Source organism: Procambarus clarkii, chromosome 60 (genome assembly GCF_040958095.1).
Source record: "Procambarus clarkii isolate CNS0578487 chromosome 60, FALCON_Pclarkii_2.0, whole genome shotgun sequence".
NCBI lineage: Eukaryota > Metazoa > Arthropoda > Malacostraca > Decapoda > Cambaridae > Procambarus > Procambarus clarkii.
This window is the reverse complement of record NC_091209.1, coordinates 18,794,101-18,849,728: the sequence shown is the minus strand read 5'-3', so window position 1 is coordinate 18,849,728 and position 55,628 is coordinate 18,794,101. Positions and strand designations below refer to the sequence as shown.

Genomic DNA, 55,628 nt, shown 5'->3' with positions numbered 1-55,628 from the left:
ATACATATGCCCATATAAGAACAATACATATGCCCATTGAGGTACCATACAAAAGCTCTTATAAGTAACATACATATGCCCAAAAAGGTACCATACTTATGCACTTATAAGAACAATACATATGTTCTTATAAGTATCATACATATACCCTTATAACTACCATACATATGCCCTTATAAGTACCATAAATGCCCATATAAGTACCATTCATATGCCAATATAGGTACCATACAAATACCTTTATAAGTAGCATACATATGCCCATATACGCACCATGCATAGTAGTCTCTAAATACATGAGGAATATTGATATAATGTTATTTTGATTATCCATTTATTATTTAGCTCATTTTGATTATTATTACATTTTTTAAAACTCATTTTCCTTAGTAATTTGTTGAGAAAACACGATGATAGGTTTGATATTTGAGGTGGCTATATCTCAGTAAATATGGCTGTATAGGCGTTAATATTTAAAATTAGCAAAGAAAGACTTTATAGAAAGAAAGGTAAATTGCTGTGGTAAACACAATGGTACCATTTTCAAAACGATTCTATGGCTGGTTTTGATTTTGAGTTTTGTGAAAAATGACGATTTCGCCAGGGCTCGGATTTTTTGCAGGCAGCGGGCTGTATGTACCCCATCTTTGTCTTCGTCCGCTGGTCAAGTTTTTATTACTTGATTTAATCATTGTCTATCTTCTGTATCTATAAAATACAGATGACTGTCTGTGTAAGGTAAAAGGTACGTAAGTACCATAGAGGTACGTAAGTACATAAGTACCAAACACATACCCATAAAGGTACCATACTCAATCCCATATAAGTGTCATACATATGCCCATATAAGAACAATACATATGCCCATTGAGGTACCATACAAAAGCTCTTATAAGTAACATACATATGCCCAAAAAGGTACCATACTTATGCACTTATAAGAACAATACATATGTTCTTATAAGTATCATACATATACCCTTATAACTACCATACATATGCCCTTATAAGTACCATAAATGCCCATATAAGTACCATTCATATGCCAATATAGGTACCATACAAATACCTTTATAAGTAGCATACATATGCCCATATACGCACCATGCATAGTAGTCTCTAAATACATGAGGAATATTGATATAATGTTATTTTGATTATCCATTTATTATTTAGCTCATTTTGATTATTATTACATTTTTTAAAACTCATTTTCCTTAGTAATTTGTTGAGAAAACACGATGATAGGTTTGATATTTGAGGTGGCTATATCTCAGTAAATATGGCTGTATAGGCGTTAATATTTAAAATTAGCAAAGAAAGACTTTATAGAAAGAAAGGTAAATTGCTGTGGTAAACACAATGGTACCATTTTCAAAACGATTCTATGGCTGGTTTTGATTTTGAGTTTTGTGAAAAATGACGATTTCGCCAGGGCTCGGATTTTTTGCAGGCAGCGGGCTGTATGTACCCCATCTTTGTCTTCGTCCGCTGGTCAAGTTTTTATTACTTGATTTAATCATTGTCTATCTTCTGTATCTATAAAATACAGATGACTGTCTGTGTAAGGTAAAAGGTACGTAAGTACCATAGAGGTACGTAAGTACATAAGTACCAAACACATACCCATAAAGGTACCATACTCAATCCCATATAAGTGTCATACATATGCCCATATAAGAACAATACATATGCCCATTGAGGTACCATACAAAAGCTCTTATAAGTAACATACATATGCCCAAAAAGGTACCATACTTATGCCCTTATAAGAACAATACATATGTTCTTATAAGTATCATACATATACCCTTATAACTACCATACATATGCCCTTATAAGTACCATAAATGCCCATATAAGTACCATTCATATGCCAATATAGGTACCATACAAATGCCTTTATAAGTAGCATACATATGCCCATATACGCACCATGCATAGTAGTCTCTAAATACATGAGGAATATTGATATAATGTTATTTTGATTATCCATTTATTATTTAGCTCATTTTGATTATTATTACATTTTTTAAAACTCATTTTCCTTAGTAATTTGTTGAGAAAACACGATGATAGGTTTGATATTTGAGGTGGCTATATCTCAGTAAATATGGCTGTATAGGCGTTAATATTTAAAATTAGCAAAGAAAGACTTTATAGAAAGAAAGGTAAATTGCTGTGGTAAACACAATGGTACCATTTTCAAAACGATTCTATGGCTGGTTTTGATTTTGAGTTTTGTGAAAAATGACGATTTCGCCAGGGCTCGGATTCTTCGCAGGCGGCGGGCTGTATGTACCCCATCTTTGTCTTCGTCCGCTGGTCAAGTTTTTATTACTTGATTTAATCATTGTCTATCTTCTGTATCTATAAAATACGGATGACTGTCTGTGTAAGGTAAAAGGTACGTAAGTACCATAGAGGTACGTAAGTACATAAGTACCAAACACATACCCATAAAGGTACCATACTCAATCCCATATAAGTGTCATACATATGCCCATATAAGAACAATACATATGCCCATTGAGGTACCATACAAAAGCTCTTATAAGTAACATACATATGCCCAAAAAGGTACCATACTTATGCACTTATAAGAACAATACATATGTTCTTATAAGTATCATACATATACCCTTATAACTACCATACATATGCCCTTATAAGTACCATAAATGCCCATATAAGTACCATTCATATGCCAATATAGGTACCATACAAATACCTTTATAAGTAGCATACATATGCCCATATACGCACCATGCATAGTAGTCTCTAAATACATGAGGAATATTGATATAATGTTATTTTGATTATCCATTTATTATTTAGCTCATTTTGATTATTATTACATTTTTTAAAACTCATTTTCCTTAGTAATTTGTTGAGAAAACACGATGATAGGTTTGATATTTGAGGTGGCTATATCTCAGTAAATATGGCTGTATAGGCGTTAATATTTAAAATTAGCAAAGAAAGACTTTATAGAAAGAAAGGTAAATTGCTGTGGTAAACACAATGGTACCATTTTCAAAACGATTCTATGGCTGGTTTTGATTTTGAGTTTTGTGAAAAATGACGATTTCGCCAGGGCTCGGATTTTTTGCAGGCAGCGGGCTGTATGTACCCCATCTTTGTCTTCGTCCGCTGGTCAAGTTTTTATTACTTGATTTAATCATTGTCTATCTTCTGTATCTATAAAATACAGATGACTGTCTGTGTAAGGTAAAAGGTACGTAAGTACCATAGAGGTACGTAAGTACATAAGTACCAAACACATACCCATAAAGGTACCATACTCAATCCCATATAAGTGTCATACATATGCCCATATAAGAACAATACATATGCCCATTGAGGTACCATACAAAAGCTCTTATAAGTAACATACATATGCCCAAAAAGGTACCATACTTATGCCCTTATAAGAACAATACATATGTTCTTATAAGTATCATACATATACCCTTATAACTACCATACATATGCCCTTATAAGTACCATAAATGCCCATATAAGTACCATTCATATGCCAATATAGGTACCATACAAATGCCTTTATAAGTAGCATACATATGCCCATATACGCACCATGCATAGTAGTCTCTAAATACATGAGGAATATTGATATAATGTTATTTTGATTATCCATTTATTATTTAGCTCATTTTGATTATTATTACATTTTTTAAAACTCATTTTCCTTAGTAATTTGTTGAGAAAACACGATGCTAGGTTTGATATTTGAGGTGGCTGTATCTCAGTAAATATGGCTGTATAGGCGTTAATATTTAAAATTAGCAAAGAAAGACTTTATAGAAAGAAAGGTAAATTGCTGTGGTAAACACAATGGTACCATTTTCAAAACGATTCTATGGCTGGTTTTGATTTTGAGTTTTGTGAAAAATGACGATTTCGCCAGGGCTCGGATTCTTCGCAGGCGGCGGGCTGTATGTACCCCATCTTTGTCTTCGTCCGCTGGTCAAGTTTTTATTACTTGATTTAATCATTGTCTATCTTCTATATCTATAAAATACGGATGACTGTCTGTGTAAGGCAAAAGGTACGTAAGTACCATAGAGGTACGTAAGTACATAAGTACCAAACACATACCCATAAAGGTACCATACTCAATCCCATATAAGTGTCATACATATGCCCATATAAGAACAATACATATGCCCATTGAGGTACCATACAAAAGCTCTTATAAGTAACATACATATGCCCAAAAAGGTACCATACTTATGCACTTATAAGAACAATACATATGTTCTTATAAGTATCATACATATACCCTTATAACTACCATACATATGCCCTTATAAGTACCATAAATGCCCATATAAGTACCATTCATATGCCAATATAGGTACCATACAAATGCCTTTATAAGTAGCATACATATGCCCAAATACACACCATGCATAGTAGTCTCTAAATACATGAGGAATATTGATATAATGTTATTTTGATTATCCATTTATTATTTAGCTCATTTTGATTATTATTACATTTTTTAAAACTCATTTTCCTTAGTAATTTGTTGAGAAAACACGATGATAGGTTTGATATTTGAGGTGGCTATATCTCAGTAAATATGGCTGTATAGGCGTTAATATTTAAAATTAGCAAAGAAAGACTTTATAGAAAGAATGGTAAATTGCTGTGGTAAACACAATGGTACCATTTTCAAAACGATTCTATGGCTGGTTTTGATTTTGAGTTTTGTGAAAAATGACGATTTCGCCAGGGCTCGGATTTTTTGCAGGAAGCGGGCTGTATGTACCCCATCTTTGTCTTCGTCCGCTGGTCAAGTTTTTATTACTTGATTTAATCATTGTCTATCTTCTGTATCTATAAAATACAGATGACTGTCTGTGTAAGGTAAAAGGTACGTAAGTACCATAGAGGTACGTAAGTACATAAGTACCAAACACATACCCATAAAGGTACCATACTCAATCCCATATAAGTGTCATACATATGCCCATATAAGAACAATACATATGCCCATTGAGGTACCATACAAAAGCTCTTATAAGTAACATACATATGCCCAAAAAGGTACCATACTTATGCCCTTATAAGAACAATACATATGTTCTTATAAGTATCATACATATACCCTTATAACTACCATACATATGCCCTTATAAGTACCATAAATGCCCATATAAGTACCATTCATATGCCAATATAGGTACCATACAAATGCCTTTATAAGTAGCATACATATGCCCATATACACACCATGCATAGTAGTCTCTAAATACATGAGGAATATTGATATAATGTTATTTTGATTATCCATTTATTATTTAGCTCATTTTGATTATTATTACATTTTTTAAAACTCATTTTCCTTAGTAATTTGTTGAGAAAACACGATGATAGGTTTGATATTTGAGGTGGCTGTATCTCAGTAAATATGGCTGTATAGGCGTTAATATTTAAAATTAGCAAAGAAAGACTTTATAAAAAGAAAGGTAAATTGCTGTGGTAAACACAATGGTACCATTTTCAAAACGATTCTATGGCTGGTTTTGATTTTGAGTTTTGTGAAAAATGACGATTTCGCCAGGGCTCGGATTCTTCGCAGGCGGCGGGCTGTATGTACCCCATCTTTGTCTTCGTCCGCTGGTCAAGTTTTTATTACTTGATTTAATCATTGTCTATCTTCTATATCTATAAAATACGGATGACTGTCTGTGTAAGGCAAAAGGTACGTAAGTACCATAGAGGTACGTAAGTACATAAGTACCAAACACATACCCATAAAGGTACCATACTCAATCCCATATAAGTGTCATACATATGCCCATATAAGAACAATACATATGCCCATTGAGGTACCATACAAAAGCTCTTATAAGTAACATACATATGCCCAAAAAGGTACCATACTTATGCACTTATAAGAACAATACATATGTTCTTATAAGTATCATACATATACCCTTATAACTACCATACATATGCCCTTATAAGTACCATAAATGCCCATATAAGTACCATTCATATGCCAATATAGGTACCATACAAATGCCTTTATAAGTAGCATACATATGCCCAAATACACACCATGCATAGTAGTCTCTAAATACATGAGGAATATTGATATAATGTTATTTTGATTATCCATTTATTATTTAGCTCATTTTGATTATTATTACATTTCTTAAAACTCATTTTCCTTAGTAATTTGTTGAGAAAACACGATGATAGGTTTGATATTTGAGGTGGCTATATCTCAGTAAATATGGCTGTATAGGCGTTAATATTTAAAATTAGCAAAGAAAGACTTTATAGAAAGAAAGGTAAATTGCTGTGGTAAACACAATGGTACCATTTTCAAAACGATTCTATGGCTGGTTTTGATTTTGAGTTTTGTGAAAAATGACGATTTCGCCAGGGCTCGGATTTTTTGCAGGCAGCGGGCTGTATGTACCCCATCTTTGTCTTCGTCCGCTGGTCAAGTTTTTATTACTTGATTTAATCATTGTCTATCTTCTGTATCTATAAAATACAGATGACTGTCTGTGTAAGGTAAAAGGTACGTAAGTACCATAGAGGTACGTAAGTACATAAGTACCAAACACATACCCATAAAGGTACCATACTCAATCCCATATAAGTGTCATACATATGCCCATATAAGAACAATACATATGCCCATTGAGGTACCATACAAAAGCTCTTATAAGTAACATACATATGCCCAAAAAGGTACCATACTTATGCACTTATAAGAACAATACATATGTTCTTATAAGTATCATACATATACCCTTATAACTACCATACATATGCCCTTATAAGTACCATAAATGCCCATATAAGTACCATTCATATGCCAATATAGGTACCATACAAATACCTTTATAAGTAGCATACATATGCCCATATACGCACCATGCATAGTAGTCTCTAAATACATGAGGAATATTGATATAATGTTATTTTGATTATCCATTTATTATTTAGCTCATTTTGATTATTATTACATTTTTTAAAACTCATTTTCCTTAGTAATTTGTTGAGAAAACACGATGATAGGTTTGATATTTGAGGTGGCTATATCTCAGTAAATATGGCTGTATAGGCGTTAATATTTAAAATTAGCAAAGAAAGACTTTATAGAAAGAAAGGTAAATTGCTGTGGTAAACACAATGGTACCATTTTCAAAACGATTCTATGGCTGGTTTTGATTTTGAGTTTTGTGAAAAATGACGATTTCGCCAGGGCTCGGATTTTTTGCAGGCAGCGGGCTGTATGTACCCCATCTTTGTCTTCGTCCGCTGGTCAAGTTTTTATTACTTGATTTAATCATTGTCTATCTTCTGTATCTATAAAATACAGATGACTGTCTGTGTAAGGTAAAAGGTACGTAAGTACCATAGAGGTACGTAAGTACATAAGTACCAAACACATACCCATAAAGGTACCATACTCAATCCCATATAAGTGTCATACATATGCCCATATAAGAACAATACATATGCCCATTGAGGTACCATACAAAAGCTCTTATAAGTAACATACATATGCCCAAAAAGGTACCATACTTATGCACTTATAAGAACAATACATATGTTCTTATAAGTATCATACATATACCCTTATAACTACCATACATATGCCCTTATAAGTACCATAAATGCCCATATAAGTACCATTCATATGCCAATATAGGTACCATACAAATACCTTTATAAGTAGCATACATATGCCCATATACGCACCATGCATAGTAGTCTCTAAATACATGAGGAATATTGATATAATGTTATTTTGATTATCCATTTATTATTTAGCTCATTTTGATTATTATTACATTTTTTAAAACTCATTTTCCTTAGTAATTTGTTGAGAAAACACGATGATAGGTTTGATATTTGAGGTGGCTATATCTCAGTAAATATGGCTGTATAGGCGTTAATATTTAAAATTAGCAAAGAAAGACTTTATAGAAAGAAAGGTAAATTGCTGTGGTAAACACAATGGTACCATTTTCAAAACGATTCTATGGCTGGTTTTGATTTTGAGTTTTGTGAAAAATGACGATTTCGCCAGGGCTCGGATTTTTTGCAGGCAGCGGGCTGTATGTACCCCATCTTTGTCTTCGTCCGCTGGTCAAGTTTTTATTACTTGATTTAATCATTGTCTATCTTCTGTATCTATAAAATACAGATGACTGTCTGTGTAAGGTAAAAGGTACGTAAGTACCATAGAGGTACGTAAGTACATAAGTACCAAACACATACCCATAAAGGTACCATACTCAATCCCATATAAGTGTCATACATATGCCCATATAAGAACAATACATATGCCCATTGAGGTACCATACAAAAGCTCTTATAAGTAACATACATATGCCCAAAAAGGTACCATACTTATGCCCTTATAAGAACAATACATATGTTCTTATAAGTATCATACATATACCCTTATAACTACCATACATATGCCCTTATAAGTACCATAAATGCCCATATAAGTACCATTCATATGCCAATATAGGTACCATACAAATGCCTTTATAAGTAGCATACATATGCCCATATACGCACCATGCATAGTAGTCTCTAAATACATGAGGAATATTGATATAATGTTATTTTGATTATCCATTTATTATTTAGCTCATTTTGATTATTATTACGTTTTTTAAAACTCATTTTCCTTAGTAATTTGTTGAGAAAACACGATGATAGGTTTGATATTTGAGGTGGCTGTATCTCAGTAAATATGGCTGTATAGGCGTTAATATTTAAAATTAGCAAAGAAAGACTTTATAGAAAGAAAGGTAAATTGCTGTGGTAAACACAATGGTACCATTTTCAAAACGATTCTATGGCTGGTTTTGATTTTGAGTTTTGTGAAAAATGACGATTTCGCCAGGGCTCGGATTCTTCGCAGGCGGCGGGCTGTATGTACCCCATCTTTGTCTTCGTCCGCTGGTCAAGTTTTTATTACTTGATTTAATCATTGTCTATCTTCTATATCTATAAAATACGGATGACTGTCTGTGTAAGGCAAAAGGTACGTAAGTACCATAGAGGTACGTAAGTACATAAGTACCAAACACATACCCATAAAGGTACCATACTCAATCCCATATAAGTGTCATACATATGCCCATATAAGAACAATACATATGCCCATTGAGGTACCATACAAAAGCTCTTATAAGTAACATACATATGCCCAAAAAGGTACCATACTTATGCACTTATAAGAACAATACATATGTTCTTATAAGTATCATACATATACCCTTATAACTACCATACATATGCCCTTATAAGTACCATAAATGCCCATATAAGTACCATTCATATGCCAATATAGGTACCATACAAATGCCTTTATAAGTAGCATACATATGCCCAAATACACACCATGCATAGTAGTCTCTAAATACATGAGGAATATTGATATAATGTTATTTTGATTATCCATTTATTATTTAGCTCATTTTGATTATTATTACATTTTTTAAAACTCATTTTCCTTAGTAATTTGTTGAGAAAACACGATGATAGGTTTGATATTTGAGGTGGCTATATCTCAGTAAATATGGCTGTATAGGCGTTAATATTTAAAATTAGCAAAGAAAGACTTTATAGAAAGAAAGGTAAATTGCTGTGGTAAACACAATGGTACCATTTTCAAAACGATTCTATGGCTGGTTTTGATTTTGAGTTTTGTGAAAAATGACGATTTCGCCAGGGCTCGGATTTTTTGCAGGCAGCGGGCTGTATGTACCCCATCTTTGTCTTCGTCCGCTGGTCAAGTTTTTATTACTTGATTTAATCATTGTCTATCTTCTGTATCTATAAAATACAGATGACTGTCTGTGTAAGGTAAAAGGTACGTAAGTACCATAGAGGTACGTAAGTACATAAGTACCAAACACATACCCATAAAGGTACCATACTCAATCCCATATAAGTGTCATACATATGCCCATATAAGAACAATACATATGCCCATTGAGGTACCATACAAAAGCTCTTATAAGTAACATACATATGCCCAAAAAGGTACCATACTTATGCACTTATAAGAACAATACATATGTTCTTATAAGTATCATACATATACCCTTATAACTACCATACATATGCCCTTATAAGTACCATAAATGCCCATATAAGTACCATTCATATGCCAATATAGGTACCATACAAATGCCTTTATAAGTAGCATACATATGCCCATATACGCACCATGCATAGTAGTCTCTAAATACATGAGGAATATTGATATAATGTTATTTTGATTATCCATTTATTATTTAGCTCATTTTGATTATTATTACGTTTTTTAAAACTCATTTTCCTTAGTAATTTGTTGAGAAAACACGATGATAGGTTTGATATTTGAGGTGGCTGTATCTCAGTAAATATGGATGTATAGGCGTTAATATTTAAAATTAGCAAAGAAAGACTTTATACAAAGAAAGGTAAATTGCTGTGGTAAACACAATGGTACCATTTTCAAAACGATTCTATGGCTGGTTTTGATTTTGAGTTTTGTGAAAAATGACGATTTCGCCAGGGCTCGGATTCTTCGCAGGCGGCGGGCTGTATGTACCCCATCTTTGTCTTCGTCCGCTGGTCAAGTTTTTATTACTTGATTTAATCATTGTCTATCTTCTATATCTATAAAATACGGATGACTGTCTGTGTAAGGCAAAAGGTACGTAAGTACCATAGAGGTACGTAAGTACATAAGTACCAAACACATACCCATAAAGGTACCATACTCAATCCCATATAAGTGTCATACATATGCCCATATAAGAACAATACATATGCCCATTGAGGTACCATACAAAAGCTCTTATAAGTAACATACATATGCCCAAAAAGGTACCATACTTATGCACTTATAAGAACAATACATATGTTCTTATAAGTATCATACATATACCCTTATAACTACCATACATATGCCCTTATAAGTACCATAAATGCCCATATAAGTACCATTCATATGCCAATATAGGTACCATACAAATGCCTTTATAAGTAGCATACATATGCCCAAATACACACCATGCATAGTAGTCTCTAAATACATGAGGAATATTGATATAATGTTATTTTGATTATCCATTTATTATTTAGCTCATTTTGATTATTATTACATTTTTTAAAACTCATTTTCCTTAGTAATTTGTTGAGAAAACACGATGATAGGTTTGATATTTGAGGTGGCTGTATCTCAGTAAATATGGCTGTATAGGCGTTAATATTTAAAATTAGCAAAGAAAGACTTTATAGAAAGAAAGGTAAATTGCTGTGGTAAACACAATGGTACCATTTTCAAAACGATTCTATGGCTGGTTTTGATTTTGAGTTTTGTGAAAAATGACGATTTCGCCAGGGCTCGGATTCTTCGCAGGCGGCGGGCTGTATGTACCCCATCTTTGTCTTCGTCCGCTGGTCAAGTTTTTATTACTTGATTTAATCATTGTCTATCTTCTATATCTATAAAATACGGATGACTGTCTGTGTAAGGCAAAAGGTACGTAAGTACCATAGAGGTACGTAAGTACATAAGTACCAAACACATACCCATAAAGGTACCATATTAAATCCCATATAAGTGTCATACATATGCCCATATAAGAACAATACATATGCCCATTGAGGTGCCATACAAAAGCTCTTATAAGTAACATACATATGCCCAAAAAGGTACCATACTTATGCACTTATAAGAACAATACATATGTTCTTATAAGTATCATACATATACCCTTATAACTACCATACATATGCCCTTATAAGTACCATCAATGCCCATATAAGTACCATTCATATGCCAATATAGGTACCATACAAATACCTTTATAAGTAGCATACATATGCCCATATACGCACCATGCATAGTAGTCTCTAAATACATGAGGAATATTGATATAATGTTATTTTGATTATCCATTTATTATTTAGCTCATTTTGATTATTACATTTTTTAAAACTCATTTTCCTTAGTAATTTGTTGAGAAAACACGATGATAGGTTTGATATTTGAGGTGGCTGTATCTCAGTAAATATGGCTGTATAGGCGTTAATATTTAAAATTAGCAAAGAAAGACTTTATAGAAAGAAAGGTAAATTGCTGTGGTAAACACAATGGTACCATTTTCAAAACGATTCTATGGCTGGTTTTGATTTTGAGTTTTGTGAAAAATGACGATTTCGCCAGGACTCGGATTCTTCGCAGGCGGCGGGCTGTATGTACCCCATCTTTGTCTTCGTCCGATGGTCAAGTTTTTATTACTTGATTTAATCATTGTCTATCTTCTATATCTATAAAATACGGATGACTGTCTGTGTAAGGCAAAAGGTACATAAGTACCATAGTGGTACGTAAGTACATAAGTACCAAACACATACCCATAAAGGTACCATACTCAATCCCATATAAGTGTCATACATATGCCCATATAAGAACAATACATATGCCCACTGAGGTACCATACAAAAGCTCTTATAAGTAACATACATATGCCCAAAAAGGTACCATACTTATGCCCTTATAAGAACAATACATATGTTCTTATAAGTATCATACATATACCCTTATATGACCTGGGCTATCATCTGGTGGGAAGCTGGTAGTCTTAGCTGTGTCTACATTGTTCGAGTGAGGGTTGCAAATGTTAACCATGCAGTTGCTGGTTTTGAAGCACTTTTGCTTTCTAGTAGGTTTTTCTTCTGGTATGTGATCAGGGTTTTCCCAAGATCATCTTTGCCTCTATTGAAGGGGGACCAGAGTCTGCTTCTAAGCCACAATAGGCACTCATGAGTCATTGGTACTTAAGGTTCTGTGATTCCAGGTGGGCATCTCGGGAGCTACTAATACAGTATCTTACCTTCCCCTAAAAAAAATAAAAAAAGTAATTCCACTGTGGGCCAAACTCTGTTGTACAATATAAAATGAGTATTTGCAATAATAATATATTCTATCACAACAATTTATTTGATAAATAACACTGAAATTGTCTTTGAACAGTAGAGTACATGTACAGTATACTTAAAGTATGTATCATCATCCTGCTGCAAATGGGAAATTTGTCACATAATCTATACAATATTTCTAAGAGTATTTAAAATTACATCAGTTCTTTTATTTAATAAATTAACAATTTATATGCAGCTAAAAAGATGTGCTATTAATTACCAAAAGAACCTTTAAACATAATGCTCTGAACCCCCTGCTGCAGCACGAATTGTGATTATAAATTAGTAACTCATAGGAACTTTGCACTTCAGTTCTAAAAATACAAATACAAGTATCTTTACAATTACAGTACTTGGTTCATAATTGTGAAATATTCAGTAATTACTGTACAAAAGCTCTCGGTCATCTCCATAAATAATGTTGATGTTTATCTCCCACAAAGTTAAATTAATACACTTTTAAAAACACTCAATTGATTACAAAAATGTAGATAATACATATGATGACAAAAGACAGTGAGTAATATGGGCTCTATGCTCCTCATACAATGCCTAAGCATGAGTTTGAGTATAGTAGCATGTCATATACACACACAAATACAATACTCATCAACATCAATGTTTACATCTACCAAAGTGATCCATATGGTAAACAATTAATCTGTCAGGATTATTAGATTTTATGAACTGTCTGAACAAAATATTACTAATTAAACAAATGAAACGTATTCACAATCAAAAGGAAGATCAACAAACACGACAAAATGAATTCAGTTTGTCCTAGGGTGGTTTAAAAAAAAAAAATCAAGGCAAGACACTCCCCAAGAAATATTTGGAACTTCAAAATAAATTTGGGAATGCAGCTTAAACACCAAAATCCTTATATTTGAAATGATTTTATACTAAATTATAATTACTTGCCAAATTCATATTTTTTTTAAGATTAAATTCCTGTCTAGTACAATGATAATTTATAGTTACTGTACATAATTATCTGTTCCAAGAATTAACATTTATTGGTACAATTAAAACAAATTGTAGATAAACAAGTTTTCCATATTTATCAATACGCTAGTCATTCTACGTGCTTAGTCCTGGAACTCTAACTTTAGTCTAATATTATTATATTTACTAAGGAAGGCAATTTGTTAGTATCTGGTAAAACTAATTTGGCACTAGTTCTCTGTAATGGTATAGAGCATAGATTGAATTGCTGAAGGATAGGTGTCACTTAATATTCGAATCTAGTCTTTTTTTTTTTAAATTACTTCCAAGTATTTTCAGGTGAAAGTCTATTCACACCATGAAAATGAGAAATAGGATAATGATAAAATCACAAGTTGAAGGAACTTTAAAAAACATAACTGAACTCGTGTACTGCTTTTTGGGGGTAAAAGGCTCCAGCTCTTACATTTTTTTTCTTTACCCTTAGAGAGCAGTTGATGCCACATAGCATTTTTTGGTTCATTGTAGGTAAATGTTACTAACATCATTGAAATGTTTTTAACTATAGAAATGCATGAGAATAGGGTTCTGCTTATGAATCCAAATAATAAGATTTTATAACTCTTGATATTACATCAGTACCTATTAAAATTATAAACCTTGTGATTATACATAAAAATTTGAAGAATTATTGGGTACCATCAAGCTTAAAGCTATTTATTCAAAATATTACGACAATTTCTAGTGTTTTTTCTTCGACCACCTAGAGAGCCGGTGGCTGAACGGACAGAACACTGGACGCGTGATCCTGTGGTCCCAGGTTCTATCCCGGGCGCCAGCGAGAAACAATTGGCAGTTTCTTTCATCTTGATGCCCCTGTTACCTAGCAGTAAATAGGTACCTGGAAGTTAGTCAGCTGTCACGGGCTGCTTCCAGGGGGTGGAGGCCTGGTCGAGGACTGGGCCGGGGGGGACACTAAGCCCCGAAATCATCTCAAGATAACCTATATTTGTTTGAATTTTACAATGAAAAAACCCAGTGTTGAATGTAATGAAACACCATTTTCTGGATGAGAGACTGACCTATACTGGGCTTATGTGTATATATTAGACTGTGGCAACATTCAATTGATGGAGTTCTAGGCCTAACGTGGACCAGCACCAGAACCTGACCCCTTCAGAAAGGCACGAGGAGCAATGGCCTATAGACACCCCCTTGTAGTTGGAAACAGTCTATATCTGCCATCTACCAGGTCAGGCACCCAGGAAGGTAGGAATCCCAAAACAAACTACAGCTGGTGAAAATTTTAACCAAAAGCTGAACGAGCAAACAGAATTCCCCAATCAGAAAACAAGCAAACAAGCATGATGTCACCACAGCCAACGCCCTGCTGTCTGCCCCAAGCGGGTTAAGCGGGAATCCCAGGCCTCCTGCACCAGCTATCCAACCCCAGTTCAGTGGCTGTTGTGTTTGGGGGCAGTCGATCGACTCTGGCTCCATCCTTTTGAGCAGTGCTGTCCATAGCGTTGTTGTTCTGTGTGGTGGTGTGCAAGCCAAGAATAACACTAGAGCATTGGGGCTGTATGCGCCTTGGGCCGCCTTTCCTAGGTGCCCTGTACGTACTGCCCGTGCAGTTTAGGGTTATCTAATGCCCCTAAGACATTAGGGGCATTAGAGCCTGTACATCCTTGACCAAAGGGGGGATGTACAAGTAAATCAAAAGAAGGCATCAAGCCGGGAAGACTATGTAGTGGGGGGGTTTTGGTGTATATGGGGTCCACATAATGAAGCCAGATAAAAAATGGAAGCAGTAGCAGTGAAAAGTGCACCAGCTGCTCCAACCCAAAAACTTTGAGTGAAACAGGCTAACTCTGGGGCAACCACACAAGCACCAAGCCACACACTTGGTTAAAGGTTACCTGTTGGGGTCACGACTGTCCTCAGGTCGACCCCCGTAGACCACTCGAAGACATCCTTTTATTATATGACAAAAAGTGCTGGGAAGATGGGACACCACGAGCGTAGCTCTCATCCTGTAACTACACTTAGGTAATTACACAAAAACAGGCAATTGATTCCATTAGAGGTGGCCACCTGTATAGCCCCATCACTACAAAAGCAAAAAGATGCAGCAATGAACCAAAATAGCAGACCAGTGAGCCCAAATGTTACAGGGTACTTGGTAAAGGGTAATATCCACCCAACAGGTTCCAGAGCAAGACAATCTAATTGACCATTGGTTTTGCTTCAACCTTCAAACTCACAAGTAGTGAGTGCAGGTTTAGCAGTTCAAACCACAATTAGCCACACCAAAGACCTGTGGGGCCTGCCAGAGCCTGAAGTTAAGAACCAGGCAGGACACTCGGGCACTCTAGACACTCACTGAAAGAACTGTCACTGATCGCAGTCTACATGATAAACATAACTACACAGGAGTGTGAGCATCATGCTGTACACGCATGCGCCCACATAAATCCCAGCGAACAGCAATAAACCCTGAATGACCTCAACCACATGGCCTCGCAGAGGAATCATAGACCCATGCACTGCCCAAGGCAAGGCACCCTACACAGTAGGATGGCTTCTCAGGGGTGAACTCTAAGACCCAGGGAGTTGTTGTGTGGGCTCAGTCTTTTCTTCATTTTAAGAACCTAAATCTGGATGACGTGAAAGCCAGGAGCTTCCACCTGTTGGTGACCAGCCATAATGGGGTAGGGCGGCCTAGTTTGAGTAAACTGTTTGCCTGTTTCAGTCCTTTGCTTTCTATGAACCTTACACTTATTTTGCTTTGCTTACTTTCTGTATGTTTTCTTACCGAGGATGATTGTAACAATCCCCTGCTCCCTGTGTCTTAGTGAAAGGGGCCAGGTTCTGACTCTGGTCTCTCTTAGGCGATTGAGGATTACTAAGGCCTCAGGGAGCCATTGTTCAGTCCCTCCAGAAAATGGTCAAAACTCTCAAATGCTACTCAGATGCAGTCCATAGAATTACCCAAATCTACCCAAATCCTGCTAGCATTACATGAGTAATGAAAAAATATGATATATTTATTCACTATAATGTTGGGGCTGAATGCAGAACATGGTCAAACCTATTTTTACTCTGAAATAATCTAATTTCATAACGAAATTAGAAGTAAAGATATAGCAAGTGATGCTATAGGAAGTCGACGGTCCAAGTGACAATGTTGTGGAGTGACTTGTCCAAGATTTATGGTCACCTGGAGTGTGTTTGGTGGCATATCAGCCTCCTGTACACAGTGATCGTCATCCCACTTCTTTGCTCAAATTATCGCAAATTTAGGCAAGGTTAGTTTGGGTTAGGTAAGGTTAGTTTGGGCTAGGCAAGGTTATTTTGAGTTAGGTAAGGTTAGTTTGGGCTAGGCAAAGATATTTTGGGTTAGGTAATGTTAGACAACTTTTCAAACCCATTGACCAATGTATCTTGGATACGTCGCTCCACAACATTGTCTCTTGGACCCTCAACTTCCTATGGCATCACCTGCTACATAATTACTTCCAATTTTGTTATGAAATTTGAATATTTCAGAGTAAAAATAGGTTTGATCATGTTCTGCATTCAGTACCAACATTATAGTGAGTAAACATACCATATTTCTTCATTAATTATGCAATGCTAGCAGGATTTGGGTAATTCTATGGACCCCCCCTCAGATGAGCCATATTCTTATTCACTGTACATTATTGAATTGCCATACTGTACTTTGGGACAACAAAAATTTTGCACAGGTTAAAGATTCTGGTGAAGACTGGCCTAAGCAGCCCAAAACTAATGCTTAGTGTCTCACAAAATAAGGCTGATGAGCACCTGTGATTCATCAATTCTTTGTGCCCTTTGTTGACATTTTAACACGTTGATAGTGCTTCTCGGCCATCCACTTTTTGGTCATGAAATATAAATGTATAATTAACACTGCAATAACACCCAATATATTACCTGTATGTACTTTGGAGTGAAGTCCTTTCTTGCAATTATTTGATTATGACTTGGTTCATGTTAACATTTTGAAGGAATTCTTGGGACATCCAACTTCAGAAAAGTGTCAAGGAAAAAAAAAATATTTATTGGAAACATTTTTCCAAAGGCAAATTTACAGTGCAGTCAAAGTACTGTATTTGGAAAGTGACACAAATGTTCATAATTCTTACTCGGTTCACCCCATATTAAAGGTAGAAGTCTGCACTTTAACCTCATAAGCAATGTTTCTTTTCAAATACGATGTGCTGGACAAGAGCCAAAACAAAACTGTCACTGTCCAAATATTTATGACTACACATTATGTACATTAAAAGCTTTGCAGGGTAAAAGCTACTGACTTACTGATCACTGTAATTATAATTTTATTAAACAAAATTTGAGGCATGTTCTCTTGATCCAGATCCACAATTGATTAATCTATAATGACTAAAAAACATACTATAGGCCATATGTTTGACCTCAACCACATGGCTAACACTAAAACACTATTACCATGACAGTTAAATTATGCAACTTGTGATGGAATGATTTCTTTGTGATGAGGTAGTATCTTTATGAATATGAATCATCTGACACCTGGGGGACTCAGTGCCAGTGAGCAGCAGCTAATGTGATGATGCAGTATCACGCAATCTGTATACTAGTGAGATTTAACTTAATGTCCTACCCCTTAACTATAGTACAATTTTATATATATAAAAAAAAAGAACCTAAGGGACATATGATACAAGCAGACCTATAATGGTTTAAATATCAATTACCATATTTCTAACATACTTTGGCAATTGAATTACAAGTGCAGTAATTCAACACCAATACTGACAACATGCAAAACATTTATGTACTGTATAGGCAAGATGACCCGCAAGTGTAGTCAGAAGGCGCAGTGAAAAGTTCAAGTGTCCTTTAATATATGTAGAACTAGGCAGTGAAAGTATGGGCAACCACCTTATTAAGCTCATCCAACTACTAAATAGGAAATGCTGAATTATTACCCAATTACCTTTATGTAATCTGAAATATTACATATAGTTGACATTTGTAGATAGTCATATCTATTTTCATACTCATCAGTCTACTGTCAAGCTTTCTATGGCACATTACATTTCTAGCCCCTATTGATTACAAACGACTCGTATCTGCTAGTACATGAAGAGCTGAAATTAGTTCTACTTCCTTAAATTTATGTTGAAAATGTAAACAAACTTAACATATTACTCACCTTGAGCAGACTGGAAGTTATTGAATGCAGATCTAAACTCTTTGTTTTGCATTCCAAACAATAGCTAAGTAGTGTAGCAACTTTCTCACTAATTTGTCTATGAATAATGTCATCATGACATCTTGTGTCCTTGTTATAAGAGATTTGTCTAACATTTAACTTTTTAAACTATCCTAAATCTGAATTTCTACAAACATTTACAAAATTTGGTAACAATATAGCAAAGTCTTTGGTTTATATCATTTTGTAAAATAATAAATTACATATTACATATTTTATCACATTTAATTAACAAAGACAGCCTTTTGCTGCATTTGTCTATGAGAAAGAAGCTCATGGCTTGTGAAAAACTGATGTACATTATAAATAATAAACTCTCACTACCAAGAAACATTTTAGCATGACACTACAGGTGACTACAGATTGTTTAAAAATTTACTAACTGTACACACTATTATAATAACAAAAATCTAAATTAAGGAGGCAATCTGTCTTTTTCTTGAACGCATTCCAAAATATGATAATGAATAAATTTCATTTGTAATGCTATCTATACCATACAGTACAGTACCTGGTTACAAGCAGTTTATGGTGAGATTTTATTTTACTATTCAAGAACACACTTCCACCTTTTCCACTTACCATACCACATTTGTGAAACAAGTGCTTAATTTTGAAGATACAGTACTGCACTTGTATACAAGGTGACATGCATACAGACTGCAAGTCGATTTCGAAAAGAAAATTCTGGAATTTTACTTTTCGAAATGGTTTCCCACTGAAATGTCTGAGCATTCCAGTGGGATTTACTTCACGTAATAGTAATCACTATTTTGCCTTTCAGTGCAAAAACCATTTTGCACGCAGGAATAAGAACACTGAGATTGGCACTTACTTTTTACTGGGTTATTTTAAGCCCAAGTTGAGTACATGACAACGGGGTCATGCACCTTTGGCATTTCTGATGTGCCCCTAATCCACACCTTGGCAGTCTCGTTCATTCCAGGCCATCCTCTATTATGGTAGTACTTATTATAACGATGAGGACATGTACGTCTGTACATCGTTCATATACCGACGTACAACTAAGCGAGTACAATGCAATTAGAAAGCAGAAATCGGTACCATTGAATTTGGACAAACCGGAAAAGATTTTCTATTTATGTTGCAAAGATAAACTAAACTAACCTGACCTAACCTTCCTAGGCCTAATACACAGTATCTGAGGCCTACTGTACTAGGCCCAGGAATATTTAAGTTTGTTTTATACCTTCATTTTTTCGAACTATACAGTGAATAGTACAAACTTCTACGAATTCCTTAGTACATCAATATTTGTACTATGGTGCTCATAGTTACAAAAAGTACTATCTAAGCAGGAGGATGGGTTGTATTTGCAAGAAATGAGCTACAGTTATTAGGTAATGCAGCTCATTACTATGTTTGAGAGCTCAGGTACTCACCACTTAATGAACTGGTGCATAGGTTCTCAAACCTATTGGGGTCTCTTATATACAGTATATCTATATTTAAAATCTGCACAAGAAAACTAAGGCTATCATGAACCATACTGTATTCCGTATTTTATTACTTGTATGCCATCCCTTAAACAACCTTCCACGTATAACCATACCTTATAAGATTAGTGTAAACTGTGGGAATACCAACTTTCAATTACATACTGTATTCACAGACCCAGCAACACGCCTATATCCCTGGCTGATTGCTTCTTGCTACACAAGTTTAACTTGATATGGGGACTTCTGGCAACAGCTGTGATTATTTACATTTGTTAAAAAATATTTAGTAATAAAATGTATTATTGACAGTAATTAACAATTTCTTATTAAGTATGTTATTAAATGAAAGCTACTGAGAAAGTAAAAACTTAAAAAAAAATATATGCTCATTTTTCTCAGCACCCAATTTCTGAATAACAAGTGTATCTGGTAGATATAATTATCCAAGAGATTTCATCAGAAATGTCTATTGTTCCAAAGAAGGATGGGAGACAGGTAGTCAATAATAATCTAAATGGAAGAGCAGAGTTCCTTCATGAATTAATGTGACTAAGAAAACTACAGATTGCCTCATTAATAATTGTAATATGTAGTGATAAACTGCTCATTGTATCTACAGTCTGCCTACTTCTACAATTTGTGATAATGTGTGATCAGTCCCTCATTTAGAGATAACAACTGTAAGAGAACTTACACTCCTGTAGCACTGACTCTCCTACTTGCATCAATGGCTCAGCCTTCAAAGGGCCGCTCGTCACACAAGTGTAAATCCCCTTACTTCCATAGATAATATAAAATGAGATTCTATATGGGAAAAGGTGATACTTTATAAAAGTCTCAACTTTAAACTACCGGTAATCACTATTAACTATTCAACATTACCTGTAAGTTTGGATTTATTCATAGTATTTTATACACTATGTATATGTATGTATGCATTATTAGAACAGCCAATATAAAGAAGGACAAATGTCTATAATGTTTAAACTGTCATTGTGAGACATAATGAGCTTGCTCACACAAAATATTGATAACAGCTTTGTCTTTGTTCATTGTGTGTCTAATATTATTTATATATATATATATATATATATATATATATATATATATATATATATATATATATATATATATATATATATATATATATATATACTGTATATATATATATATTTTCTGCATATACATCATATAGATATGGCTGGAATGTGTGCTTGCATCATACATGCTGTAATGGGTAATGTTGTAGATACAGTAATGGCTTGTACATTGGAAAGTCTTTTATTATAACAATATCTTTGGCTAATTTATATATGCCAGTGCTATGCTATAAGTGGATTGCTACCAATTTACCGCTTAATTACATTATTATTCGCATTACAAGTAAATTAAAATTTTATTATATGTACAAATAGTACTGTACTAACAAATAAATTTTAAATTCTGGAAAGTATGATACTTATATAACTTTAATTTGATAATTTACAAGGGCAAAATTTGTTACAAATACAAAATAAATAAATAAACCCATTAGATATATTATTCATTATTTCCCAGGCCAGTCAGGCCAGTAGTTGATGTGGTAGCGGAGTGTAGAGCCCTCAAAGAGGCGGTCGAGCCAGTTGCTCAGACCCTCCAGTAGTTGCTCCTCGAACAGTATATTGCTGTAGTAGTTAAGCAGCGGCCTCTGTATATAAAACATTTATTGCTAAAAGTATTATTATTAAGTATAGATCATCCTCAAATTAACCTTTTGATAACTGCAATATACTGTACAGTATTGATGTGTGATTACTTATGTACACCTATGTAGCAAATACATTAACTTGAGTAGTGAGCTTACTAAAAAATAATTAAGAAGACTTGTAAGAAATAGTAGGTCTACATAAGCTATTGTTATAAACAGAATAAATATCCTTAGTTAAAAAAAATATTCCACCAAATGTGCTTAAAATTGTTGACTAGACACACCATTTAAGAGACTCCTCTGCCTTATGGAGTATCATTTTTCCATTTGAACTACACAAACTTAACACATGTAAGCCATGAAATTTGTCATGTGCTAAAATGTAGCAGCAAATAATCTTGCCTAATTATTAAAATTTCCCGTTTTTAAACTGCAACTGTCTGAGGAAGTTAACAATTAGCAAAATAAAGTGCCAAGCTAGTATAGCTGTATTGTACTGTATAACATTATGCTAGTTACAGATGATTAAACAAATTTTAGATAACACTCATGATACCTACACAAACAATAAATACAAGTTTATCAAAATTCTCTCATTCAAGAATAATGTCTGCCCAGTTCACTATCTGTGAACTCTAGCCTATTAATCATCACAAAAATTGTAAGGCCCATATGCTAACCACTGTACCATTAAGCAATGAACAATGTTTAATCACAATGTATACAAGTTTCTTGGTTACAAGAAACAAGTTTAATATAATTTATATTAATGAAATGTTTAGATTGCTAAAATAAAATAAAACTTGCATTAACTCACATCTGAAGCAACTGAATCCTTCCTCTTGTCCCCAACCTCCAGATCTGAGTCTGACTCGGATTCATTGTCACTGAAGCCCATGAAGTCTCCACTGATGCCAGAACGTACAGGCTGCATCATTGTTAACATGAAACAAAATGTTGAAATCCATAAACAATAGAAATTAAGCTGCAAGGCACAAGAGGATTTATTATAGTGTATCACATACAATACTTACAAAAATAGTTCAGCATTTCTAACACCATAGCCAGTACAGGTAAAACTGCAAGATGTTAAACTGTATATTGTTATACTATATATTAGGGATGGGAAATATAGAAGTTGATTACAAATTCTTGAAGCTCTACACATAAAAGTAGAACAACCCACCATAAATATGCAAATAACAGAATTATTCACTCTACCCACCACAAGAGTGAGAGCAAGACCGGAACGTGCAATGTCAACGATGACGTCACTGCCCAAAACGCCATGCCCACTACGGTCACCTGATCTCCAATTATCCTATTACCTGACTTATTTTTTTATGCATTGTAAACTGACCCATCACCTCACCTTACCTCTACTCTCTTTTTTTCCGCTTTCTCCTAACAATTATTTATGTACCTGACCTCCCAGTGAAATAAATCAGATGTTCCCTCATATCTTCTCACTCCTCACTTGAGAATGAACCTTCTAGGTTCGAAACATTGTGTAAATTACAGTAAGTACAGTATAATACATTATGTACAGTTAATTTTTTGTTATTTTAGTCAACCTTGAACAAATATGACATTTGGAGAATTCTTCTTTTAATTAAACCCAGAAGCAAGAGTACTAGTTAGAGGAATAGAAGCCATGAACAAGAAAATAATCAACAGGGAATATGCAGTCATATTCAATGAAACTTGTCAAAATGAAAAACTGCTGCCAGTATAAACCAATACTGTGTGTAATTACCTAAGTGTAGTTACAGGATGAGAGCTACGCTCATGGTGTCCCGTCTCCCTAGCACTCTGTCATATAATGCTTTGAAATTACTGACGGTTTTGGCCTCCACCACCTTCTCACCTAACTTGTTCCAACCATCTACCACTCTGTTTACAAAAGTGAATTTTCTTATATTTCTTCGGCAGCTTTGTTTCGTTAGTTTAAATCTATGACCTCTTGTTCTTGAAGTTCCGGGTCTCAGGAATTCTTCCCTATCAATTTAATTGATTTCTGTTACTATTTTGAATGTAGTGATCATATCGCCTCTTTTTCTTCTATCTTCTAGTTTTTGCATATATAATGCCCCTAACCTTTCCTCGTAGTTCTTGTCCTTCAGTTCTGGGAGCCACTTAGTGGCATGTCGTTGCACCTTTTCCAGTTTGTTGATGTGCTTCTTAAGATATGGGCACCAAACAACCGCTGCATATTCAAGCTCTGGTCTAACAAAAGTCGTGAACAATTTCTTTAGTATTTCTCCATCCATGCATTTAAAAGCAATTCTGAAGTTAGAAAGCGTAGCATAGGCTCCTCGCACAATGTTCTTAATGTGGTCCTCAGGTGACAGTTTTCTATCTAGAACCACCCCTAGATCCCTTTCTTTGTCAGAATTCTTTAAAGATTTCTCACATAATTTATAGGTTATGTGGGGTCTATGTTCTCCAATTCCACATTCCATAACATGGTATTTATTCACATTAAATTCCATTTGCCAAGTGTTGCTCCATATACTTATTTTGTCCAGGTCTTCTTGAAGGGCATGACAATTTTCTAGGTTTCTTATCTTCCCTATTATCTTATCATCATCAGCAAACATGTTCATATAATTCTGTATTCCCACTGGTAGATCGTTTATGTAGACAATGAGCATTACCGGTGCAAGAACTGAACCCTGTGGTACTCCACTCGTGACATTCCTCCAATCCGATACCTTGCCTCTGATTACTGCACTCATTTTTCTGTCAGTTAGGAAATTTTTCATCCATGTTAGAAGCTTACCTGTCACCCCTCCAATATGTTCCAGTCTCCAGAACAACCTGTTATGGGGAACGAGTGCACAGGCATGTTGTCGAAATCTCTTTCAAAGTCTACTGTGCTCACGTTAATATCAGTAATATTGTCAGGGGACTGGATATCATTAATAAGGAAGGTGTCTGGATCTTAAACTTTCATATTGTTTATTGAGGTAGTAAACAGCCTCGTACTGTTCTTTAAGAATTTCGCTAATTTCTTTATCGTTGTCTGTGTATGAACCTTCATTTGTAAGTTTAAGTCCAGCACTCTTGAAGTTTTATGATTTTGATTTCACATGTGATAAATATTTTGGATTTTTCTTTATCTCTTGTCTAGCTTACTGTTCCAATTTTGTTTCTTCAGACTGGTATGATCGCTTCAGTATCTGCTCTACTTCTTCAATCACCTTGTCTAAAGTTGCTATATGGCCATGTTACTGGGCTGCAAGGTGCCACTCATGGTGGATGCATTTGATCTATACAGGAGTCAGTTGGATTACCTGTACATCTTTCCTCCTGTTGGACTGCTTGTGTTAGCCAAGCTGATATGTGCAGGCCAGATCCTCCTCCTCCTGGTTTAATGGTAGCCAGTTCAGCCATGGTTTCTGGCCATACGAGCTCTGTGTTTGAACCTCCTTCCCTTTCAAACATTTATTTTTTCCAGTGGATTGGCATCATGACCTCTCTCAATGAATCAAGGTTCTCTGCCTATCTTTGCTTGCACGTGGAATTTTTAGGCCTGGTGTATAGTCAGGTGTAAGGTGTTCATGTGGCAGACCTTCTATTGTCCCCCACTTATGGCTCTCTTCACATTAGCAATATGAGGGTGTGTAGCACTCTCTGTCTCTTCCTCTCTTTCAGCTACTTTGCCTTTAGTATCTGTTTCTGTGGTGATGTCTTTTCTGTTGTGATTTTTTTTGGATTTCTGCTTAATGCCTAATAGTGTTGCCTTGTCTAGCCTTGGAGAAACCTTTCTCACTGATTTTTCAGGTGGGTGCTGCTTTGTCCCCCTTGTTGAACTTGTCTGTGATGTTCTTGCACCTGTAGACAGCTCGTGCTTTCGTGCTCCTTTTGGGCAATTTTTGTTACTGTATCAAGTGTCTTTTGTTCTACCTTCATTTAGATTTTCACCTTCCGTGGAAGATTCCTTGAAGGCAGTGTTTCTGTTGGCTTTTGTTTTGGGCAGCTTCATGCTGTTCTCAGAATTTCTAGAATAATTTTAAGCATTTCTCTATGCATGTATTTAAGGGCAATTGTGTGTTTGTATGTATATAACCACACATACATATTATACAGCAAATGACTAGAAATTAGTATATCAAAGAATAGCATGCGTTACCATTCAGTCTAGGAACAAACACTTATTTCTTATTAAAAGACAGGCAACATTATGAAATAAAGAAAGCCTCCTCCTGAAATTGATGTTAGCTCTGCTTATGAATCCCAATTTTGAAGAATGCAAATAAAGTATATAGTACAGTACTGACCCTTCGGCGGAGTCCTTCTGTCTCGGGTGCGCCTGGATTTGGAGTGAACTGAAAGGAGCAACGCTTATAGTAATGCAAACACTGGTGAAAAATTTTGATGCACATTAATTGTACACACTTTACAAATAGCCTTCTGTCATGTAAGCTCTTTTAGGACAAATATTTATGGCTAGATATCAAAATGTTCTTAATTTTCTAACATACATTTAAATTTGTTCACCAATTACATTACTGTATAGTGTATGATATAGGAGGGGTTTGTATTTATTCAATACAAGTTTTCTCACCATTTGCAAAATTATAACACAGCAACAAGCTCTTTACTGTTACAGTGCAGTAAAGACTTCATACCAAAGGTACCTTCAAACAACTGACATACTAGCACATAACTTTGTTGGTAGTACACAAGGCACAATAATGTACAAATATTTCCTGGCCATTTCTTGCCTCAATTTGAATCCAAATTCAGCAATTTTGCAAACAAAATATAAAATAATAGATGAATCAACACTGGAAACTTTTGGAAACATTTTGCCATCACATTCCACTATTTTACTGAATGGTGAAATTCTCCTGGTATCATACTAAAAGACTGGCACCACACAATAAAACGTTTGTGTATTTACAACCAAACATCTTTTCCAAACTTTCTCAAGTAAGTAATTACCAAAATAAGACAGCAAGCTGGGAAGACTAAGAACCACAGTCGAGCTTTCCCAACAATTGCTCCCCAAGACAAGATCCAAGTCGTCTCTGGACAGGATCAGCAACAAATTGGGTAGGTCAACATTCCACACTGGTAAACCAAGAAACTTGGAAGATGTTGGCCTAAGGGAAAATTGCTGGGATGTGTTCTCTTAGGTTTGTCTAGTCTCTCTTAGGTTGGAAAGGAAGACTCCACTGCAAAGGAAATGCTTCTCAAGTGTCAATTCACACATTTGTTAGCCAATTCAGCCTTGGTTACCGGCCCTATTCCATAGTTTTCCAATCGGTTTATTTTCCAGCTTGTCCCCTTACTCAAAGGTTCATTTATTGGATTTGTCTAAATACCTTCTGTCTCTCCAGTGTTCTAGATATTCAGAAATTCAAGAGAAGTTATCACCACACATATAGGGAACAGGTGAGTTTCTTCTCATAGCCATAGTGGCCTGGCAAGCTCCACAGCATTGTTTTGCTCTGCTGAAGCTTAAGTATCCTTTTGTCCCTGTTCTCATAACATTCAATTTTGTTTTTGTTAACAGGCAGCTCATGCCTAATATAATAGTTTTGTTTAGGTGTACTTTGACTGGGCTGCTTCTTGCCTTCAATCTTGATCTCCAATTCTCCATTTTTGGGTGTGATGTGATGTTCCTTCATTTATGACCATACCAGTCCCACCATTGGAGTGTGCTTAGTCCTTCAGAAAGGTGTTGGAATTTCTCCTCCTTCCTCGATTTTGAGCCTCTCATTTTTTTTATTAGGATCTTTTCTTCGGAACTTCTTTCCCTTTGCCTTGGGTAATGGATATTTGATTTAGCGAAGTCTTTGCTATTCTTCACTGTCTGGATTTCTTTATTTTGGTCACACATTTGGTTTGTTCCTGGTTTCACAGTCTTCAGTATATTATACTGTGTGTCTTGTGGCTTCTCTATGGCTGTATCTCCTCGATGTTTTAATTCCCTATTCCATCTACCCAACTAACACCACAAATGACTCTCAGATACTGATTTTCTATTGCATTAACATTTAATTATTTATGATCATGCTATATCAGCACCTTGCATCTATACATAAGGGTAGGCACTACCACTCCTTCAGCAACTTGTCCTCTCAACTATTAAGTCACGTTTTTTACATTATTGAAACCAACGTTATAAATGCAACCCATTAAGTAATAGTTCACAAATATTCATGTTTCAATGCATCGTGGTCGATTGGTTAGATGGGTTGCTTGGGTTTGTACATTTCTGGTTAGGCTAAAAGGTTAGGTTTTGAATGGAAAAAATTGCTATTTTAATGGCAAATTCAGAAATGGGCTGCCTTCAGGTAGCACTCTACTCCCATCTAATTCTAACTACAATAGAGTTTTCATTTCAAAATCACTTTTCTGTTCCTGACTCATGCTTAACTCTCAACTTCAGCATAAATTCTTAATTTGTCACATTCTAATTTGGAAGTGGAGGTTGTTTCAGATATACAAGAAATACCTATAGACCACTTGTATCCAGTTTCAAGAGTTCTTCTACTTGCACTGCCCAACTGGAGTCACAATTTTCTGGCAATAACTTGATCAATAAGGCTGTTTTCTTGCAGCAGTCTGCGGGCACACACATCCATCACAACTCTACTGATCTGGCACTTCATGCAAAAACCTGTCCAAGTCCCTCTTGAAAATTTAAACTTTTGTTCCAATGATATGTCTTACATGTCAGAATGAAGATGAAAAGCTGTAGGCCTCCTATACTCATACAGCCGTCTATGAGTCTATGGGTATATACTCTTCAATGGGTATATTTGATATTTTGTATCATATCTTCCCCTATAGTAAGCTACTTTATTGTAAATATTGTATTTGGAACCTGACAATCAAGAATCTTCCATGTATATATTATATGAAATCTCTCTCTCACCTCCACTCCAAGGAGTACATTTTGGATGCTTCGCTAAGATCCCAGTAATTTTAGTGTTTAACGGCCTTGAAAGACAAGTAGAGAGCAGTATTCCATGTAGGATAGGCACAAGCCATTACAGAAGAAGAATGGCCGATGGCTGGATTTGTTTTGCTCACTAAATGTAAAATTATCCAACATTATTATTCCTAGATCCTTTAGAGGTTATTTCAATACTTTTTAGTGATCTGATTATATCTTTTATCTTGTATCCAATTTAAGCTCTTAATTGTTTACATTTCTAAGTTTCTATGCAGATTCAAATTAACCAAAGGTAGAACAAGATCTAACATGAGGTCACCCTACATGAATTAGAAGTGCCAAACAATCAAACTATATTCAGTGAGCCCTTACATAAGTGTTAATATAGCATGACAAACTACCATGCACAGGATGAGTAGAGGGTGCACAATAAAGTGCACAATAAAGTACCACCTACAGGATGAGTAACGATTGCACAATAAACTATCACTCACAAGTAAGGAGTGTACAATAAACTATTGTGCACAGGATATGGAATATACAATAAACTACTCCACACAAGATGAGCATAGGGTGGACAATTACCACTCACAAGGTAAATTTGGAGTGCACAATAAACTACCATTTACAGGATGAGTAAGGGGTGCACAAACTACAACTTGCAAGGTAAGCATGGGGTGCATAATAAACTAGCTGCCATTTATAGCAATAATCAATCATGATCTTCTTATAAATGTTCAATACGTTAGTTTACAAGCAAAGTTTGCTCAACAAATACCTCTAGAAACAAAGCTCATGTTATCCTTCAATTCTATTCCCTATTTAATTGTCTCTAATACAGAAAGTTAAACACTTATCTTGTCTGTATGCTTTATGACTCTTCTGAAGTGATTACTCATTCTACTGACATTTTTTTACCTATACTTCCATCCACTCATTTATCAAGAGAAGCTTACCCCAAACACAGTCTCAGGATGTTTGGCATGGAACAGGCAGTAGTACTTCCGATGTCCATTTAGTGCAATTACAGTGCCAAGGGTGTTCTTAGGGTTGATGTTGAGATCACGAGGTTCAGGAAGCCCAAGGACTAGTATGCGCTTGTACCATTCCATTGCCGATGCTCGCTCAATGTTTAAAAAAGCAAACATCAAGGTTTTGTTTCTGAAAATATTAATATTATCAAATGTATCATTTGGTATCCTCCCTCCAAGAAATAAGATTTTTCAGTTTTTGGCCCTTTCTCTGGTGAACCACTCATCTAGTGATCAATAATTTAAATTGTGTGCACTATTATTATAAAGCACATACCCATGCAATGTTCATCTGTTCTCTCCAGTAAACACCAGACAACAACGCTTTACATCTCTCCTCACACCTACTCTCTCTACCACACTCACTAACTCTGCACTCATCCTGTACACACTCCTACACTCCTAAATTCACTAATTTCCTCACTCACTAAAATAGTTACAAAGCCCAGCATATTTCCTTGGTAAATAATCTCAAATATCGGTGGTGGTCTACGTTAGCAGATACTTTTGCAGGTGTATCTAAACCTCATCCATCACTGTCATCTCACTCCTTTCAAAGCCCAGCCCAAGGAGGAAAAGTCTGAGATGTGTGGCATGCTACTCATACTCCGGGTTGGGATGAACACAACATTTTCTACACACCTATTCCCCACCAACACACTACCACACGATGCCACCTTTTTATTAAATAATAAAGAGTTACTTCATGTATGAGCCTAGCAGCTAATTTGATTGGCCTGCTATCTGGTATGACAAAGTTTAGGAATAAGTAAGTGTTCCACACTATTCACCAGCCACTAATATTAAGCACTATCAAAATTGAAATTCTAGTTACACAGTTACACAATGAGCACAATCAGAAACTATAAAAATGTGATATTAGTAGAACTTTTAATTTAACACATTAGCCACCAATGAAATCTGCTTGCAAAATCTTTCATTAGCACTCGAGAAGCTATAGTAAATGTGGAGTTCATACAATAGTATGACAGCTCAAGGGTTGCAGTTTTCACTGCATTTTTGTTATTTACTGCTGTAATTTGATACTCAAGCAAATATAATGGGCAAATAATAGCCACTAATTAGAATAATTGTATTGAAATATATATTATAACCTTACTTTCTGTATGGCCAACACGCTTTATGGAATTTCGGCATAAGTTTAGCCTTGCTCTCCGAGTCACACAGCATCACAATAGTGCGGCACCCTGGCTTCAACATCCGAACAAGGCCATTGTACGTCTCTCCTCGCAATTCATGTACACGAAGTTGAGGCTGAGGTGTCACTTTTCCATTTTGGTCTATGAATGTGGATTCTGAACTACCCACTCGCTCTTCTTCTAGTTTTCTGAAAACAATATTTTTAAATTATACACTTATGCATCATTTAATTTAGTAGTAGCCTCATTTTTATATGAACATATATGTACTTATCATTCCTAAGTACCACAATACCCTTACAAATGTGCTTAGCATGTTGAGAATAGCACACACTAAGTTTGTTAAACTTAGTACAAGCTACAATAAAAACTATGTAAAAACAGTTCAGTAGAGGCCTAGGTTAGTTTACGTGATTTGGTTAGACTATTCACAGACCTAAATTATGCAAGGTTAGGAGTGCTTAAACTTATGTATAACTAAAATATTACTACAGTTTGTGCATTACCAATATATATATAAATTCCATTAATATAGTGATCTTACCTGTCTTCCCAAAATGCTGAACAGAGTTTGTTTATTGTTTTGACATTACACTACTGTCATTCTCAAAGCTAGAACCCAGAGATTGCAGCTCTGAGAATACAGCTCATCATCCAAAGCTGATGTACAAAAGTAAAATTGGAGGCTGCCTCCACTAACCTGTATGTACAAAACATGTTATCACATGACACTGATTAAAGATTAAAAGGTGCGGCCAAAAAGATAAAGCTCAACCCCAACAATAAGGGAAGTATATGCATGGTATCCACAGTACAAGAGTTAACACAAAGTTCATGTAACCCGCATAGTCTGTAATGCTCTGTAACTTACACTAAATACGACATGACGTAACCTCCAGCAATAATGAACAACACTGTCACCAGGATAGACACAGCAGGAAGTAAATCATCTTGACTTACATTGTCTCTGTGGATAGAGCAAAAATAACTAGCATAAATTAACTATATATATGTGTACAAACAGCATTCAAATAAGTTTGTGTTAAACAGAAGTGTGTACCATCCAGTGCATTGCACATATGCACAGTGTATATCCCACAGATAATATCATGCCCAACTAAGATGTTTAACGTTAAATTGGATTTTCTATTAAATGTAAATTTTTACATTACAGCAGAACCTCGATTCAACGAACCTAGATTTGGTGTTTTCTTTGGTTAGAAAACATACTTTCCATGCTGGATTTACTCACCTGATTTAATGAACAGGAAGCTAAGGATGCATGAATTTGCTTAGTATGATGGGACTGAGTTCACAGATGGAGGCAACATTATAAGAAATATGAGCACCCTTTTATCATTTAACCTTCTATTATAAAGCCCTAACATGTTATTAGGTAAACAACTAGAAATTCCTTTCACTGGTTTCATCTCATATTTACTTTAATATACAGTACTGTACTTCCTTCAGCAATCATAATCAATTAGACTTTTAATAATGTCATAATTTACTATATATTTATGTATACTGTATACTCTATTTACTGTATATGTATATGCTCATTTAAAACTGTTTAATCTACAGCCACCAATTTATTCCTCGACACATAGTGCATATGCAATCACATTCACTAACTTCAATTTCTCAAACTTTTATTTCATGTGCAAGCCCTTTGAACTGCAATACAAGATATTAATTGTCCACTACCACTTTTTATTAACAGGCATACTCTTCCTCTACTCCTCTCATTTTCATTCATATTTTTATAAACTTTAATTCATTTTTCATCAGACTTTCCATCATTAAAACTTTCACCACCGCCAGCATTTTCCGTCCCTCAATTATTCCTCAAACACACCACATAACTACACGAGTTTTTCTTTGTTTTTTCATGGTGTCTGGGCAGACAAGGGCCTCAGATCCAAAGCCATTTGTTTACTTTAGTTGGAAAACAGATCTCCAGCCCACTCTACTCACCACTAGTGCAGGGGACATATGTCTGATTGCATGACATATGGGTCGCCAGCGGAGTCACCACATCTCTACTAGCCTACTCTAGCCCACATCTCTACTATGCAAGTCAAATAATTCACATACCTCAGATAATCTTGCACAGAGACAAGTTTGTTGATGATTCTCCAAACAATGCCTTGGGCATGTTCATCAAACAACTCCTGAAAATCAAAATTGTGCATGTCAATGAATTTATTCAAAACTAGATCCCTAATAATCATGACATAGACATTCAGCTTTAATAATTATTTACTATTTTTCAATTTGATAATGATAACCTAAAACTGTATTCCCTAATACAAAAATTATGATAAAAGGACTGCATGTTTATAGCAAATATACATTTGAAATACCGAGATACACGAATGGCATCTGCAGTAAATAAATGTATATACTGTATGTTAAATATGCCAAATGCATTAAATGATAAGGATTGCAGTACAGTGTTAATCTTGAGTATGTACATTTATGACATATTCACACTGAGAACTGCCCACTTTCTAATGGGTGACCATACCGAGAATCTTCCAGCGACATTTGAAATGCACTCATGTGTCTGAACAGCCACCCTTTAATGCCAATGAATAATTAGTTTAAGCAAAAGACTTGATTATCTTTTAGTTTAAAACTGCCATGACAGAGACACAGCTGTGTTGTTACACAGTATACACAAACCTGGACAACAGTTTCAAATGGCATAGCCTGATTGGAATGGAGGAGTCTCTGAACAGCTGCTTTGAGTGCTTCACGAGAGCTGTTGTGCTTGTCTGGCTCCACTTGCCACCCTTCCTCTAACCACTCATATTTCAGGTGGTTCTGGTCCTTACGCCACAGGATTACTATGTGATGATTGGTCTCAACAGGTGAGCCTGAACCTGTACAATAAAAACAAAATCCTTACATTACAAAAAGCACATATTTTCATGTTTGAATAAACAATATCATAATTCTATGTACACTGGGTGATGAGAACTGCAGCAGAAAAATTAATGTGTAGAATGTGATATACAAGTCAATGATAGACTGATAAACAAGACAAAAAATCAAATGTAAAATGTAATGAACCACACTTTTTTACTGACCCACACTAGGTGAGTACACACACACACACAAAGCTCCATGAGCTATGGTACTGGGGCTGGCAAGTCTCTGGAATAACACTAGGCCTCTGAAACCCATTCAAGCCTACCAAGTGCCAGACCGAGAATATTGCTCTTTTCCAAAAAGAGGAGAGCTTGGGGATCAGAGATCAATCCAGAATCGAGAAAACCCCAGAACAAAGTAAAAGCACGTCCAAACAATCAACTGCTTGAATAAAATTAGCAGCCCTGAGTAAAGCAAGGTGTAATGTTGAACACTATAGTTAACGGGTGACAAGATCTCTGCAGCTTCATTCAGCAACCATGGTAATATTTGGTCTAATCCTACAGATTTTTCTACACCTAGTTCCTCCAGTTGTCTTTTTAACATCTTCTACATTAAGTTCAAATGTCTGGTGGTGTTTCTGGTTGTCTGTTGTCACCCCTACTTGGATACCAATCTGGTTCTGCATTGAAGACCTGGAACCTTTTGATGGGTTCTTCACACACACTTCTTTATTATTCTCCAAAAGTATTTATCTGTTCCCATTGTCTGATAACATGGTTTCATATTATTGTTTCCTCTGTATATGGCTGTGGAACAGCTAAGGCTGGCTCTTTGCTTTTGATGCAATGTCATTTTCAAACTGTTGCTTTGCTGTCTCTCCTAATTCTTGTATACCTGGCCCCCTTTAGTTCCTCCCTTTTGCCTCTGTACCCATGCTCTATAGGCACATGACGAGTCACAATAACATGGTTGAAGATCTGACCAAACAACACTAATAGTCCAGGATGGACCGAAACGTCGTCATTTCTTCATTTTCTGATGTGTGGTTTGGTCATCACGTCTATACTTTTCCATACGTTTTTGTCTTTTCTTTTTTTCTCCTTACAATGTATGTTGAACCATGGATTTGCTATTCTCTGTTTTTCCATGTTCCTCCTGAGAGAGTTGAATTGTTCTGCTGTCTTTTTCATTTGTGTGCTGAGAGTTCCATTATCTCATTTGACAACTTTCCTTCTATTTCAGTCTCCCATTGAACCTCTTTACAGATAATCTCAAACCCTCCTGTGGTTCCCTCTACTGTATTCTCTCATGCTCTTTGTCCTGTTTCCAAATCTCTCTTTCAGTTCTATAATGTAATCAAGTGTGATTATACAGTGGTCACTGGCTTCTCCTCAAAGCTGCAATATTGTTGTATCAGTAGGGCTACTCCTCCTCCCACCCCCACTGTTTATCTTTTCTTTTCTTACTACCTGGCCTCCTCTTGGGAATATTTCATCCTCTATTACGTTTGTCAGTTTTGTCTCTGTAACTGCAATGATAAGGATGCAGTTCACTGCTCATTTCTGCTGGGCTGCTTAGTTTCCTCCTGGGGGTAGATTATCTCCTTGGGTTAGTCCCATTCCAGAGGTTGAAATTTGTGAGCGTTGGTCTAATCACACACACACACACACTCATTCCTTTGGTCTCTTTCCTCACCAGGGTGTAAAACCTTCTTGCTGTGCCTGATTATCCTCCTCCTGCCCTCCTCTCGCTTCATGTTTACCTCAACTCCATTTCCCTTCACTTTTCCTCTCAATTTCTCTTTGTCATCTATGTTGGACCCTCTCTATTCTATAATTTTTTTTATATTTCTTGGGTTGCCTTACTTGCCTTACTCTATCTAGGATTCCTTTGAACTCCTCCTAGTCTCCATTTCTTCTCTCCTGCCATGTGGCTACCTCTGGTTCTGGCAGGTTGATTAAAATAACTGATTGCTCCTTTCATTCCTTGGTTGTTGCAGTTCACTACCTACTTTGATCAAACAGCCTATATCATTGTTGCTTTTATTATTTGCCTTGCCTCTGACCTTTTGACTACTTCTGTAAAGGTCCTTGCTAGCTCCTGACCCAATTGTTATTCTCAAAATTTAAATGGGTGAGATGCCGAGCTTGCTTGAACGCTGAAGCTTCGGCGACTAATCTGAGTATCTAGTGGGCCATTTTTGGTAAGCAGAACTGGCGCTGTATAGACTACAGCGCCAGTTCAAAACATCTTCCACCTTTTGTACTCTTCCTTTTTCTCTAGTGTACATGCATACATGTGTGCATTTTTTTAACAAGATAATATATTGTAATTAGTGTTGACAGGGATTCAGTATGCCTTCACCATATTAATGATACTGTACTTGAGGCCTACGCATCCCTAAAAATAGATTTTCACCTTGTATAATTCACAATCGGTCTTTCATCAACATTTGTCATTTCTTTATGATACTAACATTCAAAAATAAATATTAGTAATTACCTGCAGTAAGAGCATTCATAAACTCTACTTGCTTCTCCCTGAAGAGGTAAGTGTACCGAACTCGATCTCTCTCTCTTGCTTGGTCACCAGTTGCATATTCTCGCAGTGCTGCTCGACTGGGGTCGTGGGCTGGGTCATCTTGAGTAACCAATACAACACACAGTCGCCGACGAGATCTCACCGACTCCACAGGACACAAGGCATCAAACACAGACTGAAAGTAGATGCATAAACTGAATTCACTCTATGAAACAAATCTAATATAATTCAGTATTAATACAAAATTATTCCTTACAAGAATTTAAAAATATAAGCATGCACACAGTTTTTGTGCAGTTTCTATTTATAATGCATGGCTGACAGGATGTTTAAAAATATCTAATTACTCCTATACAGGAACTAGCTTTTCAGTAAAACAAAATTATTTTAATATTAAAAAACACAAATGCAAAGGGCCAAATATCAAGAATACTGTATTTTATAAATGGCAGCTAAAAAATTCAGAGACCATGATTATTAATTCATTTATTCTTGTCCTGGGATAGACAGTGTATGTACACATGTTAGGATTATATCGAGGTCCTCCCAAGGTCAAAGTGTTGAACCTCCCCAGGATAAACTAACCCCACAACAAACTAACTCCTGAGTACCTGATTATTGCTAGGTGAACAAGCACATTAGGTGATAGGATACACACCCAATCATTCCTGTCCCACCCCGGATTCAAACCCGGAATTCCCAATTACGAGTCGAGTGACCCTCAACTACATAAATGAAAAGTATGTAAACTAATAAATTTTGACACTTGATGGGCAGTGCTCATGTTCATTAACAGTACTTTTGAATTTTGTTGAATTTTCATCCTTGCGGCTATGGCAAGGGATTAACAATACTTCAGATAATTATATTAAATCCTGCATTCTTCTAAATGATGGAACCCAATATATTGGCAGCAAAAATCATTCTATATTCATTCAGAATTGAAGATACACATATAAACATTTCAAATTGTCATTCAAAGAGCAAATCACTGCAGCATTCTAGCTATATTGGAGTACCTGTGAGGAAAGCCGAGGCAAGACCAGGAATTTGTTGCCTTCAATAATATCTTTCATAGTAGGGTAAGGCAAGTCTGTCATTGCCACCGAGGCCACTGGTGTATGCATGTCTTCATGGAACACAAGCAAGGTGTCAACTTTGTTGGATACGCTGTAGCGTGCGCGAATAGTGTCAGTATCTCCACGATCCATCTGTACATATCTTGGGATTAGAGATAAATAATTAGAGTTTAAAATTATATTTATAGGCTATACTGTACTATATTTGTTTTCTGTAAATAAATGTCAAGCAGAATGAAGTACAAACAATTAACACATTGAATATCCCTTTACACTCTAAATTTATTTGTTGTTGTTGGCTAATCCAAAAATCTTAGAATACTAAAAATTGCAATCTTGAAAACTGTCACACAGAATCTTTAAAGTTTCCTAAGTTTTATTAATTCTATTGAAAAAATAGAGCTAATACCTAAGATGCTCTTTTTTCTCATTGGTTTTGAGCATTGTGTTAAAAAAAATATATACCTAATTTGTCTTAGCTCAATTCTAAAAAAGCTTTTTCATAAAATATCTACAATGAATCACACCCAATGAAGCTAAAATTTGAAAGATAACAAGGAAAAAAATCAGGCTTTAAGTGAATGTCAAAAGTTCCTCTCTGAAACATGATACTTAATGCTTTCTAAGAAGCTCTCAATGCTTTCTAAGAAGCTCTCAATGCTTTCTAAGAAGCTCTCAATGCTTTCTAAGAAGCTCTCAATGCTCCATAGGGCCCGTTTATGACAGTGAGGGCAGGATGACAATTTGCATCACAAGTTACCCCATGCTTAAATGTAAATATCTAGGTAATATCCAGGTAATTTGTCTTCATAAAATGAAAGTAAGAAAACTCACAAACAATAGAATGAGACCAATACTGGTATTGTATTTTATACAAAAGTGAAGCAAGACTTTAAATGTAATAATGAAGAAAGATTATTAAACCATAGGAAACTATTATTATTATTATTCATTCATAATACATATTGTCTGTTTAAAATATGTTAGGATTACCAACTAAAGTTCATAAAAATCTTGTGTGTTAGTAACAAATATTAACATGTAATGTCTTCATGCAGTCAAGAGAATATATTAATACTTTAAACAATTTCCATACAAAGGTGTAAATGAAAAATTGTGTAGACAATACCACTTACCCTATCACAGCTCTTTCACGAAATTCCCAACCAACCGTCAAGTAACGCAGTCTGATGATGTCCAAACGCCCAAAGATTAACACACGAACCTGACATTGAAAAGTCAATAATGTTTTTACACCTGTTTTAACCTAATTAATATGCAGTTTAAAAACACAATGTCACATCCATCAAATTCTTGTATTATTGATTTACTATACTTCCATACAATAGCTATCTCATTTAGCAAATCCATATTTTAAGGTATTATTTTCATATAAAATCACATGTTTTATTGGAAACTCCAAGTTTTAGAAATAGAGTTTAGAATTTAGTTTTTTATTAGAAACTCCAAGAAATTCTGGTTTCATTTGAAACAATTGTTGCCATAAACAACTTTTATTTTTAAAATCTTGCAGTTCTTTACTGAACAAGATCACAATGTCATAGTGAACAGGATAACAATTGTCAATGGAGGGGTGACATTCTGTAAGGTGCAGCAGGAATCATCTTAAATGTCTTTTCTAAGTCATGCTGGTGCAAGGAATGCACTGAAGAATAGCTCAATCTAATCCAGCCTAAAGTGACTACAGAAGGCTAACACATAAACAATTGGAGCCTTTCCAAGTCCTACATTGAATTAGAGACTGCCAAGCAGTGCCCTAATCAAATCTCGTTTCCCATCTGGCTGCTCTCCCAGACTGTTACCAAATGGCAGAATCCTAATGAACGCCAGGTTCTCAGCCTTGCGTTAAATCACATTCTGAGTGACAAGGGAAAACCAGAAACAGGTTACCAGACCCTCCGTCAAGATATGACAGGAAAAGTAAAGGTATTAGGAGAAGGAAAGGTATTAGAAGGAAATGTATTAAGGGTCAAGGCTAAGAGTTACTGGCCGATGTTTACCAAAATGAGCGTAGGATAAGGGCAAAGGAAACCTGTGAAGAAAACAAACACAAAATACAAATATTGTACACCCAGGAACAACTCGGCCATGACCTGATTTCACAGGTTAACAAATAGCTGCCCTGGACAGAATTAACCACATATCTCCAAAAGGAATGCAGACAATGAGTCACAATAACGAATGAATAGAAAAACTTACTTCAGAAGCGTATCAAGTCTGTCTGAAACATGTTCCTTTGAGGAAAGCCAGAAAGAGATCTAACGTAGAAAGAGAACGCAGACGACACTATAAACGCAGGAAAAAAATAACGGAACTGCTTATGCAGACACGAATTTCCCGTCAAAGAAGGAATAATTTAAATAGGGAGATTGAAGAAATCGAGCGGAAATTGAAACACTCATATGAAACTGAAGAAAGGCAGTTAGAACAGAAAGCAATTCAGGAAATAAAGAAAAATCCAAAATATTTCTTCTCATATGCGAAATCAAAAGCAAAAACCACTGCCAGTATTGGACCTATTCGTACAAGTGAAGGTTCATACACGGAGGATGACAAAGAAATTAGTGAAATCCTAAAAAAGCAGTATGAGGACATGTTTAGCACTCCAATAAACAACATGAAGGTGGAAGATCCAGACATTTTCTTTATGCGGGATATTCAAACCCCGGTAAATATAACTGATATAAACACGAGCGCACTAAATTTTGAAAAAGAAATTGAAAACATGCCATGCACTCGGCCCCAGGTCCAGACTCATGGAATTCAATATTTATAAAGAAATGCAAAGTGCCGGTAGCACAGGCACTCAGTATAGTGTGGAGGAAGAGCTTGGACACGGGGGAGATACCAGATGCACTTAAAGTAGCAGACATAGCCCCTCTACACAAGGGAGGGAGCAAAGCATTGGCAAAAAATTATAGACCAGTTGCACTAACATCGCACATCATAAAAGTATTTGAGAGAGTGATTAGGAGTCAGGTCACCAATTTCATGGAGACCAATGACCTTCATAACCCAGGCCAACATGGATTTCGAGCGGGAAGATCGTGCCTCTCACAGCTACTTGAGCACTACGACAAAGTCACTGAGGCATTAGAAGAGAAACAGAATGCTGATGTGATATACACGGACTTCGCAAAGGCCTTCGATAAATGTGACCATGGCGTGATAGCACACAAAATGAAGTCAATGGGAATAACCGGTAAAGTAGGACGCTGGATACTCAGTTTTCTGTCAAACAGGACTCAGCGAGTAACTGTCAACCATATAAAATCTAGTCCAAGTGCAGTGAAAAGCTCTGTACCTCAGGGTACAGTCCTTGCACCACTGCTTTTCCTTATTCTCATATCAGATATAGACAAAGATACAAGTCACAGCTTCGTATCATCCTTTGCAGATGACACAAAAATCAGTATGAAAATTACCTCGGCTGAGGACATTGAAAAACTTCAAGCTGATATTAATAAAGTTTTCGACTGGGCATCAGAAAATAACATGATGTTTAACAGTGATAAATTCCAGGTACTCAGGTACGGTAAAAATGAGGACCTTAAACATAATACAGAGTACAAAACACAATCAAATGTACCCATAGTAGGAAAACAGCATGTAAAGGATTTGGGAATAATAATGTCGGACGACCTAACGTTTAAGGAGCATAACCAAGCAAATATTGCGACAGCCAGAAAAATGATAGGATGGATTACGAGAACTTTCAAATCCAGGGATCCCATCACAATGGTTGTACTCTTCAAGGCACTTGTGTTGTCCCGTCTTGAGTACTGCTCAGTACTCACTTCCCCCTTCAAAGCAGGAGAGATTGCTGAAATAGAGGGAATACAGAGAACATATACGGCACGCATAGACGCAATAAAGCACCTAAATTATTGGGATCGTCTCAAAGCCCTCCAAATGTACTCACTAGAAAGAAGACGAGAGAGATATCAAATAATATACACCTGGAAGATACTGGAGGGCCAAGTACCAAATCTACACAGTAAAATAACAACGTACTGGAGTGAACGACATGGAAGAAAATGTAGAATAGAACCAATGAAGAGCAGAGGTGCCATAGGCACAATCAGAGAACACTGTATAAACATCAGAGGTCCGCGGTTGTTCAACGTCCTCCCAGCAAGCATAAGAAATATTGCCGGAACAACCGTGGACATTTTCAAGAGGAAACTAGATTTATTCCTCCAAGGAGTGCCGGACCAACCGGGCTGTGGTGGGTATGTGGGCCTGCGGGCCGCTCCAAGCAACAGCCTGGTGGACCAAACTCTCACAAGTCGAGCCTGGCCTCGGGCCGGGCTTGGGGAGTAGAAGAACTCCCAGAACCCCATCAACCAGGTATCAACCAGGTATCAACGTGGCTTGAAGATATGAGAACTAAAAAATGAATTTTAGTTTTGTACTGCACTTAGTTCTAAAAGTGCACTGGGCATTCCAAAAGTAATGTCCAGTGCAGTTGATGACGTTAAATTAATGAAAGTAGGTCTCTCGACAGGTCTCGAATTAAAATATATCACTACCCTCCCCAGCTAAGTAACCAGACCACATGGAAAGTTACTGGTCATAGTGGATTAGCAAACAATTAGGAGTCAAGTTGATGGAGCAACTGAGAGGCATTAACTAAGTGAATACACTAATGAATTTGGCAGGACTTTCAATTACAAATCTGTCCCATCAAAGCCCTTTCAAGGCGTCAAATTTTGAAATATAAATGTTAAAAATATTGTTAATGATCCATGGGAATCCCTTGGATGTGTTACGAAAACTTGGTTTAGAGCCTTCTAGTGCAGAAAGTAACATTCAGGTTGAGCCAGTTAGAACATACATTAATTACATAAATATTATGAATGAGAAAAAGATTCCATTACTTTAGGACCACCTACCCGGTTATCCATCCATCCATTGAGAAAACTTTCCAGGTTTTCTTCTGTTATTCGTTGAACCAGTTTGTGTGGGAACTTGCTACGTATGAAATCTGCAAATATAAATTATTAACCGACTTCCAGTCAAAACATATTTATAGAGTCAATCACAGAAATATTAAATGTAGACAATGGAAACTGATGTGACTGTCTCGTGCTGAAGACCAAGATTCTGAGACTTACCCAAAGAAGAGACCATGCTGAGTGAGGCATCTGTGTAGTGGTAAGGATGACCATCCAGCAGCATCACCAGGTATGGCACAGTCTTCACACCAATTTTTTTAGCAAGCTCAATTTCTCGACCAGCATGAACCTGAAAGTTGGACAAGAACATAAATAAAGATGCTTAAAAACACGTTCTATAAAATGGTAAAAAAAATTATAATACGGTTTAGGTAAATATTATTTTATGAAATTAACAAATACCGCAGCTACTTGATGTATGAGTTTAAAAACAAAACATGATAAAAACATTTTAATGATTATACTCCTTGGATGAAAATATTTAAAGGTAATAAAAATTAAAAGCATAAGAGCAAATAGATAACTAAAAAGAATTAAACATACTATAATTGCTGAAAATAAAGCTTTGGAACAAAGTGAGAGGTGAGATTACATGAAAATATAAATATAAATAAAAAGAAATACTGTAGAGTATAACCTCAGTTCAAGGAACTATATGGGACCAACCCCAATTCATTGCAGTTAGGGATTCGTTGTAACCGGAGATGCCTCCAGGATGTATTTCCCAAGCCATATGGGAGGATTGCACTTACTGAAATTTTCATTTCAACATATAATAGCCAACAGTCAAATGAACATGCCTGCACAAAAAAATTAACCACATCTAGCTTATTTCTCATGTCCCCAGCCTCTAAACTCATTTTCAAAAGGTAGGAGGACCATATTTGAGTGAACGAAAACCTTGCCAACTCAGAATAAAAAACAAACCATAGAATTTGGTTTTAAATATCCTACAAACAATATTTCACCTACAAACAAATACTCTACTGTATAATGTATTAGGATATACACCTAAGTGAGATAAATAGACTATAGATAGTTTAGGAAACTGTACAGATTACCACTATTAAAGTAAAAAACAAATACAGTATACTGAATAACACTGGAGTCATAAAGCACCACTCTTTCTAAATTTGAGGCAATCTACCGTGTGTTAGTTAGATTTCTTAAAAAAAAAAAAAAAAAAAAAAAAAAGAGATATATACGAAAACAAGAAAATCACTTGGTAAGCAGAAGTCAGACATATACTTATGAAATTTCAGCAAATCAAAAACAAAACTGCAGCAGTAATTCCTGTACTGTATTTTGTGATGAAAAATATAATGTAAATTAAACAATTATTTAAAAATCATAAATTATGGAGAAGAAATAAGATAAATTATACATTTAGATAACATATGAGGTATAACTCTGGTGAAAATGTTTATGACCACTAAAGCACAATTACTCTAATTTTGTTTGAAGTAATAATATATTGTCTTGTTACTTTATGTCTTCCTGCCAATAAAAAAAAATTGTTTTCTAGCTCAATGCACCTGACAGCTACCAGTGAATAGCAGCAATATTTTATGTGCAGAATTTGTAACTGTGAAAGCTTACCTTATCCATACATTTATCTGATTTGTTTTATACAGAATGCTCTCTATTAACTGAAATCTCCATATTGACTGACATGTTTGGTTCAGGAAAAGGCTCCAGTTTATGAAACCACCAGTTAAATAATCCATAGACTGAATAAATGGGAAATCACATTGAGATATAATATCTTGTCAGGCTGAGATCTCAGGATTATTTGATTGAAGGATAAATAACTTGGAGATTTGAGATAGAATCTCTGGATTATCTGGATCTTCAGATTAACTGACCAGAGGTTGGTCCCAATTAGATTTGGATAGGGAAGGGAATTATCAAAGGAAAGTGCCAAGCCATTACAACTATACTGTATAGCACTTAGAAGGGGTCAGGATAAGGATTTGGGATGGGACAGGGGCAAGGAATGGTGACCAACCACCTGGATGATCGGGAATTGAATGGTGACCTGCATGAAGAGAGACCGACCTTCTACCGTCCAGCCCACGTGGTTAGGCATTATATGAATAATTGAGAGTACACTATAGAGCCACTACTAAATGCTTTATCTGAAAAAAATATCTAAAAGAGCTTAAAATTGCTAAACAAAACAAAATATTTAACATGACAACGCACAACACCACAACAGTACTCAAAAAAACAGGCATATAAAATACTAAATAACAAAATAAGCATCACAAGACTAATCTAACTGGTTTAATTATACATAATTTTTTGTTTACACACTTTTTATAAAACTAAGTTATTTAAAAGATGGCCAACAATTAAAATGAATTTAACATGTGTGAAGGCACTTACGTTTTTCTTTTATTTGCTGGTAGAATATATCCAGTCTAAACTATATATAGATGCAAAACATTTCTTCATAATTACAGTAAACTAATTAAACGGAAAACAATTCAAGTACCTTATCTAACACACACTCCTTCGTATAACAGTTAATGAAAGAAATTAGTACATACAGTGGCCATGCCAAAATTAATGGGTGCCAGTTCTTCATCCAGTCTTCTCCATATGGGTTCAATGTGTGCACAGGCTATGCACCAGTCTGAGTAGAAAAGGATCAGGTAAGGCTGTTTCTTGCTTAATGGGATAATTGAGTTTTGATAAGACCTGAAAGATTTCAGATTTCATGAACAACATTAATCTTAAAATAGATCTGAGGTTTTATATAAATTAATATAAAACTAATTAACTTGATAAGCCGCATTCGAGTTTTTCTCCTAACACTGCAGGTACATGTCATCAACATATATAAATCAAGCAGGAAATTATTACAACTATGAAATTTCAAAACAAAAAAAAATTTAAATTATCTTACATAAACAAATAATTTACTACTTTAAAACTGATTTGTGTAGTAATCTTTCAATCCCTCCAACAATATATCTATATCTCTCCATCTATCTGCATACACTTCTGTATCTATATTCTATACAGTCCACTCCTAGGATGCACGGATGAATCCCTTTTTTTTTTTCTTCTATATGTTGGGTTCTGAAACTGCTTAGCTTGTTTGCACTAAACAATGATTAAATACACTGATCATTATCTACATAAACTACCTACCAGAAGGAACACGGAATTATATGAACATGTTTGCTGGTGATGCTAAGATATGAGAGAAGATAAGAAACTTTTACGACTGTCAAGCACTTCAAGAAGATCTAGACAAAATAATTGTATAGAGCACCATTTGGCAAATGGCATGTGGAATAGAAGAAAATAGGCCCACACACACAGCCTACAAATTATGTGAAAAAGCTTTACAAAATTATATTAAAGGAAGAGATCTAGGGGGTGCTTCTCGATAGAAAACTATTCCCAGAGGACCACACAAAGAACATTGTGAGAGGAGCCTATGCTATACTTTCCAATTTCAGAATTGCTTTTAAATACATGGATGATGATATATTAAAGAAACTCTTCACAACCTTTATGAGACTAAAGCTGGAATATGCAGTGGCTGTATGGTGCCCATATCTTAAGAAGCACATCAACAAACTGGAAAAGGTGCAAAGACATGCAACTAAATGGCTCCCAGAACTGAAGGACAAGAGCTATGAGGGGAGGTTAGAGGCATTAAATATGCCATAACTAGAAATAGAGGAAATAGAGGTGATATGATCACTACATACAAAATAGTAACAGAGAATCGACAAAATTCATAGGGAAGAATTCCCGAGACCTGGAACTTCAGGAACAAAAGGACATAGATTTAAACTAACTAAACAAGTCTGCTGAACCAATATTAGAAAATTCACTTTTGCAGAGTGGTAGACAGTTGGAATAAGTTAAGTGAGAAGGTGGGGGGAGGCCAAACCCGTCAGTAGTTTCAAAACATAATGTGTTACGTATACTGGAATAATACTTTCTGAGGTGAACTTTCCTATTATTATTAAAATCTTTATATGTTGCTATTTTCAAGATATTGCATAACAAAACTTTCCAAAAAATTTGCTTCTACCAGTACATAAAACAAATATTATAAAACACACAAATAAACAAATGTATACATTCAAATACATCTGTATAAAAGTATTAGGTATACATATACACATGCATAAATGCTACAAAATTTTAAACAAAAATATCTTCATATAAATTTATTATTTAATGATTTTGGATTAATTATTCAGAACTTGTTTTACGGAATATATTCATAACTACAGTTTGGCAGGACAACAACCACCACCACCTTACACTGACCAGACTTACACGTGAACACATATTCAACACACAAATGCAATAAAAGAATAACATTTAACGTTCAAAAAACTAGGCAGTTAACTAAGAGGCCTAAACCAAGAGAATGGTAGATCACTATGTGGATACATGGTTAAAACAACTAATAAGTAACAAACACATATAGTACTGTATACAAATTTTCTAATATGTACATGCAGGTATAACATATACAAATTCACACACACACACACACGCATACAGTACATACAGTGTAATATATATTCCAGAATTGAATATATTTTACAAACCCTGAGAGTTACAAAAGTGAATTATATAATCTGAGTGCATATCAGTTGTTGTGTAGGGCTTGGCTTTTCAACAGGGTTTGCATCATCTCTTCAGCACTGTAGTTGGCTTCTTGCACCATAAACTGGCTCAAGGCAAAACCAACAACCACAGATTTTGTTAACAAATAACCCTCCCCCACCACCCACCCTACACATGAAATAAAAATGACAAAAGTTTCAGTTTGCCGTGGACCCTCATCAAGTTGTGACCTCATGACCTACATACTATGGAATGCTGGAAAGAGATGCAATACCCTTTGAGAATCTTAGGCCCAAGATACTAGGCAAGAATTTAAAAAATACAGTCCATTTTCTGCAAACCCATCATGTTTGCATAATACACAGTACTGTACAGTGTACAAAGACTACTTAGTCTTGGGGATTTTAAAATCACACTTCAATCGCAAAAATTCAGTAAATGCTAAAAAAAATAGAGTGCACAGGAAAACTCTCCTTAGATGAATTTGAACTTACTTGTATGTTATAGACTGCTTTTTATATATATTTGTTCCATCTCCATGCTTGAAATTAAAGCGAAAACTCCCTCCAAATGTACTGAAAATATCATCAAAAGGATCAAATCGTCGGTATGAGGAATAATCGTGTTGCTTGCGGAAGTTAGGTTGTTCTTCCGTTTGACCTGTAGAGTCATACAACCGCCGCCTTTCAGGGTCCATCAACAACTGGAAAAAGTAAAGCATTAGAATAATTTGTATTGAATACATTAGAATACTATCCAGTACTGTATATACAAAGAGACTATGCTTGAATGGAACCACTTAAATGTAACTTTGAAGTTCAAAGACAAAGAAAGAAGAGGTATCATGATATAGCAAAAAGCCCCGATAGGTAACTACATCCAAGAAACAATTTAAGACAATCTAAAAACAAATATTAAAATAATAATTATAATTTCAACAAATGTCCTAGGTGACCTTGCTATGTTGCTCATTTAGTGTAACAGTGTTGTTACTGAATGATTTAGGATTTCATTATGATTATTTTCATGAATAAATTATTGTGTAATACATTTACATGCATAATTAATATTTTGATTTCTACCAAGCCTTTCACGTGATAAAACATAATGCAACAGGACCTCACTTGAATGAATGGCACTATCGAAATCCTTCATTGGCCAAACACAGTCATGTTTAGTTTATTAATTCACCGGGTTTCTTCACCCTTCTTCACCCACTCATCCTCCTCCCTTTCATCCCCCACTCTTCCCATTTCTCACAGAAAATGTATTAGAAATACTGTACTTAAACAACTCTTTGGAGCTCTCACAGAACATATTATGAAGGTCTAAAAACTCTATGGGAAACAACAAATATTTCACACTTGACTCCATGAAAACCACTTTAGTAGGGGTCTATAAATGTTGATATTCCTTAAAAGCATTTAATTTAGGCCCATCCTGAGGAGCCTATGCCCCTCCCGTAGCCCAGACCACTGCCCGCTGCAAATTTCTGAAAGGCTAGCCCCAAGCATCTGGCCTCCAACTTAAAACAGAGACAAACAAGCACAAAAATATTACTGTCTTATACTATAGATATAGACTGAGACTACACCTAAGAGACTTGACAACTCTTTACACTTGCAAAGTTCATTACTCTATTACAAAAATACACAAAAATAATTTGAGTAAATTATTTCTCACCTCATATGCTTGGTTGATTTCGATAAACTTTGGTTCAGCTTCTGGTGATGGATTTTTGTCCGGGTGCCTGCAACAAATCCAGAAAATTAAACTAATGCAGTACACTCATAATTCCTAATGTGAATGTGCCATGTCTCAACTTTTGCCAGTAACACCAGCAAGAAAATACTAAAATTGATCTGTTCTCATCTAAGACATGAGGTGGCCTTAACCCTCTAACTGCTCCTGTGGCTCTCAAACAGTATGGACTGGTGCGTCTATCACCTGTGGCAAATTTAATGTGCTCTGTAATATAAAACATTCCCAAAGATTCTATGTGGACATCATTCAACACTGGAGAACTCTGGCACTCATTTGCCATATTGAATAAAAATCCTGAAAACCTTAACCCCCTTTCTGGGAAGTAATACAAAAAATTGGCACCAAGTCAGGTGCATCACCATCCATTTAATAATGTCTATGCCAGGAACCATTGATGCCTAGCAAATTTTCAAGGACTTTTTGAACCTTTATGATGTGAATTATGAGGAGGAATCTATTACAAATAGACAAAATACTAATTCTCATAATTTTATGTTTACATTTATTCATCTCGCTGCAGCTAAACTAAAAAAAATTTTTTTTAATTTTTTCCACACAATTGGTTACGTGCCCCATTGCACATGTAAATTGGCCTAATTTACATGTGTGCAGTTAGGGAGTTAACTGTAAATTGTAAAGATCTACAGATAAATCCATTTTCAAAAACAGGATAATCTGAACTTAAGACTTATCAAGGTCCCCATAGGCCACGGACGGTAAACCTTCATGAGAGCTAAGCCTCCAGCACAAGTTTCATCAATATGTCTACTCCTATAATAAGACTTGACAAAGTTCGTTATTGATAAACAATGATGCATGCATATTCCAATGAAAATAGTTAATACTACTACTTTAAGATTTTTAATCAAAAGTTTCATGTATGAGTAACTACCTCATCACCTAACCCCACCCTTCATCTCTATTTTCACTAAACACTGTCTGCATCAATAAACCATCTAAGACAAACTAACATTGAATCATGTATAAAATATGCTGGGAATTCTTAGTGCTGATGCAATCTGTTTGGCAAGATTAGAATTAGCATTATTTGCCATTTCATGCAAAGGGACCACTCAGCCCCATGCTGCCTATGACCATCCCCGGAGAAAGATCAGTCACCCTGCAGAGTTTAGTGATGTTAGCCCCTTGCGTCTGGCCCACGCTCGAAATGACATTCCTTTTTATAGATATAAACAGATAAAGAACACTTTAGAAGGAAATACACAAGTTCCAGGTGAATATAATGTTAGGTTAGATTATTTTTACTATGTGCTAGATACACAATTTTTTTATAAAATAAGCGTGTGATGAATTGAGCAGAAAGTATGAAGACTTTGACTGCAGTGATTGGGTAGTAGAGTACATTAACTATAAGCCATCCCTTACAATAATATAATATATTGGTAGTACAGTATACCCATGTTTATCACCGGAGTGACGACACAGTATGGGCACGACTCACACTAATCCATACACACAAATATAAAGTGTGCCATTCACAGAACTCTTACAGAACACAAACACTGTCATGTATAGAGTACACATTAACCTCTTACACATGTGTAAACCGCTACATTACACATAAATACACCACTAGTCTCGTCACTCCAAAAGACACTCCCTTTGCACCTTACCATTCTTTGGCTAGTTTTTTATAAGCTTTCTTTATATCCTGGGTATCAGCTTTTCTCTTGACGCCAAGAATATCATATGGGTCTCTAATTTTGGCTAAGACACACATGCAGGCGGAGAGTAAGAATAACCCGGCCCACAGTAGCGGCCGCCGCATGATTGCTGGTGTGCGGAATCCCGGCCCCGCGCCTCCCTCACGCCTCTCACACACACTCGCCTCGCACACAGATACAACCATTAACTCATTTAATATATATTAAAATATATATAAATAAATGACGATAGCTGTAATCAATTTTGTTCGCATAATTAGGAATTGTTAGTGTAATATTTTGATGGTGTGTTAGTGTTAGTGATGACAACAGAGGCGGCCAGCTGGTCGATGACACCCGCGGCCACCATTGGTCCCTTTAACCCGCGCAATTTCAAAACTACTTCATCCAATGTCCAACTAACTAACGACTTATATTGAATTTTTGTAACTAGCTCATCAAGATTGTATCTTGCTTAGCTAAATGAACTGTGGGGTTCAGTCCCTGAGCCCATTATGTGCCTCTGTAACCCTTTCCGCTACTGCCCACAAGATGGGTATGGGGTGCATAATAAGTGAACTAAACTAAACTAACTAATTTCCAGAAGCATGACCTTCCCAATCAAGTCAAAGGCTGTACCTCTCTCAACCAGTTTAAGAGAAAAACTAAGTACTACCTAATAAGCGCCATGTGACCTAACTTACCTCCACCCCATCCACTAAATGTCAACCCAAGTCCTGTTATTTTCAAATACTGTTTGTTGACCAACTTGTATAACTACTGATTTCCGCCATGATTTTTTCTTTTTTTCTTTTTTTCAACTCAATTTATACTTTGATCTCATTTAGTATTAATTAAATTTTAGTCTAAGTGTTTTTTCCCACAGATTTGGGATGGGACGGGGGGGGGGGGAAGGAATGGTGCCCAACCACTTAGGCTGGACGGTAGAGCGACGGTCTCGCTTCATGCAGGTCGGCGTTCAATCCCCCGACCGTCCAAGTGGTTGGGCACCATTCCTTTCCCCCCGTCCCATCCCAAATCCTTATTCTGACCCCTTCCCAGTGCTAAATAGTTGTAATGGCTTGGCGCTTTCCCCTGATAACTCCCATCCCTCCCACACCTTGCCCAAAACGCTGTGCTTATTAGTGACTTTAAGCATTGTATGTACTAGCCCTATCTAGAAATCCAACATTATGTTTATAACGCAACTTGTATGTATGTACTTTTACCTGAATAAATATTTGACTTGATCTGATAACACTTAGAAGGGGTCAGGATAAGGATTTGGGATGGGTTGGGGGAAATAAATGGTGTCCAACCACTTGGACAGTCGGGGATTGAACGCCGACCCGCATGAAGCGAGGCCGTGGCAAAGAGAAGAAGTTGGAGGCGGAGAAGTGGCACCAACCCAGCAGGTAGAAACGTGGAAAGGATGGAATTCTGGTTAGTAATCCGTGAGGAACACCCGCGGCCTCAGATCATTGAGTGGAAGATGGGGAGCTGGAGGAGGTATCGGGGATTAAAGTTTGGAAAAGGTTGTGAAACTCAGGAATGGAAGAAAGATAGGGAAGAGTAGTGCGATGTAACACACAATAGTAGGTCATGTCAGAGAAAGAGTTAAGACAGGAGACCTGCGCCTTACCTCGGGAAAAAGAGCGACCTCGAAGTCTGGTCGTTCATCCCAAGAGCTTGTGTTTGTGTAGCCGTTTCAGTTTCTATGCATCATTATTTCAAATGTTTGGACCCCAGAGCCAAGCGAGACCTCCTACCAGGACAGCAAGCAAGGCCAAGCACTGGTCAGTGCAGGGAGGGGTGCGTTGTCCAATGTTGGTGTCCCCCATTTTCAACAGGGAAGTCCCACAACATCGTTCTACTTTCTACATCGATGCAAAGACGTCTTTCTCCTTCTCGCCCCAGCTTGGACACCCATGCAACTCCAGTGAGTATCAAACGACGTTTGATCATTTTGCATGTACAGCGCCATAAAGACAGAAGAGAGGTATTCAAGGTAACCCCTGTTAGCCCCCGGGTAGTCATACGTGAGGCCCCCTCATCACAGGGTGAAACTCTTGAGGGGAGTTGTACGTACATCGCCCGGATAAGGGCAGACGAGACTAAGACAACCCCTCCACCGACCCCAGGGGTGAGCTCACTCACCACCACAAGGCGAAACTCTTGAGTGAAGTTGAAGCAGATTAAAAAGACCTCTCAATAATAATAAAAATCTAATTACCAATGTTTTCCACACGAACATCAGTGATAGTCTCCAAAATTTTAGTTAGAAGCTTTGCAGTATGACCATACAAAGTTTAAACTTGAAGCCCTACATGGTTTCCTTACATGAGTGGTACATGTTTGAAGTTAATCCTAACTTGTGTCCTGAAGACACTGTCTCGAAACAAAATATCACAAAAATCACAATAAGGCTGAATAATTAGTCACCCTTAGACTGTAATACCTAATAGAGGAATAATGAAAAGAAAAATACTTTTTAAGAGTTTATTATAAAATTAAGTCTCTGAGCACTGTACATACTGAACTAGCATTAGTGAGCTATAATACAAAAATGGCAATGTGTAAGTGAAGTCCAGAAGTCTGGCGACAGTCCCACAGAGGGCAGGAAGTGTTGAGCAGAGGAACTAATGAAATGAATGGAGCAGCATCAACTTATAATACAAACTGCTGTGATGGGGATCAAGATATATTTTAAATACATATTATTAAAATATCATTGTAGGTCTGGCTAGGATTACAAACTGCAGCAGAAGAGCAGGTCATGTTCAAATGAACGACTCTGGGCAATTAAATTACAGTATATCCATTATACAATTATCTTGTATGATCAAGAACTGAGGATGCTAAATGCATTAACTAAATTTAATTGCCATTAAAAAATCTAATACAACTTTTGTTGAATACATTTAAATCATATTTTTGTAGTGTCAAAGGCCAACATTCAATAAACACATTCTTCATAATAATAATTTTTATTAACATTTCTATGCATAAAGGGGGGGGGGGGACATCCAATTACACATGGATATACCAGAGTTCATTTATTTAGTTTTCAACAAATGCTCAACTACGTTACTATAATTCTACATGCAGCTCATATCATGCAAAATTGTTACTACCATACCTGGTCAAGCCTTCATTATGACTGACCCCTGAACACTGCCCTGCTCCACAAAAGGTCCTGCTGCAGTCACTTAAGATTTTGTCGCAACACCAGTCAGCTCAGAATTGGCCACCCGCCAACATCACTTGAACTTCACAAATAAACAGAGAAATCCTGAAAACAGGTGGCACCTAATTGTCAAACCACAATCCCAAAACTATAATAGCATTCTGTGCAAATCAAACCTATGATAATGAATATTTTATTAAAGCTTGATCACAAAATTAAAAAAAATGTAAAACAGTTTCTAGTTCAAATTTTACAGTCTTCTTTAATTACCTAATAACACAGGACTTAATTATGTATATAAAATGAATCCAGAGTAGATATCTTTAATACCCTGGTGGGACAAAAATAGTTGGCCATATTTCCTTTCATCCTAAACCTAATTTGTGCAACTGGCAGTCACCATCAACATGCATATACAGTACTTGAAAAAATAATGTTGGAAGGATTAACAAGTTATTAATTAACAAATATAGTCATTGGATTATAAACTAACAAAAATGCAAACCCCAGCATTAGTTACAAGACCAATTTTCTATTAACCTAACAAATGAGAAATTAGTGGTAGGTGGTAAGTTGACAGTAACTTCTCTTACCTTCTGACAATGTCATTGATATTTTAGTAATAACTAACATAATATGCTTAAAATATACTTGTGATTAATATTATACTGTAAGAGCTCAGTAATAAGCTGTAACGAAAATCTCGGAATGAATTCATGTTCAAGTTTTTTTACCTTTTAACCTAACCAAGTTGTTGGGTTAATTCATAATAATGAATTCATAATACAGTAATGACATAACCTGAAAAAAAATTTAAAAGAAAAGATTTTATAAAAAGATTGTACTGAATGAGAAATCTGAATAAATTTGAGTGCTTGTGCTTGACTTTCAACTTGAACAGAAATTTGGGTTATTGCAATTACTTCTGAATGAGAAACCTGAATAAATTAGAATGTGTTCATTTTTGGACATAACTGGCTAAAAAATCGGCTAACTCAAATAGGGGTGGGCTCCTTATGACTTGGATTACTGAGCGTAGACAGTATATAAAATGTGATGAAAATTTGTTTGTAAATATTAATTCAATTTTTTATTATAACTAAATGTGAAAAGCTGAGGCTTTACAGTAAACAAATAAAAAACAAAACTAGATTAATTTAGCTTAACATTTTTCAGTGGTGTAACCTTTTAAAAATAAATAACTAAACTTCCATAGTTGAAAACATAATTATCCATTCATATATTAGTTCCTTGGCAAAGATATTAAGAAAAACAATAACAAATGCTGCTGTATTTGAACTATTAAGTTTGTGAATTCTGCATAAAAATCTTGATAAATTGTATTGAATTCCATTAAGAATACAAGGACATTAACACTATACAATGGTTGCTCAAAATTCTGACTTACTTTACGGAAGCACTATATATTTTTACTGTAAAAATATAAGGTTGATGAAAT

At 35.8% G+C, this 55,628-nt stretch overlaps 1 protein-coding gene across 2 annotated transcripts; it reads right to left on the bottom strand.

Moving 5' to 3' along the window:
- Positions 1–21,944: 21,944 nt before the first annotated feature.
- Positions 21,945–51,219, bottom strand: LOC138353986 (dnaJ homolog subfamily C member 16-like). 2 transcript variants are annotated; one of them, XM_069307644.1, is made up of 17 exons: positions 50,953–51,217; positions 49,238–49,304; positions 48,049–48,257; positions 45,502–45,652; positions 43,109–43,238; positions 42,887–42,978; positions 39,107–39,195; positions 37,911–38,112; positions 36,853–37,066; positions 34,159–34,358; positions 33,568–33,644; positions 32,342–32,437; positions 31,431–31,658; positions 30,236–30,440; positions 26,650–26,697; positions 23,184–23,294; positions 21,945–22,366 (listed from the first exon to the last, which is right to left on the bottom strand). In XM_069307644.1, exons 1-17 carry the CDS (start codon positions 51,186–51,188, stop codon positions 22,226–22,228), a joined length of 2,496 nt encoding a protein of 831 aa, XP_069163745.1. In that variant the 5' UTR covers positions 51,189–51,217; the 3' UTR covers positions 21,945–22,225. The 2 variants fall into 2 exon arrangements, with proteins under 2 accessions (XP_069163745.1, XP_069163746.1); XM_069307645.1 differs by lacking the exon at positions 26,650–26,697 and having other exon boundaries at positions 22,080–22,366; positions 50,953–51,219.
- Between the last annotated feature and the right edge of the window lie 4,409 nt (positions 51,220–55,628).

Excerpts from the sequence above, each read along its gene's own strand:
- LOC138353986 (XM_069307644.1), bottom strand. The coding sequence starts at position 51,188 with ATGGTTGTATCTGTGTGCGAGGCGAGTGTGTGTGAGAGGCGTGAGGGA. Across the intron at positions 43,239-45,501 it reads TTAATTTTGGCATGGCCACT|GTTCATGCTGGTCGAGAAAT; the intron begins GTATGTACTAAT and ends TCCAACTTTCAG. Across the intron at positions 39,196-42,886 it reads ATGGATGGATGGATAACCGG|GTTCGTGTGTTAATCTTTGG; the intron begins GTAGGTGGTCCT and ends TTTCAATGTCAG.